General features: G+C 43.6%; 1 protein-coding gene across 1 annotated transcript; it reads right to left on the bottom strand.

Annotated features, from left to right (window-relative positions):
* Positions 1 to 1,141: 1,141 nt before the first annotated feature.
* On the bottom strand, positions 1,142 to 32,875 carry TTC9 (tetratricopeptide repeat domain 9). The gene is made up of 3 exons (XM_061156776.1): positions 32,461 to 32,875; positions 4,751 to 4,933; positions 1,142 to 2,759 (listed from the first exon to the last, which is right to left on the bottom strand). The coding sequence occupies exons 1-3, from the start codon at positions 32,873 to 32,875 to the stop codon at positions 2,680 to 2,682; spliced, it is 678 nt and encodes a 225-aa protein (XP_061012759.1). The 3' UTR covers positions 1,142 to 2,679.
* Positions 32,876 to 72,089: the final 39,214 nt, after the last annotated feature.

Raw genomic sequence — 72,089 nt, forward strand, 5'->3', positions numbered from 1 at the left:
AATTTGAACTGGTTCTGCAGGCCACCTCTGACCTCATCTTCATTCTTCAGATCCTAACGAGCAGCCTGCCAACTCACAAACTTTCTGGGATGGAGGCTTGGGAAGGGGAGAGGTTTGCGCGTTTGCCTGTACTGTGTGTACATGGTTTTGAGTTGGGGGTCATGTGAAACCATTTTGGAGGAAGAGAACAGAGAGAAGGATATGGTTGAGGTTGGGGAGAATGTGGCAGCAATAACAGTTTTTTCCCCTGTTTCCCTTCTCCAGAGGGTGAGCTACAGGCAAGCAGCTGCTAGCCCCTGGATATTTCTAGCACCTTCTTGCAGACCCCATTGGAAGTCTTTGAGGAACTGTGTGAATATAACCTGTGCTGCTGGCTTCTGGACCCTGAGCAGTGATTGGATCCTGCAGTGCTGAAGCCTCTGATTAAATAAATAACCCATAATTAACGTTGTGTTTCCTTTCATTCTCTACCTATAATTGTGACTCTTTCCCAAAGCTGGGGATGGAGTGAGGAATGCGTGGTGGATTGTTGGGATACACATTGGCCCATCAGCCAGTAGAATGAACAACACACAGAAATAACTGCTAGGTCTCAGCTGCCTTTTCTACCACTAGGGAGTCAAGAGCTAGGGACCATTTTTCAACTAGGGCTAAATAACAAAAGGTGGCCCATGTACCATCATTGGCATCACCAGGGCTTGTCACACACACTGTCCTGCTAAGATCCCCTGGAGAAGGAAATGGCAACTCACTTCAGTATTCTTGCCTGGGAAATGCCATGGACAGGGGAGCCTGGCAGGCTACAATCCACAGGGTCACAAAAGAATCGAACATGACTTAGTGACTAAACAACAACAACTATCCAATATAATATTGAATTGGTCAAAAATTTCATTCCATAACATCTTATGGAAAATCCCGAATGAAACCTTTGGCCAATCCAGTACTTTTTAGGGCAGCAACTAACTGCAGAGTAGTTAACAGCTGAAACTCTAGAGTCAGACAGACTCAGTTCAAATCCTAGCTATGCCACCTAAGACCATGCAACCTTGGACAAGTTTTCTGTTTCTCAGGTTCCTTATCCATCAAATGGGAATAGCAGGGTAATTACATGAAAGAAATGAGATTATACATGTAAAGATCTGAGGAGAATGCATTTAATAAATGCTCACTATTAACATTATTGCATCTGTATATATTTTAATTTGTACAGTATTGTCTCACTGATCACACAAAAAATACATGAAAGTGCTTTGAAAATCTTAAAGCATCATATAAATTAAAGGTGTCATTGGTAATAATCTCCTATAACTATTTCTCAACTCTTCCATCTCCTTGAAGACCAGGACTACATCCTTCGTCCCAGGGCATATTGCACAATGACAGGCAAACAAGAAGCCCTCAGTAAATGTTTCTTATTTGACTGAAGCTACATGGCATCGCAAAAAAAGCATAAGTATCTGGAGCCTAGGCTGGGATAAAATGAGTTTAAGGCAGGAGAACCAGTCTGCAGTCATCATTCACTCAGTCAACAAATATTTGTTGAACGCATTCTACGTGCTAGATATTGAGTCCAGATAATTTCATCAAAAAGGGGCTTACAGGTTCCCACCCAGCCAAGTCCCTGGGTGGTCTCCACAATCCCAGCCTACTCTAAGAGCACAAAGGCGCAACCAGCATTGTACATCACTGGACAAGTGGCCCATTGCTCTGGGGGAAGCCCCATCCTGCCTGGCTGTAAGCAACTCTGACTGAGGGTTGGGGGAGGGAGTAAACGTGAGGCAGTGGGCTGCTTCCAACAGAAGTGACAGGGACTGCTGCCTGTTCATTTATTTTTATTCACACTTAACTTCGTCCACAGTTCAGTTTCCCAGTCTACACAATGCTCTGTCCACTAGACGTCATCTCTCCCTCCCCCCAGTCCTATGTGGTCAGTCCTTGGCCCACTCTACCCTGACCTTCTGCAGTCATAGCTGCCTGCTGGGCGGGAGTCTGGGGGAATGGTATGTGTGGTCACCAGCGGGCACTGAGAGTGGGTTTCGATGGCATGTGAATCCAGGCGGAGTCTCAGATCCCCAAGGGGGAGAGGAGAAAGCACAGAACGAGACAACGAGGGAGGGAGGGAAGCAGGGGCTGAGGGTTCTTGGGGGTGGGGAGCGGGCATTGTGTGTGTGTGTGCAGAAATCCAGTGTACAAATTCTCGGACTCTGTGGGCTTAACCGATGCTTCTGGTGTCTGTCTGGCTCCTGGATTCATCACAGTTGCCGTGAGATGCTCCAGTCTATGAAGAAGCTGTGGAGGGGTCCAGGCCGTGGGCTCCATGCCTGACGCCTCTGGGAGGGTCCACCTGCCGGGCTCTGCCTCTTGTCAGGAGCACTGGCCCAAGTCAAAGCTATAATGGCACTCCCAACCTGTGACAGTCCTCTCCGGCTGTTCCTGCCAAAGCCGGGTCTCTTTCAGCAGCTGCCCCTCCTGAAAGGAGGCTGTCTTCCACTGTTGGGGCAGCCCACCAGATTCCAAACCCGCAGGTCTCCTTCCGTGCGCAAAGAGAGTAGATAAGGAGATGAGGGATAATAGGAGGAGGAAGTGAGGAGAAAGGAACAGAACCCAGGGAGGGTCTCTCCACCACGCGGTGCTTGGATGTCCCGGGCCAGGCGCGGCTCTAGAAAGGTGTTCTGGTTACATGGCTTCCTTCTCTCTCTGGGAGCATCTGCTGAGCTTCATCTCCGTCAGCTGGATATATCGAATCACATTGGTGTCTGTGAGGAGAGAAATACACCTTAGGGAACAGCTGGTGAGGGGACTGGTGGGTCTACAGGGGATCAGACCAAAGCTGCATCTGCAGATCACGGACAGGTCAGGCTCACTCAGCCAAGATCCAGGGTGACCGAGAAGGCACCCGGAGTGCAGTTCCTCTCCTTCCCTGCCTCCATGGGGACAGGTCCCCATGACCCAGAGGACAGATGGGAAGGAGAGGACAGGAGCGAGAATTTCTTCCCTTATTTCTGTGCAGCAGCAATCCTAGTGGTCCTCAGTCAGCTCAGTGAGTTGAGACTTTTAGTTCAGAGTTAGCTACTGTTTAACCTCAGGCAACCTACCAGTTTCTTTGAGTCTCCTGTCTTGTATTGCAAGAAACAACCTCCATTTTTGAGTGTCTACTTTGGGTCATGTTTTTAACTTTCATTGTCTCAATGAGCCCTCATTAGAATCCTGTAAGGTATGTCTCATCATCCTGACTGTGATGAAAATTAAAACCGGAGAGATCAAGTCGGATGCCCAAGGAGATAACACACAGTCACTGCACCTGACTCCAAAGGCTGCCTCTCCCAGGGATTGTAAAACCTTCCTCATAAAACTGCTGAGAGGATCAAAATAGATGTCTAAAAGCACTCAATCCGAATGATCAGTAAATATTGACTGATTGTAATTTTTTTTTAATTGGAGAGTTTAAAAGGACTTGTGCTTCATTGTCCGATTTTGCTCTTCTAGGCAACCACCTGACCACAAATAGAAGAATTTCCAATTCCAATCCTTAAGTTTAGTGAGTGGGAAAGGACAGAGAATAGCTGTTTAGCCCCACACACACCAGAATATAAGAGTTTCAGGGCTGCCTGAGATGTCTACTTCCAGGAGTAGAAAGGAATGCTGTATAATATTCCAAAATGCCAGGCAGGGCATTCAGAACAGTATTGACATATAGCAGGTACTCAAGAAAATTCTGTTGAATGAGTCTCATTCTTGGTCCTCAAGTTGCTTATAGTGTAGTTGGGGGAACACAAATTATATACAGAAAACAAATCAACAACGTATAAAGATATTAGTATTCTTAAAAAAAAGAAAAAAGTATATTGGGTATTTGTAAATTCATTCTAGCAAGATTCCTTGGAAGGAGAATTGCATTTTTAAAAAATCAGCCATATGAACAACCATGGCAACAGCAAGTCAAAGTCAAGGTTTAAAACATGCCTCCTCAGAGAGGGTGTTCCTGACCACCTGGTCTGCAATAGCACCCACTTTAGTCTTTATCCTTTGACTCTGCTTTATTTTCTTTATAGCACTTACTACGATTAAACATTACATTATCAATCTGTCTGTTTACTGTCCGTCTTCTTCCATTATAACACAAACTCCTTGAAGGCATCATCTTTGAGCATCATTCCCTGCTATTTGCCCAGCACTTGGAAGAGTTCTTGGCCCTGCTTCAGTATATATCTGTGGCATGAATGAATGGTGGGGCTGGTGGCCATGACTTAAGTGAATGGTACAGATAATGCATGCTCTGTTATCTGGGATCTGCCTGGAGGAGTATTCTTCCTGGAAAAATGCTGGGCTTACCCTCCAAATTATCCATTTGTAGTCTGTCTCATTAACCAGAATGTGAACTCCTCACGTATAGGGGCTGCATCTTCTTATCTACATCCCTGGCAGCCAGCACAAATCTTGGCACATAGTAAGAATGCAATATGGATTCAATGAATAAGTAAAGAGGGCTGGATTCTGGGTTGGAAAAATGAAGAAATCCATATCCTATCTAAACAGAAGAGGTGCCCAAACTCCCTGGAACTCAGATCTCAAAGGCACAGACTCTATGTGCTCTGCTTCTTCCAAGACCTAGCACTCACCTGGCCCCTCACTTGCCATTTCTACCCCTGCCTGGCCCTGCCAGCCAGAAAAAGCTGACCTTGGAGGTGAGATGGTCTGGGAGCTGCCCCTGGGGGGTTGTAGGTGAAAAGAGCAATTGCTGCCTTACCTGTTGGCTGTCGGGTTCTTGCCTCTTTCAGGTAGTAGAGTGCTTTGTCGTAGTCTCCAAGGTGGTAGAAGGCCACACCGGACCGGTAAAGGGCCTTGAAATTCTCCCCTTCTTTCTTCAGGACTTTGAGGCAGTACTCCTTGACTCGCTCATAGTTCACCAGCTCAGCCTGGAGCAGGCAGGCTGCAGAGGAAGGGGGCAAAAAGGGAAGGTGCCATCAACACAACAGCGGCAGCCTCTGAATGTCTCTCTTTGTTTCTTCCTCTCGGACCAGTAAAGGTGTATATACTACAGGTGCCCGGGCTTTACAGTGGGCTCTATGCCATGGAATTTGGCATTAAATGATCCTGGGTTCTAGGATGTAGTTTCACCATCAACAAGTCATGTATCCTTCAATGAGCAAGTTACCTGGCCTTGTATTATGGGCTGAGTTGTGCTCCCTGCTGAGGCTGGCCAGTGCCTATGTGGGGCCCCTTCAGTCATCTCTGAGTAAACCGTCTCCCCTGGAAGCTTTCTCTCACCAGCCATCAGTCACAGGGCCAGGGTCAGGGTGAGGAAGCCTGCACCTGGAGACTGAGCGCCTTCTTATATATTGTGCCCCAGGTGCGGGGGTGCTCATTTGCCTCACCCTAATCCCAGTCCTTCTGAGCTTCCTTGGCCTCCGTTCTACCACTCAAGCATTTAGCAAGCGTTGACGGAAGACAAAAAGATGTGTTATACACACTGGAGGAATGTTTCAAAAGGGTGGCGTGGGGAGCAGGGCACCTGCTTCAAAGCAAATAAAAGCAGAGACTTGGGAGGTCAAACTGCTGCTTCCTGCCAAGACCTGGCTGGTGGGATGGGGGAGGCTGCCGACGCCCTGGTCCTTTGCACTAAGGTTTCTCCCACAGTGGAAGAACCATCCTCTGGATAGAGGCAAGTCACAGATTTTAATCTTTAGGGGGTCTAACTAGAGCTGTTTTGATTCCTTAAATAACTTCCCAGGGATCTGAACTGCTGATTAAGAGGCCAGATCTTTCGTCAAGCAGTTTGGACCAAAAAAACCCCCAAAAAACCCCAAACGAGAAACATCCTCTTTTGCAGACTGAGTGGAAGGTGTGAGAACCAGGAAATGGAAGAGAAGCAATCCAGATCTGGAAACTGCCCCACCAGGTTCCACCAGCCACAAGGCAGAAAGTCAGACTTGTTGACGGAAGCAGCAGGCTGCTCATCCCGTGGGCGTGGGTGGGTCCATCGTGCCAAGCTGATGCCACCGGCACACTCCCCTCTCCTCCCTCAGCCGTGGAGTCAAGGCCCCTCTGCCCCCTGCCCTGCCCCCATGCTGCTGGAGTCTGCCTTGGCGCTCACACAGCTCTGCGGATGGACTTCTGTCAAGAGTCTTGAACCTCACTGGCTGCTTGCTCCCTGCGTGGGACTTGGCTCCAAGTGCTGCCCCCAGGGCTACAGGGGTGCCTATCCGAAACGTCTCTGTGTCCCAACTTATGTCCTCTGTTCTCTGCTGAGAGTCTTCTTCCTGTCCAGCCCTCCATTCTCAAACAGACACTTCTGTCTGCTGACCCGAGCAGTCAAGGCAGAGGACCTTTGTTTCTTTCAAAAACAGGAATGTCTAAAACTGGGGGGGGGGGAAGCAAAAAGGCCTGAAAACGGGAAGTCCTTCCCCTCCCCCACCTTGAGCAAAAGAATGATAGCAGTCAATTTCCAGGTCTCATTCGGTGAAAATGTCTGGAATTCCCCTGCTGATCGGGTGTGGGCTGTGAGACCTGGCTGGGGACCAGGGTCCAGGCCGTGTGGGAGGTGGGGCCAGGCAGGTTACAGCGGGTGGAGGCCCTACCAGCACTAGAGGCAGAGCCCAGGACGATGGAGGAATCTGGGGTGAGCTCTAATTCAAACGGGCTGCTTTTCCAAACGTCTAGATGGAGATGGGGAATCCAGGTAAGAAAGGGTGGCAGGCCAGAGCTCTTAAGAAGACCGAGGGTGGAGGAGGTAAGACAGTCTGGACTGTGCTCAGCCCTTCCTACAGGTAATTTTTAGGCACCTCTCTTGTTTGGGTGGGGAGTTATCTGGGGTGCATATAACAAGTCCATGGGATAAGTAAGATGAGATGTTGGTAGGCACATTTTAGAGTTGAAGAAGTTAAGAAAGACAGGTTGACTAGCAGTCTCTTGAAGTCCCATCCACATTCCTCTGTCCACTACCCAGGGCCTAGGGGCTACAGGAGACCCTTAGAATAGGTCTAAGGGTCTATTGTCCCACTGCTTTTACTTCCTCTCAATTATTAATCCCTTACCCTATGTCAGAGGTGGTACTCATCTTTTCATCTTCACATCAACTCTAGGAGACAGGTTCTATGTTATGCTTCTTTTACTGATGATGAAATCCAGTTCCAGAGAAATTAAGTAACCTGCTGGAGGTGGCAGAATTGTGATATCCTCCCACTTCCACCTGGCTCCCAAGACCATGCTCTTGTCTCAGGTACCTGTGGGTCTGCGTGTGAAGCCCTTAGAAACCACATCACTTGGTAAAAGACAGGGCACCTGTGTAAACTGGCCTCCTCTGTGTCCTAGGGTCAACAAAACAAAAAATGATGCCTAACTTCACAGAGTACTGCATAGGGCGCTGGGATGAGGTGATGAACCTAACGCTCCACTCCATCCTGGAGCTGATACACTGCAGTGGAAAGCAGATGGTACATTATCTCAAATAGTCCCATGTGCCAAGGGCTATGAAAGAGAAGTGATGAGTAGGAGCCTACTGAGGGGGGAGGGGCCCTAAACCAATATCAAGTGTCATGAAAGGGCTTCTTGGAAGAAGTGGTGTTTAAGCTGGGTTCCAAAGGTTGAATGTTTCTCAACTTCAGCACTATCAATATTTTATTTTTTGTTAGTGGGGTGAGGGAGGGGAAATGTCCTGTGCATTGCTGGATGTTTAGCTACATCCTTGTGTTCTACCAACTAGATGCCAGTTGAAACAAGCAAAAAAATAAATATCTCCAGATATCACCAAATGTCCCCTGGGAGGGGCAGGATCACCCTTGTGTGAGAACCACTGATCTAGGTGGAAAGAAGAAGCTTTCTATAGGGAACAGAGCTTCCCTGGTTACTCAGACGGCAAAGAATCTGCCTGCAATACAGGAGACCCAGGTTTGGTTCCTGGGTTGGGAAGATCCCCTGGAGAAGGGAATGGCAACCCACTCCAGCATTACTGCCTGGAAAATTTCATGGATTTTTCATGGAAAAATTCCATATAGCCTGGCAAGCTACAGTCCATGGGGTTGCAAAGAGTTGGATACTACTGAGCGATTAACACACACATATGGAAGAGAGAGACAAAGAGAGGGGAAAGGAAAGGAAAGATAGGAAGGAAAGCAGGGAGAGAGGGAGGGAGGGAGGCAGGAAGAAAGAAAGGCTGATTACACCTATTTGAGGAGCTTTGAGAAGCCATGCCCAGCTGGAGCAGAGAGACTGAAGGGAAGGGTAAAAGGGAATAAAGCTAGAAAAGCAAGATGATACCAGGACACATGGAACCTTCTGGTTCATGTTGAGGATCTGGGACTTTATTCTTAAGGCAAGAGTGTATTTGAATGATGAAATGATGGTGACTAGGTTGACTCAAATGGAGGCAGAAAGGCAGGAGAAAAGGATTAATGTAAGTGGCATCCAGGAGTTAGAAATGACTAGCATTAGGAACACCCTGAAATATGTTTCATCTGCTGTTACACTCATGTGCTTAGAGCCCTTTATCCCAGGAGATTTTAGACTGCCATTTTGGATTCACTGATGATCCATGAAAAGTTTTCTTCCACATTGTAGCAACTTGATCTCTGTTTGAATTAAGGTTTAAAATAACAAGTCTCTGTGCTCCACCATACAGCAGGGATCGATATGCTAAAGAGTGCTGGGCTGAGAATCATAAGAGTTGGATTCTAGAGTCACTTTTACCACTAGCCAACATTACGCAGATCACTTTCCTTTTCTGGGCCTCAGTTTCCTACCTGTAAAACAAGGACTCCACTTCATTGAGTAATCTCTACCATGCATTTCCATCTAACAGCTTATGAATATAAACACTCGCCACCTAACAGAAGGATGAAATTGTCTCATTGGTTCCTCTTCCAAAGGAATTCTGTTCTGTTACTTTGGGTAGGCATATTCTGTTGGCAATGACCAACAGAACTGGTGGGAAGTGAAAGAAAGGGCTTGTCTAACACAATTCTGCCACTTCCCTGTGGAGGTTTGTTCGGGCACAGAGATTAGATGATGTTCAGATGTGGTCTTCCCAAGCTAAAAACTCTGAATTTTTTCCTGCAGGGTTTTTCCCTGCAGGGAGTGAGTGCTGCCACTGCCGGCCAGTCTCTGCAGAGGAGAGGGTGGACCTGGGAAGGCAGGTCTCAGGCTGGATGGAAAGGGGGCTTGTCCTTGCCTATGGCCTCGGTATATATTTGGATCTGAAGATGCAGTTATTAGGCGGGTAGGGAGACAGGTGGAGATGGGCCTGGGCTCCCAGACCACCTTATCTATTGATAGAAGCCCTTTTGAAAGAAGTATTTTGAACTTTCTGGTTTGGGGTCTTCTGACAAGTTTGAATAAATGCAGCATCCTGGAATTAGCCAAGCAGGGGAGAATTAAGACAAGCTTCCCTTCATACTTGAAAAGGAGTGCCTTCCCTGAGCCTAAGCTGGTGCCAGCAGAGGTGGCTGGTGCAACTTACAAGAGAGAGGTAAAACTGGAGGACAAGAACTGGGGCTGTGAATCCTGTTATGCCCCCCATGTGGAGATGCCTCTTCCACTGCCAACCTTGGGGAGTTAGGGTATGGTTTTATGGAAAGAGCTTGGCAGGCTTTCTTAGCTCCATAGAGGAATCTGCAGTAGGAGCATGTTAGAGAATCAGGAACTTGAAGAACCCTTTTGTACAAGCGCTCACACACTCAGACAGAGGAAATCATAAGTTAGATGTTGCCCAAGGCAACCACACCAAGACCTCTGGCTAAAACATGTCAGGCTCTCTTGGCTCGGACACTTGTTTTGCTTCTGTTTTTCCTGGTGCATGCAGGGCATGGTGACAGCCTGGGCAAAATGCCACTTGTTGGCATGACATGAAGGGAAACTAGATGGGAGGCGGAAGACCAAGTTCATGGAGCCATTGGTTTTCTTCTGACAGTTGATTCACTGCTGTTTGCCCTTACCTGCTGGACAAGAGGGGAGCATGGGCTGGATGGGAGGAAAGGAAAGACCTACCAAGGTCCGGGAGTGAGGAGGAGGAGCCCACTCCCCAAGGCTGCCTTGCCATTAGGAGTTGAATTGTGTCCTCCCTACAAGGTATGTTGGGAGTCCTAATCCTCAACACCCCAGAATGTGATCCCACATGGAGAGAGGGTCTTTACAGAAGTGCTCAGTCGCTTCAGTCATGTCTGACTCTTTGCAACCCCATGGAATGCAGTCCACCAGGCTCCTCTGTCCTTGGGATTCTCCAGGCAAGCATACTGGAGTGGGTTGCCATTTCGTTTGGCAACCTTCTTACAGAGATAGTCAAGTCAAAATGAGGTCAGCGGGATGGACCCTAATTCAATATGATTTATAAAAAGGAGAAATATGGACACAGAGACAGACCCACACAGGAGAGATGATGTGAAGAGATATGGGGAGAAAATGGTCACCTACCAGCCAAGGAATGCTGGCGGCCACCAGAACCTGAAAGAGAGGCCTCGAACAGATTCTCCCTCGCAGCTCTTGGAAGGAACCAACCCTACCAACACCTTACTCTTGGACAACTAGCCTCCGGAACCGTGAGACAACACATCTCTGTTATTTTAAGCCACACAGTTTGTAGCCTTTTACGATGGGGGCCTTAGGAGACTAATACACCTTGCTGGTCTCTTCTTTTGGAAGGGGGCCTGAAAAGTGGCTATTACATTCCTCAGGGAAATTTTCCCAAACCAAACGATCTGACCTATTTTCAAACTGATTTTAAGGGGCTTTGGCATAGCAGTCAAGTGGAAAGAGCTTGGATCTGGGGAGAGGTGACACTCAGGACATTTCACAGCTGGTCTAGGTCACGACCACTCTGAACAGGCTCAGGGGACTGTGCCAGTCCTGGCTGCAGATTAGGGTGGCATCTGGAGACAGAGTTCCAGGCTGGAGTCCAAGCTCCAACACGGGCTAGCCCAGGCCCTCGGGCAGGTTACTTCATCTCCCACGGCCTCCTTCTCATGCGTTAAATGCAGATAATAATACCTATTTTGCAGGAACTCCTGTGATGATAAAATGAGGTAATTAATGTATGTTATATGCCTCACACAGCGCCGGGCACAAAAACCGATTGTCATAAACGTTCGTTCTTTAGGAAATCACTGGTCAAATGTGGTTTCCCCAGCAACATGTATGTTAATCAGAGAAAATTTCCATTCCAAATCCTGCACAGAGAGTGCAGGAAACTACAGCTTAATTTAAAGCAAATTTTCAAGAATAGGTCAGACACATTTTGGAAAGTAATTTAGAGGGTCTTCTTTAGCATCTTGATTCCTTTTTCAAAAAGAAATTGAGGTGAAGCTGACAAAATATTTTGTTGGTTTCGGGTGTATAACCTGGTGATTTGATACTTATATACACTGCAAAGTGACAGAGGGTCTTTCTATGGCATAGCAATGGAAATTTAGTGTGTGCAGTGAAATGATGGATATTTTTACTTATTAGACTTCATACCCAGGACTGCTACAACCCACCCAACTTCACCTTTCCATAAAAGTGCTGATTTTCCTCTCAGTGTACATGAATACTTGAACTCAAGAGCTCTGGAAACAACGCTCTTCCCTTGATTCTTTTTTTTCTTTTTGGACATTTATGTTGCCTCTACATTTTAGATACTGAAGTAGTTTTATGACAAATATACTCATGGAGGTTTTGTTTATGGTAAATATAACCTATAATCCCAGGGTTATAATTACTAGGTCAGGGTGTGTGACTGTGTGGCCTTTGCCACGTAACACACAGATCTTTCCCCTCAACAGTGGCTGTTGAGTTAAAGCTTTGGGCCCCCCCAAACGCCTAGGAATCTTCATTTCAGAAATCATCTATGTTTGGCTTGCTTTTAAGTCACTGGATTGTGGGGAGGGCAAAGAAGACAGCTGGGAGGAGATGGGCCATCTCCAGTTTGCACAAAGAGATGTCTACTTTCTAAGGGGTACAAAGAATTTAAGAGCAGACCTGAGTTAGTAGGGTGGAATCCTGTAATCCACATTTTTTTTTTCTTTTTCTTATGCTGACTATTCCTGGCCAGTTGTGTGGCCTTAGAAGGTGTGGCCCTCTCTGAGACTCAGTTTCCTTGTCTCTGAAATAAAGATAGTGACTCTGTCAACCTCACCGGTCTGTTCTGAGGATGAAGTGAGAAAGTGCACCACACAGCTGGGTGCAATGTTGCGCATGCTCAGTCGTGTCCGACTCTTTGCAACCCTGTGGACTGAGGCCCGCCAGGCTCCTCTGTCCACGAGATTTTCTAGGCAAAAATACCTGAGCGGGTTGCCATTTCCTACTCCAGGGGATCTTCCCAACCCAGGGGCCGAATCCCTCCTCTCCTGCATCTCCCGCACTGCAGGCGGATTCTTTACCCACTGAGCCATGAAGGAAGCCCGGGCGCAGGGCCAGACCCATGGCACATGCTCGTGGACATGAGCTGATTCAAAGATCAGCCAAAAATGCTCCACCCACAAACCTGTGCAGCAAAGGCAGAGCCCAACCCCAATTTCTCATTTTTCGTTTTCTGGTCTTGGATGTATATAAAGTCACACTTGACTCAAACATTTCCCATATCTAAGTTTGATGCTTAGTTTTACTTACCGGTTTCCTTTTTGAAAGTGTGTTTGGGGGGGAGGTGGGTGGGTATACGCAGAAAGCATAATAAAAGCAGCTTTGTAGCCAGAAAAGGAGGCTTAGGGAAAGAATGGGGAAGGGTTCTGGGACTATTTTCTTTTCACTTATAGATTAGATAGCCTCTGAATCCACAGTTGGTTGTAAGCCCCCACCTCCACCCATCTACCCCCTTAAACTGCAGACAGGAATCCTGCCTCCTGCTTGCTCTCAGCCCTTCTCTCATCACAAGTGGATGATTGGAAACCACCATCTGTATTTCACTGATAGCTTTACGGATGGCGTAGCAGACAGACCCAAAGATGCTGGGCTCCTCCGGAGTCCTGACAATTCGGGAAAGCTAGGAGCTCCGAAAGCCAGATGTGGCAGAAAAATGAACAGGTCTGGTTCCTGACTCTATAGAGCATGAGACGGCCTTTGAGGGAGGAGGGAAATATTTTTAGTAGAGAAGTGGCTGGCCAATTTCAGTGCCTCTGAATTAGCTGATTCAAGACAATGCCCCCAGCACTGGCACTCACCTGGTGTCCTTGGGTTAAAAGAGCTTGCCTCTCAGAGACTCAGTTTTGAATTGGGTAAAAATAAAGATCAAGAGGTAAAGAATCCACCTTTTAATGTGGGAGACCTAGTTTCGATCCCTGGGTTGGGAAGATCCCCTGGAGGAGGGCATGGCAACCCACTCCAGTATTCTTGCCTGGAAAATCCCCATGGGCAAAGGAGCCTGGTGGGCTACAGTCCATAGGGTCACAAAGAGTCGAACTGAAGTGACTGAGCATGCAAGCATATAGGCACACACACACACACACGCACTACCTTGAAGGCTTTTGTGCAGGATGAGAAAAGTCAGGGTTTCTCAAGTGCCAGACCCTGACATCTGACGAGTGTTTCTCATTAAATCATCCATGCTAACTAATCATCATTAGTTAACATGGAGATTCTCAGGCCCCATGTCCAGCAATGTAGCTTCTAAAGGTCTAGGGAAGAACCCTATAATCCAGTTTTTTGCTTTGTTTTTTTTTTTTAATTCTGGTTTGTTTTTTTTTTTTTTTTTGCCACGTTGCACTGATGTGGATCTTAGTTCCCCATGGAGGGATTGAACCTGTGCCCCCTGTATTGAAAGTGCGGCATCTCAACCACTGGACCACCAGGGAAGTCCTTGTAATCCACACGTTTAATAAGTCCACAGTGGGCCCCTGCAGGTGGGCCACCTCACCTGAGCTAGTGCTTTCCATTCTAGCATTTTCAATGTACGTTTCCTAAGGAACAACCACCGTTAAACCATGAGAGTCCAGAATAGCTACTGGGAACCCCAGGATTACCCCAAGGGCAAACAGGTCCCAGAAGACCTTCAGTTCAGTTCAGTGCACACGTAAGCAAACAATTGTTCTTAGTCAACATGTGACATTAGGGGTTACTTTCTTCTTGGTGATTACAGACTTCTGACTGGTGAACAGAAGCCCAGGTCAAGGAAATGAAGAAACAGGGAGAAGGCTGACATGCTTCATGATGAGCTCTGGAGAATCCAGCCCTGCACCAGGAGGTGGTATTCATCTATCCTCCTAGAAAGGGTAATAAGAGTAAGATCAGGTAACCTTGATCAAGCATGAATGGGCCAGGCAGTATTCTGAGCATTAACTTGTTTAATCTTGACAATACCCTGTGAGGTAGGTTCTAGTATTTTGTCTATTTTCCAAATGGGGAAACCAAGGCCCAAGGACATTCAGTCACTTGCCAAAGGTCACAAAGCTAAACAACTGTCAGGGCTGGGATTGATTCTAAGCCACCCGTCACCTGAGACTGTGCTCTTAAGCATTACCCACAGTGCTCTCCTAGAATGTTCAACTGCCTATAAGGAATTTTAATTCAGTTTCTTCATTAGGCAGCTTTGAGGCTTGAGTTCTGCTTCTTGTCAGGTGTAACTGTGGAACCCTGATGGAGACTGTGTTCATTTTATTTGCATACTTTATCTGTATGTATCTCATTTGGAAGCTTCCTATGTAACTCTCCAGGACCCTCTCGTCCTCTTGTTTCTCTGCATTCAAAGACAAAAACAAACAAACAAAACCAAGTGTGGAGTTTCCACCAAGGCTTCTCTCTTTTATGTCCTAAAACCACCTGCATCTCCAATTCCATTGAGAGTCGACTGTGATACTAATAGGGTCGATGTGACACTTCTCTGGTTTCTTCCTGAAACAACATCTATCTTAGCTGCCGCTGGCAAGACTAACCCCAATGATACTATTTTTTCATTCAAATTTTTACTGAGATAGTTTTAGATTCACACACAGTTTGTAAGAAATAATACAGAGATCCCTTGTACCGCTTACCCAGTTTCCCCAATGAATATCTTTATAAAACCACAGTACAATATATTGACTATCATGTTGACACTGATACAATCCACAGATCTTATTTAGATATTCCAACCTTGTTGTTTCTCAGTCACTAAGTCAGGTCTGACTCTTTGCAACCTCATGGACTGTAGCATACCAGGCTCCTCTGTCCACTGTCTTCTGGAATTTACTCCAACTCATGTCCATTGATTCAGTGATGCTATCTAACCATCTCATCCTCTGTGCCCCCCTTCTCCTTTTGCCATCATGCTTTCCTAGCCATCAGGTATTCTCCAATAAGTCAGCTCTTTGCATCAGGTGGCCAAAGTCCTGCAGCTTCAGCTTCAGCAACAGTTCTTCCAATGAATATGCAGGGTTGATTTCCTTTAGGGCTGACTGGCACACACTGTTGTGTGTATATGTTAGTTCTATACCAATTATCACAAACATAGTTTCCTCTGTCTATCCCCAAAAGTTGTTACAGAACAGTTTCATCAAGTGTCCCTCCTGTATGCCCACCTCCTTTTTCACCCCTGACAAGCAGTAATCTGTTCTCTGTTTCTAAATTTTATCATTTCAAGGTGTTATATAAATGGAATCATATAGTATGAAGTTGTTGGAAATTAGCTTTTATTCACTCAGCATAACCCCCCTTGAGATGCATCCAAGCTGTTACAAGCATTGATAGTTCACTCCTTTTCATTGCTGAGTAGTATTCACTGGTATGAGTGTACCAGACTTTGTTAAACTATTAATTTGTTGAAGGACAGCTGGGTCATTTCGAATATTGGGTTATTATGAGTGATGCTGCTACGAAGAGTCATGGATAGCACTAAGTCTCTTACCATTTAGTATGATGTTAGCTTTAGTTTCTTCGGTAGATGCTTTTTATCAAGATCAGGTAATTTCCCTCTTTTCAAACTTGCTGAGAAAGAACTATTTTTCTAAAATCTGTAAATTACAAATCACAGCACACCCCTGCCTAAGCGTAACCATTTCACAGAACATGTGTGTGTCTGCTTAGTCGCTCAGTCATGTCCGACTCTTTGCGACCCCATGGACTGTAGCCCACCAGGCTCCTCTGTCCATGAGGATTCTCCAGGCAAGAATACTGGAGTGGGTTGCCATGCCCTCCTCCAGGGGATCTTGCCAACCCAGGGACTGAACCCAGGTCTCCTGCATTGCAGGAGGATTCTTTACCGTCTGAGCCACCTGGGAGGCCCATGAATACTGGAGTGGGTAGCCTATCCCTTCTCCAGGGGATTTTCCTGGCCCAGGGATTGAAATGAGGTCTCCTGCATTGCAGGTGGATTCTTTACCAACTGACCTACCAGGGAAGCCCAAAAGTGCAAGTCGACAGAACATGTAGGGAGGTCTTTTTCTAATGAAGCCAGATCTACAGGTATGATCATTAAGTGGACCCTTTCATTTTCCAAAGAATGAAATCATTTTTCACAGCCAGAGACTCAGCTCATGCCCATCACTGTAGCTATTTTGACACCCTTCTTCTTTGCCTTCCAGACAAGCATGTGTAGGGCATCTTTAAAACCCCACACAGAAAAACTATATCATACTGGTTTTACATACATTGTATTCTCAGTAAGTAGCAATACCAAACATTTGTATAGTGTTTCACGACTCATTTGACCTTGACAGTGACTCTGGGAAAACAGGTCTTATGAGTCTTACGTCTAAGAGCTGAGGCTGAAAGAAGCTAAGTGATTTACTAGGGCCATTTGATTTTTAGAAAAAGAGCCAGCATTGTCTAAGCCCAAGTCCACATTGGCTCTGGTGGGTAAAGAGACCTAGACTCACAGATCCCCAAAGGTCTTTTCCCAGTCTAAGGCACTGAGAACCTATGACAATGGGAAGCTGGCTGACTAAGGGAGCCAGTGCCCTTCAAGTGGCCGTATCTTCATTCACACCACAATTGCCCTCCCTGGCACCTAGGCAGAGTTCCCCCACTACTGCTGATGCTGCTCTCACGACCAGAGTCATTTGGCTTTATCTCATGGGATAAATCTCCTAGGAGTCCATTCATATTAATTTCTGACCTTGTATTTTTCCAGTTCTAGCACATGCTTGCCCTGGATTCAAATAAACATTGCCAAGTGTTTCTTTCATTTTGTTTTAGTAACATTATTTTTGGAGGTCTCTTCTTTTCACCATTCCCAAGTTGCCCTTTTCCCCTGCCCTTTGTATTCTTCAGATGGATGCCCCCAGTGTTCAAGGGCTGCTGCACGCCTCTCACGATCACTGTACAATCCTAGGTACAGACTCTTCATAAACTTATTTGATGAGAACTCATTCACCACAGGCTGTGCCAGGGCTTCATAAAGAAATGGAGATATTAAAAAGATATTGGTATCTTCAGGGAGTTTATATTCTTATTCACCCTTGTTGACCAGTACCTGGCTTACAAAGTGGCAAGCAGAAGAGCCACTCTAAAATCTTATAAGCTAAAGGCTATGTTGACAGTCTTGTGTTGACAGTCCATTAAGGTCTCCAAACTCTTTGGCAGCAGGGACCAGATTCACGGAAGACAATTTTTCCTTGGACTTCGCTGGGTGGGGGTTGGGGGTGGGGGAGTGGTTTCGGGATGTTTCAAATGCATTACATTTATTGTGCACTTTATTTCTATTATGATTACATCAGTTCCACCTCAGGTCATCAGGCATTTAGAGGAGGTTGGGAAACCCTGTGGTGGATATTGGAATCTGCTCAAGAGTTGTCATGTCAAAGTCTGAGGTCAGTTCAGCCTTCTGTTGCCTGTCACGTGCTCCTGTTCATGAAGGAAGAAGTAGACTTGGGTGCTACGGCACCTTACTTACGAGTTATCCTATTCCCAGCCCCCACCTCTTACATGACTTCATTGTGGTATATACACAGAGAGGAGTGAGCAGGAGGAAGAAGGTAGGACAGGATTGTTGTTTGTCTTCATTCACACCCTGTCTTGGGTTAGAAGTGGACTCTGAAAGAACCAGTTGGGCCATTTGGAATGTGATGATGGGTATATACCCAGATATATTCAGAAGAAACCCACTGCCTCAGGTTATCTTTATCTTGTCAGCTCTGGCCAAGTACCCACGTCATGTCCATCAGCAGGAATTCTGAATCAGGATGGGGGAAAAGAATCTCAGAAGCCAAAATGCCATCCTGTACTCGTTCTAGACTTTAAAAAACACCTCTCCTCTTCTGATCATCTCTCCCGCCATTCTTCCATGACACCAGGTATGTTTGGGGATGTTAGTTAACAGGCACACATGTAGCAGAAAGAACACTTCTGTGGCTTCTCTGTGGCAGCACTGTGCATGTTAGTGAAGTGTTGGAAATAACTTATAGATCCACCCGTAGGAGACTGGTTAAATAAATAACGGGGGCGTTGTTATAAGAACATGACATGGACATTAAAATCATGCTGTAGAAAAACAGATAATGACATTGAAAAATGTTTTTAGTGGAAAACATTGGTGGAAAAACTTGTTAACATTTGTGCAACCCAAACATTGCACAACCAAGTACAACCCAAATCTTGTGGGAAAAAATAAATAAATAAATGTGTGCGTGTGTGTATCAGGGGGAAGAATTTGTACTAACAGGCATCAGAGTTCCTCTTAGGGGAGAAATGATCTTTTTTTAGAATACCCTCATCAACTGTGATTTTATTTTTTTTAAGAAATCACTTCTGCCCATTATGTCCTCAAAGAGAGCAGGGGGAGACCCTGGGAGGAGAGATGCAGTGAAGGCTGCTGAAGGGTTTCCTGAGCAGAAAGCACTGCCTGTTCGAGAAGTGCCCATCTGGAGAGATCCAGGATTATAAGAGGACCCGAGGCATCATGGCAGAGGAGTGCCTGTAAGCTGGGATTAAAGGGAGGCTCCAAGAAACAGGGCTTCCCAGGTGGCACTAGTGGTAAAGAACCCACCTGCAATGCAGGAGACTTAAGAGACGTGGGTTTGAGCCCTGGGTCAGGAAGGTCCCCTGGAGGAGGGCATGGCAACCTACTCCAGTATTCTTGCCTGGAGAATCCCATGGACAGAGGAGCCTGGTGGGTACAGTCCATGGGGTTGCAAAGAGTCAGACGTGGCTGAAATGACTTAGCACGCATGCCAAGAAACACGCCTGCAAGGGCTTTTATTCCCAGGACCCCTGATCAAGCCCAGGGGCTTTCCTCCTCTGACAGAGGAAGGCAGCTCAGTAAGCTGGCTCCAACACAGGGCACCAGAGAACAGGCAGAGCGGGCACAGGCTGCTGGCTTAGCACCCTCTCCCTCTCCCTCTCCCAGGGGCCTCGACTTCCTCCACAGCCTCCTCTCCCCGGCCCATCAGTCCCGCTTTCTTGCTTGCGAAGCTCCCCAGGGAACCCAGCAGATCACAGCACGAATCTTCTCTTCTCTGAACTGGTCTGACTTGTGAGAGAGTCCGAAGTTCTTTCCCTGCTAGTTCAGTTCAAAGAACGGGTCAGGGAATCCTGGGGCGGAGGATGGACAGGGCGGAGAACAGACATTGTCTATCTGAAGCTTATTTGCCCACACAATCTCAGGCCAGAGACACGTCTGCCTAGAACCCAGCAGTTTGTAAATGTTACAAGTCAATGGCTTGACTTAAACCCTGAGAAAATGGAAGCAGGCACAAACCTTAGGGGCCCCATGGCCCTTGGGCCTGCAGGAGATCAGCTGCCTTTCAGAGGAAGCCTGGTGGATTATCGTTCACCCAGCCTCGCGGGCCCAGATAGGAAACACCCACACCAAAGGCTGCCGGTTCACATCTTGCTCACCTCCTCAGCCCTGCAGACACTTAAGAGCTGAAACTTGCCCTGACCCCTCTTTTGCTCACTTGCTTCCCATATTCCCCCAGTCTCCTTTGCTGAGTCCTTTGTCCTCCCCTCTTGCACACTTTCCTGCGATAGTACTTACTGGAGTAGGAGTTAGATTTACACATGAAAGTGAAAGTGAAGTCGCTCAGTTGTGTCAGACTCTTTGTGACCCTATAGACTGTAGCCTACCAGGCTCCTCCATCCATGGGATTTTCCAGGCAAGAACACTGGAGTGAGTTGCCATTTCCTTCTTCAGGAGATCTTCCTGACCCAGGCATTGAACCCAGGTTTCCCGCATTGTTGGCAGACACTTTACCTCCTGAGCCACCAGAGAAACTAGATTTACACATAGCCACCATCTATTAAGCATCAATTACGTGCCAGGCACTGTAGTGGACATGCATGCATGTATCTTTTAATTTCAATCATCACAGTCCGATCTGGTGCATATTATTGCTCGCATGCTATAATGGAAACAGAAGCTTGTCAAGATGGGGACTGTACCAAGGTTAATGGAGGAGTAGATGGGAAGTCAGGGGTCAAAGCCAGACCCTCTTTTGCTAAGTAAAGTTCCTCTCCATTAGGCCTCCTTGCTCTTAGGTTTTCTGGGGTCTAAGTCTGCTGCCTGCCTGTTCCTCTGTGCTCCTTTCTTCCTCTCTCCCCACCCCCCCATTTTCACTGGCACACACAGGGACACAGCCTTTCTCTCCCTCGAGGTGTCAGAGACACAAGTTCCAATGACCAAGTGGCATCTGCAACCTGAGGTTCAGGGCCATTTGAGAAAGGAGCTAAGTTCTGACTCCGCACAAGCAATATGCCCAGAAGCACATCCTGGTCCAGATGTGCTCAGGACCTGGCCGAGACTCCTCAGAGCTCTCCAGTCTTAAGCCGAGGGTAGCAACTCTCTGAGATGCTACAGCTTAGCTAGCAACTGTTCCCTGAAACGCTTGGCCCTGCCACTGCCAGCTCATTTCTTAAAAGCCTTTTACCTGCTCCATCAGAACTTCCAGGTCTAATGTAGCTAGTTTTGCCAGATTTCATAGGGTGAATGATGGCCTGCTAAGAATCAAAGTCTGAATTTTTGAATAGTCTGAGAAGATCTAGCAGCAATAGGTAATATCTGATGCCATCACTTTAGATTCCAGGGCCCAGGTAATTAATATTTTACAGAGGCTTCCAACCCCACTCTGGTTTCTCTCAGAGACCCTCTGTCTGATTCTATCACTCTGCGAGACTGTGGGTTCCTTTATTTTGGTTTACCTTCACATGTGCAAGGCTACCTTGGAAATCTTGGTTGAGATCTTTCATGCCTATTTGTCAGCACGTATCAGTAAACTAGAACAAAAGACAGCTTGTTTCCTGTTTCCTTTCTAAATCTGCTTGCTTCCAGAAGAGAGAGAGGCTAGAAGGGGGTGGGGTGGGGGGTACTAGACAGTTTTCAAAATCCTAGACAGCTCAACATTTCTGAAAGGGGACTTGGAAGGCATCTGACCCAACACCCTGCTGTTTACATATGAGGAAACTGAGGCTTGGAGTGATGTGACCTTTCCCAAGTTACAGTGCAAGTGAGCAGCAGAGTCTAAATGAGAACCCTGCTCCCACAACCCCGTGCCATGTTTTGAGGAGAACACGGTGGATTTGAGATTTGGGCTATGAACAGCCATGGCAAGCATCCAATAAGGATCTGATGAGTGAGTGAGCTTCCTTCCGGGTGCTGTGTCTGAGCTACTGACGGGGCAGGATTTCCTAGACTCAGGGGCTGAAAAGAATCTTGGTCATAGACCACCCATACGGTCCCTTCCTCCACACCAGAGGCACATCATGAATGCTCAGGACCAGTCTGTATCACAAGCTCTGACTCAACTTTCTTCCCTTTCTCACCAGCAGATTCACACCATCACTCATGCGTTACTGAGTGCAGAAGGGCATCCATCCCCCTGCTGTGAGGGTACCATGCTGCCAGGACCTAGCCCTGTGTGTGCTCTCGGGTGGTGGGCACTGCAGAAAGGATAAGTCATAAGATGGGATAATAAGAGAAAGTTTGGGGCTTGGGATAATTTTGCTTGACATCTTATGTGTCACATTCTGACATGATTAGACAAGACTGGTAATATCCAGAACAGCATTAAAAATCGCGTGTATAAGGTGGGCTTTTTTTAGGGGGAAAATAAAAGAAGCAAAACTATGCATAATCTTTCCACACAGATAATCCCGTCATCGTTTTTCGTTAAAAATAAATATAATAATGCATATACTTAGAAAAGTCATACACTATAGAAAGATTTAGAAGAAAAAGTTAAAAAAGGAACACAGAGGAACCTTAAATGCATATGACTAAGTGAAAGAAATTAGACTGAAAAGGCTACACACTGTATGATTCCAACTATAGGACATTCTGGAAAAAGCAAACGATGGCGACAGTAAAAAGGTCAGTGGATGCCAGGAGTTGGGGTGGTTAAGAGATGAAGAGGAAGCACACAGAGGATGTTAAGGGCAGGGAAAGCACTCTGTATGGTACCACAGTGACAGGGACATGTCATCATACATTTGTCTAAATCCACAGAATGTACAACAGGAGAGAGAACCTCGAAGAAAACCATGGACTTTTGGTGATCGTGCTGGGTCAACACAGATTCTGTAACAAACGTACCACTCCAGGGCAGGCTAGGCATGTATGGGAGCAGGCAGTATATGAGAAATCTCTGCTCCTTACCTTCAGTTTTGCTATAAATCTTTAGGGTTAGTCGCTCAGTCAGGTCCGACTCTTTGCGACCCCATGGACTGCAGCCTGTCGGGCTCCTCTGTCCATGGGATTCTCCAGGCAAGAATACTGGAGTGGGTTGCCATTCCCTTCTCCAGGTCTATAAACCTTTAATTGCTCTAAAAACAATGAAGTCATAATCATCAAAAAGAAAAGGAAAAATGTCCAGTTCTGTATTCACATGAACAGCTTCACTTGCATAATTTCAGATAATCTTCTTGAAAGCAAATACTGCACTAGTGTATATGCTGAGGCTAGTTTATACTTTTTAAACACTGATCTGCATTCCGCCTTTTTTTAAAAAAGATTTTTATTTATTATTTATTTTTGGCTGAGCTCGGTCTTCGTTGCTGCATGCAGGCTTTCGCTAGTTGTGGCGAGCGGGGGCTACTCTCTGGTTGCAGTGCGGTAGCTTCTCTTTGCGGTGGCTTCTCCGGTGACAGAGCACAGGCTCTAGGCGTGGAGGCTTCAATAGTTGCAGCAGGTGGGCTCACTAGTTCTGCATATGGGCTCAGTAGTTGCAGCTCGTGGGCTCTAGAGCACTGGCTCCGTAGTTGTGGTCCATGGGCTTAGTTGCTCCGTGGGATGTGGAATCATCTCGGGCCATCTCAACCTGTGTCCCCTGCATTGGATATGGATTCTTAACCACTAGACCACCAGGGAAACCCCTGCCTTTTCACATAATGATAGATTTTGGAGACTGGTTCCTATCCGTCCACACAGAACTCTCCCATTCTCGGTAATGGCCACCCAGTTCAGAAAGAATGGAGAATTATTCTTGGCAGAGCTGGAAAGGACCTCCAAGATTCTGGACTCCAACCCTCGGACGTCAGAAAACTTGAGGCAAGATCCTTTGATTCCAGGCAGCTGACCAGTGAGAGACAGAACTTGCTGTCCGTATCACTCCATCAAGTCACACTTCTGCTGTGTTCTCGATGGGGATGTCTGAAGACAAGTGGGGGAACTTGGCCTGCAAAGAACGGTGGTCACATTCTTCTCATCAGAAACACTTTTGTTTTATTAGCAAGTGCTTTCCTTTTTGTGGTTGACCTGCATTCGGGGAATCATTTGAGTGTGTGTGTTTGAAACAAAATGGGATAGATACTGAATGTAGAAACCATGCATCAAGAGAGTTTTCCTAGTATCTACTAGGGATACTATTCAAGGATCCCTTTTAAAATTGTAAGAATTAGTGGGAATTTCCTTCACTGGGCAGTTCCCACTTCTTATTTCTTTCTATTTTATTTCTATATATTATTTACTTGGCTGCACCAGGTCTTCACTGTGGCCTGTGGGATCTGGTTCCCTGACCAGGGATCAAACCTGGGTCCCCTGGCATTGGGAGCATAGAGTCTTAGACACTGGACCACCATGGTATTGCCCTCACTTCTTTTTTTAAAAAATAATTTCATTTATTTTTGACTGTATGGGGTCTTCATTCCTGCATGGCTTTTCTCTAGTTGCAGAGAGCAGGGGATACTCTCCATTTGTGGTGCACAGGTTTCTCACTGTGGTGGAGGCCTCTCTTGGTGCAGAGCATGGGTTCTAGGGCACTTGAGCTTCAGTAGTTGTGGCACATGGGCTCATTAATTGCAGCTCCCAGGCTCTCGAACATAGGCTCAAGAGTTGTGGTGCATGGGCCCAGTTGCCCACCACATGGGTGGTGCGTGGGATCATCCCAGACCAGGGATTGAACCCGTGTCTCCCATATTAGCAGGCGGACTCTCCACCACTGAGCCACCAGGGAAGCCCCCCAGTTCTTTTTCCTATTCTTTTGTCTTTCTTCTAAACACCCCCATTCACTTCAAAGGATAACTTATACTTCAATACTTTATAGTTTATAAAGTACATTCATACATTATCTTCTTGCTTCTCACCCTTACCCTGTGAGTTAAGCTGGCATGATTATACCCATTTAGCAAGTGAGGAAACTCAAGACTAGAGGTCTTGTGACCAGATTAAGTTCACGTATGTAGTGAATGTGCCACCAGCTGTCACATGAGTCTCCTTCAGTTCCCGCCCCACTAGACACAGGGCCAACTGGATTGCTTACTGCTGGGTTTGGGGGAGGGGTTGTTTTTGTTTCCTGGGACAGGAGATTTTGGCTCCCAAAGTTAGAACTTATCAGTCAGTCACAAAAACACAAACTTAAAAATAAATACTACTTTAGAGGATGTTAGGAGAGCAAATGTTCCATGGCACACAGAATAATATTGTGTCCAATCTCATTTAGCACTTAAACCAGAACATATTTTTAAATGATGCGATCATTACTCTCATGACATTAAAACTGACCAGGTCTGCAGTAATGCATTTGGACAAGTCCAGATGTTCCTCTTCTAGTGGGTCACAAAACTGATCACTGAAGAAGTAATGGCTGAAATTAATTCCTACTCTTAACAGATCCACTTGAATTTCTCAAGACCTCTTAACTAGAATTTACACACTCTGGAGAGAGGGGCATAACAGGTTCATTAGAAATTGTGACTCATCAAATTCTCATTCCTCTCTGTCCACATAAATTCAAGTCTCCTTCCTAGTGACACAGAACCTGGTACAGAGTATATATAGGACACTTTCCCCTTAACCACCCAGGATGGTCATGAAATGGGAATCCTAAACATACAAGGCACATCACGGTAATAAAAAAAAAAAAGTAGTGACTTTTTTTCCATTAAAATAAAAAAAGGAATAACTTAACAGAAGACAAGACTGGAGGATGGGCAAGCGAGTTGCCCTAAAAATGTCAAGGCTTTTCCTTGGTACACTGATGAGATGTATTCTGTGTTGCTTCAAAAGGTAGATAGAATACGAATGGATTGATAGAAATTTCAAGGAGGCAAATTTTTGTACCTAAGAAAGAAACTTCTAAAGATGGAGGCTGTGGGGTGAGTGTTTAGAATTATAGGCTTTCAAATTAGAGACCTGGCAGATGAGAAATTCCAGTTTGCCATATACTACTATGTGACCATGGGCAAGGGACTTAACTGTTCTAAGCTTGGATTTTCTGTCTCAGAGTTAGATAGGCATATATGTAAGTTCATGAAAGGCAGTGACCTTGTCTGTGTACCCAGCTCTCAACCCCAGTGTCTAGCGCCTATTAGTTGCTCAATTAATATTAATGAAATGTTTGAATTTCTTGGATCCTTAATATGAGACAAATGCTAGGATAAGCATTTTCATTCCTTTCAAATATATTCATGGAAAATCTACTGGATGCCAGAAACTGGGCCCATCACGGTAGTCTTTACTGCCGTTGTTGTGACTGTTATCATCATTGTAGCTATTGTTTTGTGGTGGTGGTTGCTAAATAAGTCACTTTAGGTAGTGGTAAGTATCCCTATTTTTGGAAGTGTCTAAGCTCATGTTGATGACAAGGTGGTGATGTTGACAAGGAAATTCACACACCACTGTAAGGGTCATATCCAAATCCAAAATCATAATTCTGATTTTACATAACTCTCAAGCTAGCTAGTTAGCACTTCCTTAGCACTTTCATTTTTTACACACAGACACACGGTGAAAGGGAAACCTTTGCTCCACAGTCTTCCTCTGTGTAATGTTGTCTGTAATTTGAGTGCTGTTTTAAACTCCTTTTGGCTGAACAAGAAGAGAAGGTCCACTTGGATACATTTCAACCCAGGACTCTTCAGGTTCAAGTCAACTCTCCTTGGCACCACACATCACATTCTGCTTCCTTTTTTTTCTTTAATTGAAGTATAGTTGATTTACAAATGTGTTAGTTTCAGGTGTATGACAAAGTGATTCGGATACATATATTTTATAATTTTTCAGTATAGTTTATTATAAAATTTGGGAACTGTTGGTTTTGAGTCCTATCAGACATGGTATCATTTCATTGCTGATATGAAAATGTGTATGTATGCATAAAAGGAAGATAATGAGTTTTACCCTGCTAATAATAATTTCAAGGCCATATGAAATCCATGAGGAAGACCGTATGTGCCTGCTAAGTGGCATCAGTCATGTCCTACTCTTTGCGACCGTATGGACTGTAGTCTGCCAGAGCTCCTCTGTCCATGGGATTCTCCAGGCAAGAAAACTGGAGTGAGTTGCCATGCCCTCCTCCCAGGGGATCCTCCTGACACAGGGGTCAAACCCAGGTCTCTTTCGTCTCCTGCACTGGCAGGCATATTTTTTGCCACTAGCACCACATGGGAAGCCCATAAACTCTTTTAATCTTATGTAGTATTATCTTTGGCCTTTTTTTTTTTTTTTTTAAGTACCTTCCCCACTAACACACACATCTCATATAGCATGGCTCGCAGAATCTCTTTCCCAGCCAGGGATGGAACGTTGGTCCCTGGCAGTGAAAGCACCACATACTAACCACTGGACAACCAGCAAATTCCCTTATCTTTGGCTTTTTTAATGTCTGGTACATTGTCCATGCTAGAGCTGTGGCTGCTGCTATGTGATTGGGAATGGACCACAGTATTGTCTTAGTGACAATCTGGTCCCAGCAGGGACATCTGATTTTCCAAAGCCAAATATCTGGAAATTAGGAAATTGCTGGTTGGTTGGTTGAAACACTGGGTTTTCATCCTAGTTGTATGAAGGAGGCACAACCTGGTGATGAAAGAAAACAGCTGGCAGGAGAGAATGTTCCATCTCACGGGTCACTCCCAACCTGTGAAGCTCTGGGGACAGTTTCTGGCTGCTCCACATCTTGGCCTTCCAGTCCACCCTGCAGTGAGTCCCCATGCCTTGGATGGGGCACTCCCTTGCATTTTGGCTGTACGGACTCTTATTTCAAGATGTCCTAGAGAGTTGCTGGCTACGAGCCATCCAACTCATTACTTTTGTAGGTAAACTAAGGAACTTCAGAATCCACTTTAGAAACTCAGCCTGAAGTCTACATTTGGCATATTCTTTTCTTGAAAGCATTCTACAAGTTTAAATTCTCATATTCTTTCTTGGAAGATGAACTTTGAAGCCATGTTTACAGGCTTAAGATTTATTGGTCAAGGGGCTGCCTGAGGACCAGCCTCGGGTCAACAATGGCTTGGTGGGTCAAGCTCTCTCATCCATATGGCAAGATCTTGGTTGAGCATCTTACCATGAAACCCCTCTCTTCTTTCCCCTTCCTTTGCCAGTTCTTATCCCAACAACTCATCTTCTGGTTACCAGGTTAACTGCTTGTCTCTAGCTCTTGACCTCTTCTTTTAACAACTGAGTCCTTGCATTCGTAATTTATCCATCTTCATGCTCAGTCCTTTGGTTCCCACACCGATTTCTGTCAGGTACCTTTTGTCTTAGAATCTGCCTCAGAGTCTGTATCTAATTTTGTCCACCTTAGATGCACGCACTCAGTCATCTACTGGTGTCCCATTGTGGGGTGGCTTCAAGGGTACAGTCACATAGGACCCATGTTCAGAAGGTCCATGTATTTGATTTAATGCTCTGCTGTTGACTTCTTGAAATTCTTATTTTATCTTTGAAACTATGTCTTGGAAGCCTGCCCTGGTGGCTCAGAGAGTAAAGTGTCTGCCTGCAATGCCGGAGACCTGGGTTCAATCCCTGGGTCGGGAAGATCCCCGGAGAAGGAAATAGCAATCCACTCCGGTACTCTTGCCTGGAAAATCCCATGGACGGAGAAGCCTGGTGGGCTACAGTCCATGGGGTCACAAAGAGTCGGACACAACTGAGCAACTTCACTTTCTTTCTTTTGTAAGTGAAGCCCCATGGGATAATGGAGCATGAACATGATCAGAAGAGAGGCACACACACTCTTTGAAGCCCCACGTAGTACCCAGCATTCACAATGCCCCATAAGCATATAGCGGTTCCACAATGAAGGGGAGTTCAACAAGCATAAGGTAAGGGTGCTTGGTCTATAACTAATTAAGCACATACACTGACAGCCCAAAGAGGCCAGGCTTTCCATTCAACCCAGAGATTGCTTCAAATGCAGAAAGGAAGCAACAGTGCTCTAAGAAACACAAATAACCTAAAACCCCAGCTTATCCTTTCTTGCTTAAGTTACTTCCCTGTGCTAGCCAACCACTTAGGCAGAAAATGATGACAGAGAAGGAAAGATTTGGGTGGGAGTAAGGAATAGCTCCCTTTCCTTTCCTTACTCATCAGAAAGGCAAGATTGGTAAAGAGTGCACAAAAAAAAGTATGCATATAAAAAGTGAAATAAAAGCAGTTGAGTTCATTTTGTCAGCATTTCCACAGTTCCAGTAGGAATAAACTACATATGCATGTACAAACTGCAAAACGTGAATTGTGGAACTTACGTGATTCCACATACCAGTTAAGTGCTCTTGTATTTCCACTTAAAACTGGCACTGCACACTATAAAGATGAATGGTAAATTCATGCCAATCCTTTAAAACTATAACTTTCTCATAATGACATTAAGTAGCAGATAAAAACACCATGTTGAGAGAGACCATGAAAGAAAGGGGAAAAGCTTTATCTTTTAAGACCTCTAAGGACAATTTTCTCCTGCTTTTTTGAAGAAGGAGCCCCACATTTTCATTTTCCATTGGGCCCCACAAATTATGTAGCTGGCTCCAGTTCTATGGCTTGAAGATGAAAAAGTACTGATAAAACTGACTCTCATCCAGGCCTTTTTCAGGTGTGACTTATTTAGGCCGTGTCATTCCCCTGTCCTGGGACTTTTAATTCAATAGAAATTACCTGCCCCTTTGGTAAAACAAATACTTGCCCCCCAAAACATAGCTCTAAATAGATAGGAAGATGGACATAAAATGATGTGGAAGGAACTTATACAAAGTCACAGGGTGTGCCAGGAATAGGGGCTTAAGCTGACTCTCATCTAGCCTTCAGATTCAATGCCATGGCCTGTCAGCACTCATCTCCACTGTGGGCATCTGAGTCTTGAACATCATTTGAAAATACCCACAAAGTCATGCATTACAACCTTTTGATCACATCCCAGCTGGGGCCCTCACAATCCCACAGGAACAGATGTAAAGCAAAAGGCTCTGTCTTTCAAGAGGTTTTGCACAGAACATTCCAAGGCCTCAGGGGAGTCCTGTGTCTTGTTCGAGGTCAATGGGAGTCCATCAGTTGGCCAGTATATGCCTCTTTTGTAGCCTTGGTAAGAATTACATGTCTACACCTCCCCTGGCAGGTCAGAATATCTTTTCTAATCATTGTATCAAAATCATTAGAAATTCTGAAGGAAGAAGATGCTGCCCATCTTTTCCCTTGAATTTCTTAGAGAATAAGACACGCACAATCAAATCGAGAAGTCTTCCACCATTGGCCAGTTCCCTACTAATCAGAAGGAAACTCTAAGCCAAAACAGACCACAACCACAAGCACCTTGAAAATTGCCTGCATACCCTTCAAATGGTTACCTCAAGTCATCCAAATGGATTTTTAGGCAAATATCTCCTAGCAGATTCTAACTGCCCACTTGCTGTTCTCTTGGGGCCTTCAATGCAGAGTGCAAGGACCCCCTGAACCTAGATTTCCTCCAGAAGCCTCACAACAGTTTTTGTTTGGTGCTGAAATGCCCTTAGCAACATGGCCTAATCCTCCAGGTATTTCTGAGCTAGAGGACCAACATCTTCAGACTGTTCCTACCTGGAGCCCACTGGGTTGCTCAGCCAGCACTGCAGCCCGGATGGAAGGGCCAGTTGCCTTTTTGCCAGAACAAACTTGCAGTTGCTATCTCTTCCCTTCAATCAGGCACAGGGGGAAAGGTTATCTTACAGGCCACACTGCATTGCTCTGGTCCTAACAACAATAATAGGGACCATACTTCTTCCTCTTTCCATCAAATGATCATTGTAAACACGTATTTAAAAATTTTAGGTTGCCCTTGAAAATAATCTTCACAAAAAGATTTTAGTGAAATGTAAAAAATGCTCTGATACAATGGCGACTGGGCATAAAAACAGGATGCAGGAGGTCCTTCACTTTGTAAACAGTTTACATTTAAGTAAAGAAAAAGATACAGGAAGGAAATATATCACAATGGATTTCTTTAGGTTGTTGTGACCATAGGTAATTTTGCATTTTCTACAAGAAAATACATTTGATAGGCATGCATTACTTTTGCAATCCATAAATTATGAATATTAATAAGTGGCGAGCACTGGAACAAGCAGCAGAGGGGGAAATCTGCCCTTGCTACTTTCCATTCTCTCACCACTAAAGTTTTCCAGAGTGTGGGGGGGGGGGGGTGGGCGTGGAGGTGGAGGAACTGTTCAGATCTTAGCCCCGCCCACTGGGCTGGCCTGACCAAGGAAGACACAGCTTTAGTTTCACCATGGACATGTAACCCCTTCTGGGGTAGAAGGTAGGCTGTGCTAGCCATAGGCTGGCAGCCAAAAGCATGGGGTGAGGGGCAACCCTAGAATGCCCATGGAAAATACTAAATAGAAGACTCTACTGCCACTCTGAAATCACTGCATTAGTGATTTCTGCACCCATGGCCACTCTGCCCTTTACGTTCATCAGGCAGTAGTGAATATGCCAGAGACTTGCGGGAAAGGAAGGGCATCACTGCATGCCTTGTGGCTGACTGAAATACATCTGTGCCACATCACCACTACTTTACCTGCTGCACTCAGCAGTAGGACTGCTCTCACAGCGCCATCCCCACCGTTGCTACGACAACTGTTGTTATTAGTCCTTCATGTTTGCGAACTACTCAACAAATTTCAAAGTGCCTGGCTCTGCCTGATTAAAGATGACACTGGGTATGGCCTTATGGAAGCAGAGGTAGGCTGGCACTAGAGGCATTCAAGGGAACAGAGCTGACTGGCACTCCGAAATAGAGCACAATTATCCACATATATTTTTCATCCCTCAACTGTCTGGGCTTCAGACAAATCCACCATCCCCAGCCACACCCATTCTCCTCGCCTAACTCTGCCCCAACTGTGCAGAGCTAAAGAGTTTGGGCAACTTCAAGGGTTAGGGACCAGGAGTGATGGCCTTTAATTTGATCAGAGGAGGTGGATCATTCCCAAATCCCACTAGATGGGGTGGGAGAAGACCAAAGAGTGCTTTGCGAATATAAGGCCTCTGGCAACCTCTTCCACCTTCTCTCAGGAAGGCCCTGGAATGACCCAGACTCCTCTGTTTTTAGAGACTTTAAAATTTCCTGTGCCGAAGTTAATTTTTAAAAATGCCCGACTTTGACCTTAATCTCCAAAGTGTACTCGGGAATTTCTTTTCCCAATAAAAGGACTCCCTTTTCCTCAAAGCCTAGCAGTCAGCTGGTGTGAGAATCAGTGCTACACGGAGTGGGAGGCGGGGGGCGAGAATGTAGCACAGCTCAAGCCCAACCTTGAACTAGTTTCCCTTTGAGATTGCTCTCTTCACCTGGCAACCAAAGCCCCAGCAGAGCTCGGAGAGAAGAAAGTGCATTTTGGAATCCATTTTGCTTGAGATGCTGAAAGCATCGTAGCAAACTGCCCTTTGCCACTGGGGCCAAAGGGACTCGGGCAAGGACTTGACTCAGAGATGCGGTCAGCTGGGGGGAAGGTGAGGGCCAGCTCTGGTGCCAACGATCCCCGGGGCCAGCAGCCACTGGGCATGCGGTGGGTGCGGGTGGCCCACCCCGGGTGCTGCTTCCCGCATTTGGACCCGGGTCCACTGGTGAGCAGTAGTAGCAGCACTCGCCGCCAGGCCGGCTGGGTCCCCCATCTGTCTGTCCAGCTATTTATAGGCGAGATTTACGAGGATGCGGGGGAGGAATGCGGGATGACCACGAGTTTCAGAAGGTTTAATCCTAAAAGTCACACTTTCCCCAAAGCGCCCCCCCCTCCCGGGTTCTCTTTCCCGGAGCGGCACGGTCCCCGCGAGGGAGTGCGGGGCGCGGCGCGGTGACCGGAGGACGGGGGCCGGAGCATAGGAACCAGCTCCGGGCTGGAGACGGGGAGGGCAGAGGAAGGAGGGGCCGGGAGCGCGGCGCGGCGCGGCGCGGTGCAGCTCACCTGCCAGGCTGTTGTAGCAGTCGATCTCGATGGCTTCCACCGTCTTGCTCTGCTCCTCCGAGAGGCGGCCGGGGTTGGGGGCCCCGGCCGGGGAGGCCCCGCGCGAGTCCCGTTCCCGTTCCCCGGCGGCCGGCAGCAGCCCCTTCAGCTCCAGCAACGCCCGGTGGTATTTGCCGATGGCTTCGCGGAATTTCTTATCCTTGTAGCACTGCGCCCCTTGGCTCTTGAACTCGTGCGCGCGCCGGATGAACTCGGCGGGCTCGGCCGCCGCCCCAGCCTGGCCCCGCGCCGGGGTCCCTCCGCCGCCGCCGCCGCCGCCCGGGACGCACAGCGGCGGCTGGGGCCGCTGCGCCTCGCCGGCCGCGGGCGGACTCGGGTTCCCCTTGGCTCCGGCCGCCGAGCCCTTCCTCTCCATTCGGCCGCCGCCCGGCGCCGCCGCGCCCTCCCGGGTTTAAACGCGGCGGGCGCCGGCCCCGCGCCTGGAGAGCTCGGCCGCGGCCGTGACACCCCGCGGCGGTCTGTCGTCCCGCACTCCCATTCTCCTCGCCAGCTGCGGGAGGCTGCGCTCTCCTCCTCCTCCTCCTCGGATTGCCTTCCCCTCCTTCCCTCCGCCCTCCCTCCCCCACTCCCGCGCCGCCCGCCCTCCGCCTCGCCCTCCTCCCCGCCCGCAACCTGCGGGCGGCGGCGACCTGGCCCCGGCGCGCTCCGGGGCTAGCGGGGCCGGGGGCCGGGGGCCCGAGGGGCTCGGCGGGGATTGTCGCTGACCCGGAAGAAGCTTGGCTCGCCTGAAGGAGGGGAGGATTAGTGACAAAGACGAGCCCTTTCTTTCCCATTCAATCCAGCCCTCGGAGGCGCGCCTAGTCTGAAAGAGACGCATGGGGGAGGGTGTGTGTGTGTGTGTGTGTGTCTGTGTGTGTGTGTGTGTGTGTGTTTGTAGGGATGTATTGTGAGTGGATGTGTGTGTGTGTGTGTGTAGGGATGTATTGTGAGTGAGTGTGTGTGTGTGTAGGGATGTATTGTGAGTGAATGTGTGTGTGTGTGTAGGGATATATTGTGAGTGAATGTGTGTGTGTGTAGGGATGTATTGTGAGTGAATGTGTGTGTGTGTAGGGATGTATTGTGAGTGAATGTGAGTGTGTGTGTGTGTGTAGGGATGTATTGTGAGTGAATGTGTGTGTGTGTAGGGATGTATTGTGAGTGAATGTGAGTGTGTGTGTGTGTGTAGGGATGTATTGTGAGTGAATGTGAGTGTGTGTGTGTGTAGGGATGTATTGTGAGTGAATGTGTGTGTGTTCGCAGGGATGTATTGTGAGTGAATGTGAGTGTGTGTGTGTAGGGATGTATTGTGAGTGAATGTGTGTGTGCAGGGATGTATTGTGAGTGAGTGAGTGTGTGTGTGTGTAGGGATGTATTGTGAGTGAATGTGTGTGCGCAGGGATGTATTGTGAGTGAGTGTGTGTGTGTGTAGGGATGTATTGTGAGTGAATGTGTGTGTGTGCGCAGGGATGTATTGTGAGTGAGTGTGTGTGTGTGTAGGGATGTATTGTGAGTGAATGTGTGTGTATGTAGGGATATATTGTGAGTGAGTGAGTGTGTGTGTGTGTGCGTGTGTAGGGATGTACTGTAAGAGTGTGTGGGGGGATATATTGTGTGTGTCAGTGTGTAGGGATGTATTGTCAGTGTGTGTGTGGGTGTGTAGGGGTGTATTGTGAGTGTGTGTATAGGGATGTACTGTGAGTGTGTGGGGGTTATATTGTGAGTGTGTGTGTCTGTGTGTAGGGATGTATTGTGAGTGTGTGTGTGTGTGTGTGTGTAGGGATGTATTGTGAGTGAATGTATGTGTGTTTGTAGGTATGGGGGACCCCAGGCTGTGACGCACATGCAGACTCACCCTCAATAGATTTCTTAAAAACTAAAAGGACAGGTGCGGCGGGAAGCAAGGGACACAGGCACAAGCTGCAGCTCCTGTTTCTTTGCAGTAAGAACCAGGAGCTGTGTTAATATTTTTGCGTTAATAATTTTAAGGTGGCAAGGCCTCTTTTTGTGTGGGTACAGGCTGTCACTGAGACATGTCCCTGTATGTGGCCACCCAGGTGCCCAGAGCACAGTGGGCACTTCACCCTGTCGGGCGTTGTGTATTCTGAGAGCCGCGGTGTGCTGACGCCTGGGTGTGCAGGCAGTTGTGCAGAATGAATCACAGACATCAGAGATGGAAAACACCTGTTACTGTTGGTCATCAAGGCTGGGCATGTGTCCTAGTTTCCATTTACAGAACAGTTCTGCCCTGTCTCAGAAGGTTCCATCCCTTACTTCATTCATTCTTTCAGACTGCCCTGGCTGTCTGCTGGGGATTTGCTGAGGTCAAGGGGCAAAGATAATCCAGGAAGGGACTGTCCTGCTCTCTCACTAACTCCCAGTCTACTGGAGGAGATAAACCACCCACCCGTATACTCACTCTGTCAGGTAGAAATTGGTAAATGCCGCCAGAAGGAAAAGAAAGTCCTGTGGAGCCCCAAGGAAGGGAAACTGTGCAGGAAACGTTTGAGGCCTTGAAGAAGATGGCTAAGATCTGATCCTGAGGAAATACAAGAAAATGACATCTCAACCAGAGTGAGGAAACAGCAGAGGTCCTGATGTTCAGAATCTTAGGGATGTTTACGGCATTAGTGGTTTGAGTTTAATGGTCTAAACAGAAGTAACTGAAAATGATTGGGTTAGATTATGGAAGCATTTGAAAGGGTTGCATCTGATTTTGTAAACAGGAGAAGGGTGGCCTGTTTTTTTAGTGCTCCTGCCCCCTTTATGACGCTGAGAAAAAGATGTTTGTATTTTACATCATTGTTTTTGAAGCGCGGTTTCCAGACCTGCAGCATCAGTGTCACCTGGAAAATAGAGATGCTGTTTCTAGGGTCCCACTCCAGACCTACCAAAATCAGAAACTCTAGGCATGGGGATCCGGCAACCTGTATTTTGACCCCGCACTCCCACCTTGATTCAGATGCACAGTCAAGTTTGAAGACTCCGGCTCCAAAACCTGACTACTCAAAGTGGAGGCCTTGGGCCAGTAGCATCTGCATCACTTTGGAGCCTGTTAGAGATGAAGAATCTGCAAAATCCCAGATCTGCTGACCCACATCTATTCTCAAGATCACCAGGTGATTCATATGCTTATGAAGAGTGTGAAAAGCCCTGCTCTGGAGGATTTGCAAAGTACAGAAACGTACAAAGAACCCCCCCTCCCCAACACTCTATACTGTCACCAGGTATATTCTTTGTTAATATTTCGATATAATTCCTCTCTGTTTTTTTCTAAGCATCTATATTTGTACAAAGTACTCTTTTAACAAACATGAGTGGTATGAGTTGATATATACAGTTTCCTGCTCTTTTTACTTTATATTATATGTAATTAAATAGCTTCTTAAAGTCTTGTTTTTAATGGTTTCATAATATTCCTTTTGTCTTTGTAGCAAAGTGTATTTAATCATTTTTCTGTGGTCAGATAGATTGATTCCAAGTGTTTGCTATTATAAAGAACACTGAGATAATAAAAATAATGGATACCACTTATAACAATCCAGTGGAATAGGTGTTGTTATTATCCCCATTTTAGACACCAGGTCACAGAGACTTGCCCAAGATCACACTGCTGATAAATAGAACTGGGGGACTTCCCTGGTGGTCCAGTGGCTAAGACTCCTCGCTTCCAAAGTGAGAGGCTGGGGTTGGGTCCCTGGTCAGGGAACTAGATGCCCAATGCTGCAACTAAGACCCAGCACAAATAAATAAATAAAAAGTTTAAAAAAAGAAGTTGAGCTGGCATTTAAATCCAAGCAATCTGGCTTTAGTATCTATGCTCTTAACTAACTCTATTCATACTTAGCTTTTGTCCTAATTTGTATTTCTTCACAAGAAATTATGTTAATATCTAAAAATGTCTTGAAACATACCTCGAATTTGCTTTTTAGAAAGATTGTAGTACTTGACCTCTCACCAGCAACATGCTAGTTTCCCAACGTCCTTGCCAACATGAAGGATTACACTTTAAAAAATATTTCCTAATTTGATACATAAGAGCTGTGTATTGAATGAACTGGGTTATCACTAATTTCAAGGGTGAACATTTATCACATGTTAGTTGCCATTTATATAGTACTGAGGGCTTTTATCTGGACACAGCCTTAATGTACTAAATTATACCTTATATATTACAGCACCTTACTTTTCTAAGTGCTTGAACATCTTTAATCTTATCTAATCCTCCTCACAGCCCCAGAGAAGGAAAATGATTCTCTACTCACATACTGAGTTTGTAGTAGTTTCTGATCAGTGAAAGATCATACTAGTTTAGTGGTTAAGATTTGGACTTAGACAGGTATTGGTTGGAATTCTATCTTTGCTGCTTCCTGGGCAAGTATTCAACTTCTAAAAACTTCAAATATCCTTATTCATTAAATAGGGATTCTGTTTACTTCATAGGATTGTGGTGAAGTACATTGTAAGTACTCAACAGATTATAACTTTAGTTATAACTCATTAAATTCCATCATGATTAGATTCCATAATAAATGTTATGGCAGACTCAGTCCATATTTGCTGACCCCTGGCCCTTTTTACTTTACAGTATTGTGTCAGGTAGAGCAAAGAGAAGAAATTGGGAGTTGTGTACTCTGAGTTGTTGTTTTTTTTAATTTTTTAAAATTGAAAAAGTGAAAGTGTTAGTCACTCAGTCGTGTCCAACTCTTTGCAACCCCATGGACTGTAGCCCACCAGGCTCCTCTGTCCATGGGATTCTCCAGGCAAGAATACTGGAGGGGGTTGCTATTCTGTTTTCCAGATCTTCCCAACCTAGGGATTGAACCTGGGTCTCCTGCATTGCAGGCATATTCTTTACAACCAGGGAAGCCCCTTTTAAATTGAAGTACAGTTGATTTACAATGTTATGCCAATCTCTACTGTATAGCAGAGTGACTGTACACATATATGCATTCTTTTCTTGGTATTCTTTCCCATGATGGTTTATCACAGGATATTGAATAAGTTCTGTGTGCTGTATACATTTTAAACTTCCTACTTAGGTAGGAAGAGCTACTGAGGCAAATATTAGATGGAGATCCAGGCCTGGGGTTTGGTTACTGTCAGCAATAAGGTGTGAATTTGATCATGATAGTCACAATATTTAAATGTGAGAAGTATGTGCCCAATTGTTGTCTGTTTTTACTATGTCCTGGCTTAATGGTCCAACATCTCATTCTTCAGTGTTAGGTTTGAGACAGAGCTGCAAGAGACATGTAATACACATGGTAACTATTCTGTGTAGGAAACAGCTCAACATAAGAACTTCAGACTAGATTGGATGAAGGAGAGCATGAGTGAGGAAGGGAGGGAATATTATGGGCGGGGGGATGGAGTGAGAGGAAACTTACTATGCCCATCTGTCTCACTCTGCAGAGCTGTGTGTGTTTGTCTAGAACTGTTTTGTTTGCTTGTATTTAGTATGCTTCTGTCTCTGTCTAAACTACTCCCTGATAAGTGTGTGGTGGTTTCTCAGAAATGGCCTCCTCCCTTCAAATGGAATTAAATAGGTGCAGAGAGAGTTTCTCAAACACTCTTTTCGTTAACTATTGACTATACACAGAGCACTGTCTTAGGAAGTGAGTGAAGATCCAAATGATAGACAATTTGGGCATGGATTTAGGATTCACAAACTCAGTGCTTCTCAAACTTTAACATGCGTGTGACTCCACAGGAGATCTTTTTAAAAAGCATTTCCCTGATTCTACTGTTTAGGGTGGGACCCAAAAGTGTATTTCTAACAAACCACCTGGGGAAGATGATACTGCTGGTCTGTGGCCCACATTTTGAGGAGCAAGTATTTAAAAGAAAGGACGTTCCATCTCTCCCCTTCTCTCCTGGCCTTTGCTTTCTCCCAGAGAAGACATATTCACTATTTTGGGCAGATTCCAGAAAATTAATTAGTCCACACTTCACAAGGGCAGGATTCTGAACCTCCATGCAGTTTTCTCTTCTATTGCATGCACTGGGAATGGGTAAGCTGAGTCAGAGCCTCCTCTTGGGGGTCAGGCCATCTTGTTTTCTCTTCCTCAGATGCATAGCCAAGCATACTTTTTATTGCTTCCATTTCTGGCCCAGTATGGCAGGGCAAGCGAGTTCCAGAAAAGCATCTACTTCTGCTTTATTAGCTATGCCAAAGCCTTTGACTGTGTGGATCACAACAAACTGTGGAAAATTCTTCAAGAGATGGGAATACCAGACCACTTGATCTGTCTCCTGAGAAATCTGTATACAGGTCGAGAAGCAACAGTTAGAATTGGACATGGAACAACAGACTGGTTCCAAATCTGGAAAGGAGTATGTCAAGGCTGTATATTGTCACCCTGCTTATTTGACTTATATGCAGAGTACATTATGAGAAACGCTAGGCTGGATGAAGCACAAGATGGAATCAAGTTTGCCGGGAGAAATATCAATAACCTCAGATATGCAGATGACACCACTCTTATGGCAGAAAGTGAAGAAGAACTAAAGAGCCTCTTGACGAAAGTGAAAGAGGAGAATGAAAAAGTTGGCTTAAAGCTCAACATCCAGAAAACTAAGATCATGGCATCCAGTCCCATCACTTCGTGGCAAATAGATGGGGAAAGAGTGGAAACAGTGGCTGCCTTTATTTTTCTGGGCTCCAAAATCACTGCAGATGGTGATTGCAGCCATGAAATTAAAAGATGCTTACTCCTTGGAAGAAAAGCTATGACCAAACTAGACAGCATATTAAAAAGCAGAGGCATTACCTTGCTGACAAAGGTCTGTCTAGTCAAAGCTTTGGTTTTTCCAGTAGTCATGTATGGATGTGAGAGTTGGACTATAAAGAAAGCTGAGTGCTGAAGAATTGATGCTTTTATTTATTTATTTTTCTTTTCTTTTCTCTTTTTTCCATTTATTTCCATTAGTTGGAGGCTAATTACTTTACAATATTGTAGTGGGTTTTGTCATACATTGACATGAATCAGCCATGGAGTTACATGTATTCCCCATCCCGATCCCCCCTCCCACCTCCCTCTCCACCGGATTCCTCTGGGTCTTCCCAGTGCACCAGGCCTGAGCACTTGTGATGCTTTTAAACTGTGGTCTTGGAGAAGACTCTTGAGAGTCCCTTGGACTGCAAGGAGATCCAACCAGTCCATCCTACAGGAAATAAGTCCTAAATACTCATTGGAGGGACTGATGCTGAAGCTGAAACTCCAATACTTTGGCCACCTGATGCAAAGAACTGACTCATTGAAAAAGATCCTGATGCTGGGAAAGATTGAAGGTGGGAGGAGAAGGGGATGACAGAGGATGAGATGGTTGGATGGCATCACCGATATGAGTTTTAGTAAACTCCTTGAGTTGGTGATGGACAGGAAGGCCTGATGTGCTGCAGTCCATGGAGTCACAAAGAGTCAGACACTGAGCAACTAAACTGAACTGATGGCAGGACAGAGAGTGAAAAGATTTGGGTATGTGATGGAGAGGGCAAGGCTCATCTGACCTTTACTATTGGCTTTTACTTTGCTCCAATCTTGTTTTTGCAAGAGAACTCTGCACTAAGAAATTGAGCACCTATTCAGGTGAAAATAATATTTTGACTGCTCATCTGTAGGTGGTCCTTGAGTATATTGCTTGCTCATGGATTTCACAGGGGAGAATGAAGACTGAGCCACAGTGTGTTTCTGCTACACAGATGGCTTCATTGGTCCTTTGGCCCAAGGTCATCAAGACCTCTCCCTTCATTCCTAACAGGCCAGCACTGGACATAGGACAGTGAATCCTATGGGTGATCTTATCACTAATGTAATAGCTTATTACTACTGAGACACATTGCAAGATTTCTTAGAGATGTTCATGGATTATTTTGATGGGAAGAATTTGGTGTGATCCACAGCAGAAGGTACAGTGCTCCTGCTGACTTTATGGGCCTCGGGCTCTGTATCTGCCCTTGGTCCTGACCTTGTTTCTATTTCTTTGCGTCTCTGCCTTTCTCACTGCCTCCTGGTCTTAGAAGACTGAAGCTTCCCTCTCTTTCCCAACCCTCTGTGGAGCTCTCATACCTCCTAAACAGATGGCATGTGCTGCTTTTTTCCCTTCCTTCAGCTCAGTTTCTTAAGCATCTGTGAAAGACATATATTTGAATCTTCTTTATACTAATCTAAGCTGTTCAGGGTTTGGTCCCATGCCAACAAAACCAACGCTATTTTGGGGGATGTTTTTCTAATTGCATTCAACTTCACAATTTACCTGAGAAAATGACAACATTTTCATTACCAGCTTTTAATCCATATTCAACCTTCAAAAAATCCCTCTATGGGAAAGTGGGGGATTTTTAACTATTTCATGCCCAGATGTAGTATTAACCATATGAGGCTAATGTGAGCTTCATATTTTCATCCCCCACTGCCACCCCAACAAGAAATTCCTCTATCACAGTCTAGTTCAGTCTGGTCTTATTTAGAAAAACAAACCCTCTCTGTCTATCCTTACCCTTTCCTACTACTCAATCCACTCTGCACCCCTCAATCTTCCCATCTCCACTATCAATTGTGGCCCTCCACAGGGGCTATGATATCAGTTATTTGGATCTGTCAGCATGTCTTCCTTAGGGGATTCTTCCTTCCCCTATTCCATGGTGTCCTGGTAGAGCTGTCAATCACGGTGTCTGTGATATTATGATGTATAATAAGAAATATACAGTTTATCTTTATCTCTGTTTCTGACACAGATTTCCTAAGACCCTTGGAATTTCCTGAATGAAGAGAGCAATGAAGGTGTCTTTTTTATGTTAATGAGATGACTTTTTGGAACTCTCTTAAGCACAGAAGAATTGATGCTTTTGAACTGTGCTGTTGGAGAGGACTCTTGAGAGTTCCTTGAATGAATATTCAGGACTGATTTCCTTTGAATATTCAGGACTGATTTCCTTTAGGATTGACTGGTTTGATCTCCTTGCAGTCCAAGGGACTCTCAAGCCCAACTCTCACATCCATACATGACTACTGGAAAAACCATAGCTTTGACTAGATGGACCTTTGTCAGCAAGGTAATGTCTCTACTCTTTAATATGCTGTCTAGGTTGGTTATAGCTTTTCTTTCAAGGAGCAAGCATCTTTTAATTTCATGGCTGCAGTCACCATCTGCAATGATTTTGGAGCCCAAGAAAATAAAGTCTGTCACTGTATCCATTGTTTCCTCATCTATTTGCCATGAAGTGATGGGACCGGATGCCATGATCTTCATTTTTTGAATGTTGAGTTTTAAGCCAGCTTCTTCACTCCCCTCTTTCACTTTCATCAAGAGGCTCTTTGGTTCCTTTTCACTTTCTGCCATAAGGATGATGTCATCTGCATATCTGAGGTTATTGATATTTCTCCCGGCAATTGCCTCCTGAGAAATCTGTATGCAGGACAAGAAGCAACAGTTAGAACTGCACATGGAACAACAGACTGGTTCCAAATAGGGAAAGAAGTACATCAAGGCTGTAAATTGTCACCTTGCTTATTTAACTTATATGTAGAGTACATCATGCAAAATGCCAGGCTAGATGAAGCATAAACTAGAATCAAGATTGCCAGGAGAAATATCAACCATGTGATTAGGGGGTTGGAATTTTCAGTCCTCAGATCTCCAACCTCTGGGGAAAGGGAGAGGAGTTGGAGCTGGAGTCCAATCACTGATGTTAATCATTTAGTTCATCATTTCTGGGTAATGAGGCCTCCATAAAAAAACAGGGTTCAGGGTTCAGAGAGCTTCTGGGTTGCTGAACATATAGAGATTTGGGGAGAATAGGATGCCTGAAAAGAGCATGGAAGCTCCATGCTCCTTCCCACACATCTTGCCGTACGCATCTCTACCATTTGGCTGTTCCTGAGTTGTGTCCTTTCATAATAAAACAGTAATCTAAAGAGTAAGTGGATTTTCTGAGTTCTGTGAACCTCTCTGGCAAATTAATCAAACGGGAGGGAGAGGTGAGGAGGGGGATCACAGTAACCTTTGATTTATAGCCAGTTAGTCAGAAGCACAGGTAACAACCTGGAATTGTGAGTGGCATCTGAAATGGGGCGGTGGGGGTGGGGGGAGGTGGTGTAGGGGGAACTCCCCTTCCCTCATACTGGAACTGGGTGCTCAGCACACCAAAAAGAGTGTCTGAGCCTCCATCCTCTCCAGCTAGTGCCTATTCCTCGCTTGGCCAGTCGTATTATTCCATCTCTCTACCCCATAGTGATTGGTTAGGGAGGAGCACGTGACCCAAGCAGAGAATTAGATTTTCCCTGAGAGTTATACAGACATTGGGAGACAGTGGCTCTTTAAGTTGGGAGGATTTGAGGTGGGGGCAATTGACAGCTGTCTTTCTTACCATCTAAGAAAATTCTGTCTGAAAACTGAATTGGAAGAGAAGCAAAAAGGTTTTAAGGGAGAGACAAAGCTCTAGTGTTAGCCATGAAGTTCTTAGATCTAGCAGTTATTCTTTTTTTTTTTTTTTCATTTAAGAAATTTTTACTGGAGTGTAGTTACTTTACAATGTTGCTTAGTTTCTTGCTGTACACAAAGTGAATCAGTCGTCCGTATACAAATATCCACTTGTTTTTAGATTTCTTTCCCATTTATGTCACCACAGAGCATTGAGGAGAGTTCCCTGTGCTATAGATCCAGCAGTTTTTAATGCCCAGATACTTCCCTGGACTTCCTAGTGTGTGAACCAGTAAAAATTCCCTTTCACACTTAATCTTGAGTTGTCATTTACAATTGAAAAACTATGGACTTATGTGTTCCTTCTAAGGTATTTACATTTTTCACCTACCACTTACTGCCACCTTAGTTTGGCTGCTCTTACTTGTGGCTGGTAACTATAGACATATTCCCTTGCCTAGAAAAGCATTTTTATACTCCTCAAAACTCCCTAGAAAACATTTTAATACTTTCCTAAAGTAGTTTGCTTGTTCTTTTATTCTTTTTTTCTTTTACAAAGGTTTATTTTTTCAAAAACTTTTTATTTATTTATTTATTTTGACTGCAACGTGTAGCAGGCAGGCTTTTTGCAGGATCTGAATTCCCCAACCAGGGACCAGGAGCATGGAGTCTTAACCCCTGGACCACCAGAGAAGCCCCTTATTCATTTATTCTTATCTTTGTATTATGAAAAAAAATTAAACATACATAGCAGAAAGAACACTGTAACAAGTCTTCAAGAAACCACTGCCTCACCAACATAAACAGTTAACAGGAACACATACTTGTTGGCCTACGTTCAGTTTTCTCTACTGCCATTCCTTCATATCTTTATACCTTTGGAATTCCAGTTCCCTGTATGGCTCATCTTTCTATATTTCTCAGGACTTGCTCTTTGAACATTGGGTCTTTCAGCCAGTGTCACTCAGGTTTCCTTTAAGACTTAGGACAAATGTCTCTTCTTCTATGACGCCTTACTGACCTCCACGTATACATTTGGTGTTCCTCTGCTGTGTTATGATAGCTTCTTTTTCGTGCTTTTATATTACATAACGTTTATTCATTCAACATTAGTTCAACAAACATCCACTGAAACTTTTTGCCATTTCAGGCATCGGAGATGTATCAGGGAACAAGACAGGCAAAAATTTTCACCTTCATGGGATGGGAGAAAACTGACAAGAAATATCATAGACAAATAAATATATAGGATGTTAGAATGTGATACATGCAATAAAAAAGGAGTTTAAAGGGTGACTGGTGAGTGTCTTCAAGTTTTGAATAAGGAAAATCAGATAGGCCATACATTACGTAGCATAATGGTTCTCTACTTGCTTTTTTGTCACCTAGGCTAGAGCTGCTCAAAAGTAGGGATAGTGTCTTTTTTTTTTATTCCCAGCACCTAATATTGTTGTCATTCAGTAACTCAGTGATGTCTGACTCTTTGTGACCCCATGGACTGCAGCACACCAGGCTTCCCTGTTCTTCACCATCTCCCGGAATTTGCTCAAACTCATGTCCATTCAGTCAATGATACCATCCAACCATCTTATCCTCGGTCACCCTCTTCTCCTCTTGCCCTTAATCTTTCCCAGCATCGGGATCTTTTCCAATGAGTTGGTTCTTCACATCAGGTGGCTAAAGTATTGTAGCTTCAGCATCAGTCCTTCCAGTGAATATTCAGGGTTGATTTCCTTTAGGATTGACTGGTTTGATCTCCTTGTTGTGTACCTACTAGGCATTTTGTAATGATTGTGGGAAAATGGAATAAACAGAAGAATATAAGATACCAACTCAAAATACTTTTAGTATCAAGATTATATAATAAAAATTAAAATTTCCTTTTATTCCTGCACTCAGTCTTCCCAAATCCTTCCTAGTGGTATCCAGTGCTATTTGCCCTTGTGAATTGCTCCAGAGATAATCTATCAACCTATCTATTTCCCTATCTATCTTAAATTATAAGTATTATCTGGAAGTCATTGTATTTCAGATACAATGTATGTATAGAACTACCACATTTTAACATATACTTATACAGTATTTGTTTGTACAGATGTATCAGAATGTTTTTTACCAGGCATCAGTTGATGGGTATCTAAGTAGAAACAAAGATGTTTTGATGAACCACTCAACCAATTGGGAAGTCAGGTAGCACTGTGAATCTGGTGACCAAATTGTCCATGCTTAACTAGGCCAACAGCTCCCTGTCAGGGAGGGGCCCAGTCTCCTCACCTCTGTATTTATTTTTTAATTTCACCACAACCTCATGAGGTTGTTATTATGATGCTTGCTTTACAAAGAAGAAACCTGTTTTCAGAAGTTAGGTAATTTGCCCAAGGTCACACAACTTGGAAGTAGGGAACAGGCCTGCCTGACTCCAGAGGCCACGCTTTTTGCTGCCTTTGGAGGTTTTGGTACATCAGTGAGAAAAGTAAAGAGGATTTACACAGACTTCCTGGTGGACTGTCTTAGATGACCTTAAAGATTCTTTAAGAATCTAGAAATTCTCTAATACTGTGCCATGCCTCACCATCCATTTGCTGTGCTTTTCTGTCTAGATTTGCTCTGGGAGACTGACCTCTTCACTGACTGGGCTCCTTTGCCCTCTTGCTTCTGGTCAGTTTTGCACAGAGGAGAGCCCCAACATGAGACTGGAGGATGAAGGAAGAGAAAGGAATACATTTCTTTCCCACTTTCTCCCTCCCTGAGGCACCATGGTTTGGGGGGTGGCTGTGTCCTGACAATGTGGTAGTTATGATTCTGTGGCCCCTTTTCTTTGGGTCTACCTGTCAATGGACTCTGGCAGAGGAGAGTGAAAAAGCTGGCTTAAAACTCAACATTCAAAAAACTAAGATCATGGCATCTGGTCCCATCACTTCATGGCAAATAGAAGGGGGAAAAGTGGAAGCAGTGATGAATTTTCTTTTCTTGGGCTCCAAAATCACTGCGGACAGTGACTGCAGCCGTGAAATTAAAAGACACTTGCTCTTTGGAAGGAAAGCTATGAGAAGCCTAGACAGTGTATTAAAAAGCAGAGACATCACTATGCTGACAAAGGTCTTTATAGTCAAAGCTTTGGTTTTTCCAGTAGTCATGTATGGATGTAAGAGTTGGACCATTAAGAAGGCTGTGCACCAAAGAAATGATGCTCTTGAATTGTACTGCTGGAGAAGACTCTCAAGAGCCCCTTGTACTGCAAGGAGATCAAACTAGTCAATCTTAAAGGACATCAATCCTGAATATTCATTGAAAGGACTGATGCTGAAGCTGAAGTTCCAATACCTTGGCCATTGATACAAAGCGCTGACTCACTTAGAAAAGACTGATGCTGCGAAAGATTGAAGGCAAAAAGAGAAGGAGGCAGCAGATGATGACATGGTTAGATAGTATCACCGACTCAATGGATATGTATTTGAGCAAACTACGGGAGATAGTGAGGGACAGAGGAGACTGGCCTGCTGTAGTCCACAAGGCTGCACAGAGTTGGACTCGACTTAGTGACTGCAAAACAACAGCAAACACAATTTCTGCCTTTTGCCCCAATATCTTCCTTCTCTTGATGATCTGTGGTAGGTTCAACATTTTTTCTTGGATCTAATAATCATGCCCATACTTTTGTAAGTAGTCTCTGTATTAAAAGTCTTTTCAGATGAACCATTAGAGTAAGATTCTGTATTCTGTCATGTGTGTGTGTGTGTTATTCTATCAACCATGTCCGACTCTTTGTGACCCCATGGATTGTAGCCTATCAGGCTCCTCTGTCCATGAAATTCTCCAGGTAAGAATACTGGAATGGGTTGCTGTTCCCTTCTCCAGAGCATCTTCCCAACCCAGGGATCAAACCCAAGTCTCCCGCATTGCAGGCAGATTCTTTACCATCTGAGCCACCAGGGAAGTCCATTCCGTCATGACCCTATTATAAATATTGTTTTAAGATGTTAAGTCTATAATGGTAAAATTTCTTGTTAATTGTGGTGGTTTAGTCACTAAGTCGTGTCCAACTCTTGTGATCCCATGGACTGTAGCCTGCCAGGCTCCTCTATCTATGGGATTTTCCAGACAAGAATACTGGAGTGGGTTGCCATTTCCTTCTCCAGCAGATCTTCCCAACCCAGGAATCTAACCCAGGTCTCCTGTACTGCAGGCAGATTCTTTACCGACTGAGCTATGAGGGAAGTCTTATTAATAGGGCAAGCTATTTGGAGCTATTAGCAACCCTTTTACTCTCAAATTCTATCTGCTTGGCAGTAGCCTATTCAGTCAAGTGCTGAGACCTGCTCTGAGGTTGGTGTGTGAGGTTGTGCATGTGTGGTTTTTATGTCATACCATCTTACCCAGTTTTATGTGCACAGTTCAATGGTATTACATTCATGCAAATTGTTATATAATCATCACTGCCATCCATCTCCCAAATTCTTTTCATCTCACAAAACTGAAACTCTATACCCATTGAACATGAACTTTCCCTTCATATGCATACTTTTCCCTTCCTTTTCTTATTGTGGTAAAAGGATAAAATTTACCATCTTAATCATTTTTATGTGTATTGTTCAGATGTGTTAAGTATATTCATATGGTTCTAATGCAGATCCCCAGACCTTGCTCACCTTGTAAATCTGAAATTCTATACCCATTCAACAACTCTCCTCCCCCTTTTCCAGACCCTGGTAATCACCATTCCATTTTTGGTTTTTGTAAATTTGACCCACTACCTCACATAACATTTTCCTGTAGTTATCACTACAATTACAAAAACATCTTAAAGTGATAGCATTCTATTTGAAACTGATACAACTTCAATTGCACACAAAAATTCCGCTGTTTTACAGCCTCACCACTCCACTTTATGTTATTGATATCACAAACTATAGTTTTAGATATTATATGTCTTTTAATACTGATCTATAGTTATCTTTAAAATGTTTTTGTCATTTAAGTTCTGTGTACCTAAATTACAATAGTACAGGTTACTATTAAAGTATTTGTTCATATATTTACCTTTACTGGAGAATCTTATGTTTTCATACATCTTTGTGTTGCTGCCTGTTCTCCTTTTGTTTCAACTTGAAGGACTCTTTGATAATTCTTGTGGAGCAAGTCTAGTAGCAATAAACTTCTTTAGTTTTAGTTTATCTGGAAGAGTCTTAGTTTTTCCTTAATTTTTGTGGGATAGTTTTAATGAATATGGTACTCTTGGTTGATAGATTTTTTTTTTTCTTTCAGCACTTTGAGTATATGATGCTACTCTGTTCTGGCCTGCAAAGTATCTGCTGAGAAATCTGTTGATTTCTTATGAAAGCTCTCTTGCGTGTTACAAACTGTCTTTTGTTGCCACTTTCAAGATTCTCTCTTTATCTTTGACTTTAGACAGTTGATTGCAATGAAGCTCAATGTGGTTTTTGTTAGATTTATCCTGACTGATTTCTTTCAGCATCTTGAATCTGTATGTTCACTTATTTCCTCAGATTTGGGAAGCTTTGCCATTATTTCTTCAAGTAAGCTTTCAGCCAACTTCTCTCTCTCATTCTATGGATCCCTAATATGTATATTACTGCTGCAGATAGTGTACATTAATTACTTTATGTTCTCTTTGGTTTTCTTCATTTTTTTTTTCTTTTTACTCTTCTGAATCAATGGTTTTTTTAAAAAAATTTTTTATTTTTTTTATTAGTTGGAGGCGAATCAATGGTTTTAAATGATTTACCTTCAAGTTCATTGGTTCTTTCTTCTGCCTGTCAAATCTGATATTGAACTCCTCTAATGACTTTTTAGACAAATACTTTGGTCACTTGATGTTAAGAACTGACTCATTTGAAAAGACCCTGATACTGGGAAAAATTAAAGGCAAGAAGAGAAGGGGCTGACAGAGGATGAGATGGTTGGATGGCACCACCGACTCAATGGGCATGAGTTTGAGCAAGCTCCAGGAGATGGTGAAGGACAGAGAAGTCTGGCGTGCTGCAGTCCATGGGGTCACAGAGTCAGACATGACTGAGCGACTGAATTGAACTGAATCAATTTTTCAGTACTTTTGCATTTTTGAACTCCAGAATTTTTGTTTGGTTCTTCTTTTTATAGTTTCTCTTTGTTGACATTCTCATATTGTTTAGGCATCATTTCCTGATTTCATTTAGTTTTCTGCTTGTGTTCTCTTTTACCTCAGTGAGCATCTTTATGCCAGTTAATAATAATTATGACAGCTCATAATTTTGTGTTTTTTTCAGAGTCGGTTTCTGGAGCTTTATTTTTATTAGGGAATTGGCCCATGTTTCCAGTGTTCTTTGTGTGCCTTATAATATTTTGCTAGGATTTAAAAAGAATAACCACCTCTCCCAGCCTTTGTGTGCTCACCAGTCAGCTCCACTGCAAGTTGTAGGAAATCTCAAACCTTTTGTGACCTATTGCTCCCCCTAGTGCCTACCTGTGGTTCTGCAGCTCTAACACACTGCTTGCCTCTGTTTTCAGCAGTTTCCAAACTCAGGTACAATCGCCTTCAGTGGTCCAAGTCAGGCAACATGGAAACCAGTCCCTCAGGTAACCCTCCAGACAAGCTAGAATGCTAGATATATGGTCCACTCTTTTGATTCCATATTAAAAGGGAGTCTTGGTCTGAGAGATTTCCCAGTTGCTCAGCACTATGATGCACAGAGGAAGGACAGGGATGGGTATGCCAAATGCTGTAAATTTACCTACCCCTGTTGTTGAAAGCTCTTCTTGTTTCACAGTGACCTGGGTGCTGTGGCTTCTTGACTTGTCCCTAGAGTTCTCACAGAGGTATTCTGGTCCATGTATTGTTAACTTGGTGTCTCTGTGGGGAAGGAGGGCCTGAAGCTTCTTAGTCCAACATCTTGCTGACATCACTCTTGTCCCCCCTTAGCCTTTCAGTTCACTTCAGTTCAGTCGCTCAGTCGTGTCCGACTCTTTGCAACTCCATGGACTGCAGCATGCCGGGCCTCCCTGTCCATCACCAACTTCCGGAGTTTGCTCAAACTCATGTCCATCGAGTCTGTGACACCATCCAACCATCTCATCCTCTGTCATCCCCTTCTCCTCCTGCCTTCAATCTTTCCCAGCATCAGGGTCTTTTCCAATGAGTCAGTTCTTCACATCAGGTGGCCAAAGGATTGGAGTTTCAGCTTCAGCATCAGTCCTTCCAATAAATATTCAGGACCGATTTCCTTTAGGAAGGACTGGTTGGATCTCCTTGCTGTCCAAAGGACTCTCAAGAGTCTTCTCCAACACCACAGTTTAAAAGCATCAATTCTTCAGCACTCAGCTTTCTTTATAGTACAACTCTTAGCCTTTAATCAATCCCTTTTCTATTCGAATTTCTCAAATGTGAGCACCTAACTGGTATAATATGGTTGCCCTGATATTATGATGTTGAAACTGGGAAATCATCAAGGTTTGGTGAATGAATAGAACATTTCAGGCCCAGTAAGAGAGCCTTTCCTGAGCAGGCAGCTGTTCTCACGCAACTCCAATCACACTACTGACCACCTCAAATGTTTGGACTGCATGGGACTGTTTGTTGCCTTGTGACAACCACATGTGAAGGGTAGACTTGTTAAGGAGCTACTGAAGATGGACACATTTTCTTTTCCTTCTCTTGTTCTCAAGATCTCTTCAGATATGCAGAATTGCATCTAAACTTCTGCAGATTCTGCTGCTGTGGCAACAATCTGTCACCAGCCAAGCTTATCATTCATTATTTATTTCCTCTCCTTACACTTTGCCTCAGCCTTCCCACTCACAGGCTGCAGAGGCTTTGTCAGTAAATTCAGGGCTGAGGTGTGGGCCTGGGAGGGACATATTTGGACATAAAAGTTGGTAGGGCAGAGAAAAAGAATTAGGATGAACATAAAGCTTCATTTATACTTCTTTCTCTTTTGTATATCAGATAATCTTATACAGGAATTGTAAAATACCTGAAGTATTAACACCAGAAATCCAGGATTCTCTGAACTTTCTCAATAAATCAAAGTTCATGCTCACTGGTGTGGTTTAAGGAGGCTGCCTAAGGCTACTATTAAGAGAGAAACATGTGAAAGCATATATTACACCGTATAGATAAAGCTTATTACCAACTTCTCTCCTTTTCTTTACCTCTTTCATTTTTCATCTTTCTAATCTTTCTTTACTTCTATTTTCCAGCAACCAAGTTGTACTGTAGTTGATCCATTAATTCCAAATTCGTCAAGTACTTTTCTGTGCTGGGAAGGTAGGTATTATATTGTTTTGAGTTGCCTGTTATTTGATTCTCAAAAATTCTAGCATTATCAGGGACACCTTGGCATGTGGGAAAGGAGGTCTAGAGAAGAGTTCAGAATCTTCAGAATGAATCGACCTGAATGAGGGGCTTGAAGAGCAATACATAGGTACTACGAGGGCTATCATAGTATGCGGTGAGGGCTACCAGACAGCCAGGGGGCAGGTACAAAAAAGCAAGCCAAGTGTTCATTTCCAAGTCTTGTGAATTAGCTTGAAGGCTTTGGGTAGCACTATGCTCAGGATGGGCTTCCTGATAGCTCAGTTGGTAAAGAATCTGCCTGCAATGCAGGAGACCCCAGTTTGATCCCTGGGTTGGGAAGACCCCCTGGAGAAGGGATAGGCTACCCACTCCAATATTCTTGGGCTTCCATTGTGGCTCAGCTGGTAAAGAATCTTCCTGCAATGTGGAAGACCTGGGTTTGATCCCTGGGTTGGGAAGATCCCCTGGAGAAGGGAAAGGCTACCCACTCCAGCATTCTGACCTGGAGAATGCTATGGACTGTGTAGTCCATGGGGCCACAAAGAGTCGGACACTAGTGAGCGACTTTCACTTTTCAAGCTCAGGATATTTTTGAAAAAATCATTTAAAAGCCATAAAAAGATGAAATGTCATTTTATTTTGTTTTCCTGGTAAATCTGGGCTCTAGAGTTCCTCCTGAGCACTGCAAAGGTAATCCAGCCAGTTTCGCATTTCTGGAGCCAAAAGTAGAGCCAAGAAGATATTGCTTTGTGAAGCAGAGACTCCTGCTGGTAAAGGTGGCTCCTGCTATTTGGGAAGGTACTAAGCTCTCCAAGCTGTGGACGGAAAGCCAAGACTCAGCTCTTTCCATGCCCCTTCAGGGTTGAAAAATAAATCTCTTGGCCTCACCTTTGTCCTGGGCCAACCTGTAACTGGCTCTACCTGCTTCTTCTTTCTTAGCTACTTCTAGAGCTTAAGCTAGACAAAACTTGTTAAACCAGATGAACTCAACACAACCATTCAAAACCTATAATTTTAATGATGTAACTTGTGTGAAATAAAATGTCATAAGGCTCCATGGTATAGGAACAAATCACTGAATCATTGAATAGGTGGCAGCCAGGGTTAGGTAGTGGGAGAGGGACATCAGAGGTTACCCTGACCAAAGTGTAGTGATTACAGTGAGGACTCTGAAGCCAGGCTTTTGTGTTCAAATCCTGGCTTTGCCACTTATCACCTGTGTGCAGTCAAAAAGTGACAACTTTTATAGGCTTCAGAATCCTCATCTTAAGATTGGAGACTATAGTATTGAGGTAGCCAGAAAGTTCATTCAGCCATTTCCATAAGATCAACTTTTTGGCCAACCCAACACTTCATAAAATTGTTGAGAGGATTAAATGCCAAAATTTATGTCAGGTGTTTCATTGAGTTTTTAGGGCATAATAAATACTTGTTATATATTAATTGAGCTTCCCTGGTGGCTCAGTGGTAAAGGATCTGCCTGCAATACAGGAGACCTGGGTTCAATCCTTGGGTCAGGAAGATCCCCTGGAGGAGGGCATGGCAACCCACTCCAGTATTCTTGCCTGGAGAATCCCATGGACAGAGGAGCCTGGCGGACTGCAGTCCATAGGGTCACACAGAGTAGGACATGACCAAAGCACCTACGCAGCAGCAACATGTTAATTATTTTTGTGGTAATTATTGTTATCATTAAGATTAAGATAATAGAAAGTGGGAGCCACTATAGCTAAAGAATGTGGGCTCCATGAGCTTGAGAAAGCTATTTAACCTCTTAAAACCCCAGTATCCTTTCTAGGATCACTGTGAGGTTTACATGAAAAAAATGTTGTCTGTACTTACCTCAATATCTGAGTAACTGAGATATAAACTGAAATATAGAGAGGTTTGGTGCCAAACTAGAAAACCATTTTAGTGCTTTCTAAAAATAGGGTATATAGAGGAGTTTGGGGCTTCCCTGGAGGCTAAGAGGTAAAGAATATGCGTGCAATGCAGGAAACACAGGAGATACACATTTAACCCCTGGGTCAGAAAGATCCCCTAGAGGAGAAAATGGCAACCCACTCCAGCATTCTTGCAGGGAAAATTCCATGGACAGAGGAGCCTGGTGGGTTACAGTCCATAGGGTTGCAAAGAGTTGGACACGACTCAGTATGCCCATGCATTGCAGAGGAGTTTGGAGTTGAAAGAAGCTTACTAAAGTTTGAATTTGATGGTCTAACATGTTTTCTAAACAATAGAGGTCAACCTAACTTATGTTCAGACAGAGGATACCGTCATTCTAGTCAAGGCTGGGCTCTTCCCTAGGAGAATACCTGAAGGTTTTCACAAGGATGAATTAGGCTCAGAAGAGGGAGTTATGAGACTGTGTCTGTGGCAGTGGTGAAAAGTGTTTAGGCATTCAGTTCAGTTCAGTTCAGTCGCTCAGTTGTGTCCGACTCTGCGACCCCATGAATCTCAGCATGCCAGGCTTCCCTGTCTATCACCAACTCCCGGAGTTTACTCAAACTCATGTCCATCGAGTTGGTGATGCCGTCCAGCCATCTCATCCTCTGTCGTCCCCTTCTCCTCCTGCCCCCAATCCCTCCCAGCATCAGGGTCTTTTCCAATGAGTCAATTCTTCGCATGAGGTGGCCAAAGCATTAGAGTTTCAGCTTCAGCATCACCCTGTTCCAAATATTTAACACATTAGTTGTTTGTGTTGTTCCTAGCAAACAATGTGACCTTCAGTGCCACCCTCACTTTTCTCACATGTAGACCTGGTAACTGCTTGGAATGAAAAGGATGTAGAAGAGTTTGGCAGATAGGATCTGCTTCAGAATAAACACCAAGTTTTAGAGAGGTCTTTATACAGCAAGTAAGGGCAGGAAGCCAGAATAGAATATTAAATCAACTCAAGCTCATGATGGAACAATAAAAAGTATCCATCGTACCTGTTTCCTTTAATATCTTTGATACAGCTGCCGTGTTCTACTTTATACTCAATGATTACCAGTGCTCCTGAATTTACATATGGGATCCATGGATTTTACTTGGCTTTAACTGCCCAGTAGATGTATTCACTTGGACAATTCAGTGGTACTTGAAATACAAGTAAAACAAAACCCACCTATTCTACTTCCTTCATTTCTTACTGTTACTTCCTTAGTGGAGGTCATTGTCTTTTCAGGCTTAGTTTATAGTAACAGACTTCCTAATTCAAGCCTGACCTTGTCACTCACTTCCTTAAAGTTTTCCTTTAGTTCCCCACTGCTCTCAGTTCCTTGATGCAGTTTACAGTAATCTTGCACCTGATCTCTGTTCTAGCCTCGTCCCTCCAGATCTTCACATATTCTATGTTCCAGTCATTCTGAACATTCACTTTCTTGTTCTCTCCTGCCTCTTAGCTTTCGTTCATGCTCCTCCTTCTATCTTGCATTTTCTTTTCTTTTTCGGCCACACGAAGTGGCTTGTGGGATCTTAGTTCCCCAACCAAGGATTGAACCCAGGCCCTTGGCAGGGAAAGTGTGGAGTCTTAACCACCGGAACTCCCAAGGAATTCCCTGCCTTGCAGTTTCCTACCTCTCCTGTTCAGCTGGTGAATTCCTAGTCTTCGTTCTTGTCTCTGCTTAGACATCCTTTCCTCCAGACAGTCTTCCTCATCTCCCTCCTTTGTTTTGCACCCTCTTTTTATACTCTCTGATTGCTCTGCTTCCTCCATCATAGCTCCAATTACAATGGAATTTAATTCTTATTTTTTGCCCATATCTCTCTGCAGCCTGAAATATTGAGACCATGTCTATCTTATTCACTGTATTTCTCTGTCATCGGCATAGTGGTTGGCACAAGAGGTTACAAATAACTATTTTTTAAAAAATAAATTATGAATAATAACACAAAAATATTTTTAAAGTATTACAACTCTCTTAAGGTAAAATCAGCCATATTTAGATATATCCACATGTAACCAGAAATTGAATGATCTTGAACTTCTCTCTTAATCTGCATCTCCAACAAGTCTACCACTGAGGCTTGTCATCTCATCACACGCTCAGTTCAGTGCAAGTAGCTAAAGAAAGAAAGAGTGAGCCAACTGCTTGATGCAGGAGCACTGAAATGCTGACTATGCCAATGGCTTGAGATGTCAAGTTTCCATCCCTTACAGATTCAAGAATCTATAAACTTATTGGGCTTCTCATTGAAATAATTAGAAATTACATTTGACACACTATGCTTGCATTGTACAACCCACAAATATTCACTGAGCATCTACTATGTGCTGGACCCTATTCTGAACATCAGACAAAAATCCTTCAAGGAGCTTTCATTCTTGTGGCTTAGTTAATCCTCTGACAAACCAGACCTCTTAAATCCTTCATTACTAATCATAAAATTACATCTGTGGGAAAGACTTCATTAGACTTGTATATTTTGGTCACTGTGTAGATTTGTTTTTTTGTAACCTGAAAAGTGGAAAATTCTTCCTGTGTCTGGGACAGGTTTTCCTGTGTAGCACAAATAAACTGATAGGGAATATCTTTCTAGGAAATTTCTGTTTACTGATCTTCCCCGCCCCCCCCCCCCCCATTTCTTCTGTGAGCTCTGCTGAATTAGCTTCAGAAAATACTCATCTCATAGACTTGTTACATCAGTGAAATGAGATTATTTATGTAGCATTTGGTGAAGTGCTGGTACATGGCATCTATACATAAAAGACCAAAATACAATGCCATTTTTTTGGGGGTGGGGTGGGGTTGGGCTTCCCTGGTGGCTCAGAGGATAAAGCGTCTGCCTGCAATGAGCGAGACCCGGGTTCGATCCCTGGGTTGGGAAGATCCCCTGGAGAAGGAAATGGCAACCCACTCCAGTGCTCTTGCCTGGAGAATCCCATGGACAGAGGAGCCTGGCGGGCTACAGTCCACAGGGTCACAAAGAATCGGACACAACTGAGCGACTTCACTTTCACTTGGTTATATAATTTACCAGGCCCAGGGGATTTCTCTCTAGAGCCATACCTGGAGTATATGTAAATAAAGACACTGTCATCTTGGACAGTCATATCCACAACTCTAGGGAGCTTCTTGAATATATTAGAGATGGATCCAGTTGCAATATGTCCACTGTTAGGCAGTGAATATTAACAAATATCTTCAGCCAAGTGGTATCTGTTTGAGAGAAATATTTTTTCAGGGGAACTCAGAGTGTTCCTCTGATGGTCCTTGGTGGACACTCTGAAGAGATGAGGGAATTATCCTAGTTCATAACATGATGGAAAACAAAATACCAAGTGAATATAAGAACACAGGATAAAGAACACTATGGAAGATGAAATGATGAATAAACTCAAAAGGATGGACCCACTTGAGAATCTGATGAAGTTATGGACTCTTGTCCTAAAAAAATGTACATAGGTGACGAAGAACAAATTTTGCATTCAATTCTTTAGAGTTCACAGTGTTCTAGAAGCCCTTCTATAAACTCTCTGAATTCTTTATGTCTTCTAAATAGAGAGTTTTCAACAGACAGAGTAACAAGGGACCAGGAAGACATAGTAGCAGCACAGCATGGAAGGTTTATGGATGGGGGTGGCTTTTGGTAAGAGCAAGATTTCCCAGAACTATGTTTGACAGAACATGGGAAATCTTAATACATTATTAAAAAAAAAATTGAAGTATACTTGTTGTACAATATTATATGTTACAGGTATATGATACAGTGATTCACAGTTTTTAAAGGTTATATTCCATTTATGGTTATTGAAAATATTGGCTGTAGAAAAGCTATGACAAACCTAGCCAGAGTATTAAAAAGGAGAGACATCACTTTGCCGACAAAGGTCCGTATAGTCAAAGCTATGGTTTTTCCAGTAGTCAGGTACATATGTGAGAGTTGAACCACGAAGAAGGTTGAGCACTGAAGAAGATGCTTTCGAACTGTGGTGTTGGAGAAGACTCTTTTGAGAGTCTCTTGGACTGCAAGGAGATAAAACCAGTCAATCCTAAAGGACATCAACCCTAAATATTCATTGGAATGACTGATGCTGAAGCTGCAGCTCCAGTACTTTGGCCACCTGATGCGAAAAGCCAGCTCATTGGAAAAGACCCTGATGCTGGGAAAGATTTAGGGTAAGAGGAGAAGGGAGTGGCAGAGGATGAGATGGTTAGATAACATCATTGACTCAATGGACATGAGTTTGAGCAAACCCTGGGAGATAGTAAAGGACAGGGAAGCCTGGCATGCTGCAGTCCAGACAAAACTTAGTGACCGAACAACAATATTCCCCATGTTATACAATATATCTTAGCATCTTATTTTATACCTAATAGTTTGTACTTCTTAATCCACTACCTCTTTATTGCTTCTTTCCCCTTTGTTTTTCCTACTAGTAGCCACTAACTTGCTCTCTATGAGTCTACTTTTTTTGTTATATTCACTGGTTTGTTTTGTTTTTTGCATTCCACATGGAAGTGATGTCATACAGTATGTGACATACAGTATATGACATTTTCTCTGTCTGACTTATTTCACTTGGCATAATGCCCTCCAAGTCCATCCATGTTGCTGCAATATTCTTAAATATATATGAAAAAACTGAACATATTTGTATAGCTTTTTATATTATATGTGGCAATATGTCTTAGGGTTTATCATACCCAACATATTGCATGCCAGATAACACAACACATGCACATAGATGCATAGTATTAAAATGTACATTATTGGTAGTATTTATGAACTATTTGTATATTGATGGATGTGGCTTCCTTGATGGCTGGGTCATCTATTTTGTCATAATATCAATATAAATTTGTGATATTAGCTAATGTTAGTTTCATATTCCTTGTGATGCTATACAAATTCATCCTCTATGGTTCTGTGACTGAAAGGATGAATTCATCTGGGAAGTCACTTCCTGCCGTCAACTTTAGTTACAGCAACCAAGATACTCAATGAGCTTCTTTTAGTATTCTTTAACACTCCACTTCTGACCCTTGTGAGATGCTGAGTGGGACGAATGCTGTGATGCACCACTCAGATACCCCTTCAGAAGTGAAGGTCTTATGCTCAGTTGTTGGGACAACTCAGAAGGGCTATCCCAGTGGTAGCGCTTCTCTTGAGGCAGGTTAAAGCCATTGTCAGGCCTGCATCACAGGTCAACTTTTCACCAGCTGATTCCTGCTCTTTTCCACAGAAGTTGATCCCCAGAGTACTCCATAAGAAAAGCCATGCTTGTTAACCACCTCAGGGTCTATCTGCCTGAGAACTTACCCTCTGACTTTGAGTTACACAGTTAAGTGCTCAGAGAGCCTCTAGCAGTGGCAAGCAACCTAATCAACCTAGTTTTTAGGAGACGGTTTCTAATATGACTCCGGCAGGGCAGCCATGATTCCTGAGCCCCATAACATGTGTCTTCCTCAAGTCCTTTTCTCAGCCCCACCATTCTTACAGACCAGGTGCTGGGCAGCAAAACTAATTCCAGACTCCACCTACTGGTAGTGATGAGGCCCAGAGGACATTCCTGGCTTGGGGAGGATTAACCCAGGAACTGTACAGGCAAAGTGAACTGTGTCATCATGGATGTTTGAACTGGGAATACAGAGATTTAAAATGAAATTCATTTTTTTGGGTCCAAGGCAGTGTTTCTCTTTTTTTTTTTTCATTACTGACTCATCAAAGAACCTTTTCAGAGGCTTTCTCCTAATTGCCACCCTCCCTCCCTCCCTCCCCCTTTTGAGGGAAGTTTTGTGGGCTTTTTAAAACAATTTCATTGAGATGTAATTTACATACCATAAAATTTGCCTGTTTAAGGTGTCCAAATCAATGACTTTTAGTATATTTACAGAGTTGTACAATTGTGGTAATTATTGTGGTAATTATTATTACCACAATAATTTAAGAACATTTTCATCAACCCCCAAATAAACCCTGTACCCATTAATTATCACCCCAGGTCCCTACCTTCATGCCCACTCTCTATTTTCATAGATCTGCCTTTCTGAATTTCATATGAAAGGAATTATTTAATATGTGGTCTCAGGACAGATATACTATATATTTATTTATGCACTGCATATATATCTGTGCTTTATACATAAAGAGAGTGAGTTTTTTTTATACTCCCCCAAGAACCAGTTTTCATTGCCCACACTGAGAATGTATGATCCAGTGTGCACTTACTTTTTTCCTAACTGACTTCAGATATCAAAACTATGAGTCATTTGTTGACGATACATGATTATCAAAATGAGGTTTTTGTGTAATTGGTTCTAATTACAGCCACCACCCCCAGAAATAGGCTACAAGTGAGCTCGTCATTGGCTTAAGTAGAAGTGGGTGCACTTTTTCTGACTAAAGCCAAATATGCCTTTATAAATGGAAAAACCTTATCCTTAGAAGTAGCAATCTGGACTCCATCTTTTACTTGCATCTGCCTTTGAATGAACACCTGGAGTTGCCATCAGGGTGACAAAGCACGTAAGTCAAAATCATTCAACAGGGTAGGTACTTAATACATTTTTTAACTTCGGGGATGAATCATGTAGGATTAGAAAGCCTGGGTTTTACTTTCAATCCTGCTATTAATTAGCTGTGCAAGTCACTTCTCCTTCCTATGCCCTAATTTACTCATTTACAAAGTAAGGAAAATGGGCCTCATGACATCTAAGACTTTTTCTCACTCCAACTTTCTGTGGTTAATACTAATTGCTTCTATTTTAAAGCTGCAAATGGAACTTAAACTTTTGTAGGATTTTTTACATCAGATAAATAAACTGGAAAAATAATGCCATTATTCTTCTTTGGTTAATTAATTTTCACTGAACTATTCAAGAAAGAAATTTACCAGATATATTTTTACTAGTATCATTTCTAAATTAAAATTTTTTTTTTATTTTTAAGTACTTTTACTCCTTTAATTTTCATTTTTTTTAAATTTTCATTTTTTTAACTTTCATTCCTTTTTTAAAAAATTTTATTTATTTATTTTACTTTACAACATTGCATTGGTTTTGCCATACACTGACTTGAATCCACCATGGGTGTACATGTGTTCCCCATCCTGAACCACCCTCCCACCTCCCTCCCCATCCCATCCCTCTGGGTCATCCTTGTGCACCAGCCGCAAGCACCCTGTCTCATGCATCAAACCTGGACTGGCGATTCGTTTGACATATAATTATATACGTGTTTCAATGCCATTCTCACATATCATCCTGCCCTCACACTCTCCCACAGAGTCCAAAAGACTGGTCAATACATCTGTGTCTCTCTTGCTGTCTCGCATACAGGGTTATCATTACCATCTTTCTAAATTCCATATATATGCGTTAGTATACTATATTGGTGTTTTTCTTTCTGGCTACTTCACTCTGTATAATAGGCTCCAGTTTCATCCACCTCATTAGAAATTATTCAAATGTATTCTTTTTAATGGCTGAGTAATATTCCAATGTGTATATGTACCACAGCTTTCTAATCCATTTGTCTGCTTACGGACATCTAGGTTGCTTCCATGTCCTGGCTATTATAAACAGTGCTGTGATGAACATTGGGGTACATGTGTCTCTTTCAATTCTGGTTTCCTTGGCAGTTCTATTTCCAATTTTTAAAGGAATCTCCACACTGTTCTCCATAGTGGCTGTACTAGTTTGCATTCCCACCAACAGTGTAAGAGGGTTCCCTTTTCTCCACACCCTCTCCAGCATTTATTGCTTGTAAATTTTTGGATAGCAGCCGTTCTGACTGGCATGAAATGGTATCTCATTGTGGTTTTGATTTGCATTTATCTGATAATGAGTGATGTTGAGCATCTTTTCATGTGTTTGTTAGCCATCTGTATGTCTTCTTTGGAGAAATGTCTGTTCAGTTCTTTGGCCCACTTTTTGATTGGGTCATTTATTTTCCTGGAATTGAGCTACAGGAGTTGCTTGAACATATCTGAAATTAATTCTATGTCAGTTGCTTCATTTGCTATCATTTTCTCCAATTCTGAAGGCTGTCTTTTCACCTTGCTTATAGTTTCCTTTGTTGTGCAGAAGCTTTTAAGTTTAATTAGGTCCCATTTGTTTATTTTTGCTTTTATTTCCAATATTCTGGGAGGTGGGTCATAGAGGATCCTGCTATGGTTTATGTCGGAGGGTGTTTTGCCTGTTTTCCTCTAGGGGTTTTATAGCTTCCAGTCTTACGTTTAGATCTTTAATCCATTCTGAGTTTATTTTTGTGTATGGTGTTAGAAAGTGTTCTAGTTTCATTCTTTTACAAGTGGTTGACCAGTTTTCCCAGCACCACTTGTTAAAGAGATGGTCTTTTCTCCGTTGTATATTCTTGCCTCTTTTGTCAAAGATAAGTTGTCCATAGGTGTGTGGATTTTTCTCTGGGCTTTCTATTTTGTTCCATTGACCTATATTTCTGTCTTTGTGCCAGTACCACACTGTCTTGATGACTGTGGCTTTGTAGTAGAGCCTGAAGTCAGGCAGGTTGATTCCTCCAGTTCCATTCTTCTTTCTCAAGATTGTTTTGGCTATTCAAGGCTTTTTGTATTTCCATACAAATTGTGAAATTATTTGTTCTAGTTCCCTGAAAAATACCGTTGGTAGCTTGGTAGGGATTGCATTGACTCTATAGATTGCTTTGGGTGGCATACTCATTTTTACTATGTTGATTCTTCTGATCCATGAACACGGTATATTTCTCCATCTATTTGTGTCCTCTTTGATTTCTTTCACCAGTGTTTTATAGATTTCTGTATCTAGGTCTTTTGTTTCTGTAGGTAGATTTATTCCTAAGTATTTTATTCTTTTCATTGCAATGGTGAATGGAATTATTTCCTTGATTTCTCTTTCTGTTTTCTCGTTGTTAGTGTATAGGAATACAAGGGATTTCTGTGTGTTAATTTAATATCCTGCAACTTTACTATATTCATTGATTAGCTCTAGTAATTTTCTGGTGGAGTCTTTAGGGTTTTCTATGTAGAGGATCGTGTCATCTGCAAACAGTGAGAGTTTTACTTCTTCTTTTCCAATCTGGATTCCTTTTATTTCTTTTTCTGCTCTGATGGCTGTGGCCAAAACTACGTTGAATAGTAGTGGTGAGAGTGGGCACCCTTGTCTTGTTCCTGACTTTAGGGGAAATGCTTTCAATTTTTCACCATTGAGGATAATGTTTGCTGTGAGTTTGTCATATATAGCTTTTATTATGTTGAGGTATGTTCCTTCTATTCCTGCTTTCTGGAGGGGTTTTATCATAAATGGATGTTGAATTTTGTCAAAGGCTTTCTCTGCATCTATTCAGATAATCATATGGTTTTTATCTTTCAATTCGTTAATGTGGTGTATTACATTGATTGATTTGTGGATATTGAAGAATCCTTGCATCCCTGGGATAAAGCCCACCTGGTCATGATGTATGATCTTTTTAATATGTTTTTGGATTCTGTTTGCTAGAATTTTGTTAAGGATTTTTGCATCTATGTTCATCAATGATATTGGCCTATAGTTTTCTTTTTTTGTGGCATCTTTGTCAGGTTTTGGTATTAGTGTGATGGTGGCCTCATAGAATGAGTTTGGAAGTTTACCTTCCTCTGAAATTTTCTGGAAGAGTTTGAGTAGAATAGGTGTTAGCTCTTCTCTAAATTTTTGGTAGAATTCACCTGTGAAGCCGTCTGGTCCTGGGCTTTTGTTTGCTGGAAGATTTCTGATTACAGTTTCAATTTCCATGCTTGTGATGGGTCTGTTGAGATTTTCTATTTGTTCCTGGTTCAATTTTGGTAAGTTGCACTTTTCTAAGAATTTGTCCATTTCTTCCAAGTTGTCCACTTTATTGGCATATAGTTGCTGATAGTAGTCTCTTATGATCCTTTGTATTTCTGTGTTGTCTCTTGTGATCTCTCCATTTTCATTTCTAATTTTGTTGATTTGATTTTTCTCCCTTTGTTTCTTGATGAGTCTGGTTAATGGTTTATCTATTTTACTTACCTTCTCAAAGAATCAGGTTTTGGTTTTGTTGATTTTTGCTATGGTCTCTCTTGCTTCTTTTGCATTTATTTCCGCCCTAATTTTTAAGATTTCTTTCCTTCCACTAACCCCGAGGTTCTTCATTTCTTTCTTTTCTACTTGCTTTAGGTGTAGAGTTAGGTTATTTATTTGACTTCTTTCTTGTTTCTTGAGGTAAGCCTATATTGCTATGAACCTTCCCCTTAGCACTGCTTTTACAGTGTCCCATAGGTTTTGGGTTGTTGTGTTTTCACTTTCATTCATTTCTATGCACATTTTGATTTCTTTTTTTATTTCTTCTGTGATTTGCTGTTTATTCAGCAGCATGTTGTTTAGCCTCCATATGCTGGAATGTTTAATAGTTTTCCTCCTGTGATTAACATCTAATCTTACTGCATTGTGGTCAGAAAAGATGCTTGGAATGATTTCATTTTTTTTGAATTTACCAAGGCTAGATTTATGGCCCAGGATGTGATCTATCCTGGAGAAGGTTCCATGTGTGCTTGAGAAAAAAGTGAAATTCATTGTTTGGGGGTGAAATGTCCTATAGATATCAATCAGGTCTAACTGGTCTATTGTATCATTTAAAGTTTATGTTTCCTTGTTAGTTTTCTGTTTAGTTGATCTATCCATAGGTGTTAATGGAGTATTAAAGTCTCTCACTATTATTGTGTCATTGTTAATTTCCCCTTTCATACTTGTTAGCATTTGTCTTACATATTGCAGTGCTCCTATGTTGGTGCATATATACTTATAATTGTTATATCTTCTTCTTGGATTGATCCTTTGATCATTATGTAGTGTCCCTCTTTGTCTCTTTTCAGAGCCTTTGTTTTAAAGTCTATTTTATCTGATATTAGTATTGCCACTCCTGTTTTCTTTTGGTCTCTATTTGCGTGGAATATCTTTTTCCAGCCCTTCACTTTCAGTCTGTATGTGTCCCTTGTTTTGAGGTGGGTCTCTTGTAGACAACATACATAGGGGTCTTGTTTTTGTATCCATTCAGCCAGTCTTTGTCTTTTGGTTGGGGCATTCAACCCATTTACATTTAAGGTAATTATTGATAAGTATGATCCCATTGCCATTTACTTTGTTGTTCTGGGTTCACGTTTATACACACCCTTCTGTGTTTCCTGTCTAGAGAAGATCCTTTAGCATTTGTTGGAGAGCTGGTTTGGTGGTACTGAATTCTCTCAGGTTTTTCTTGTCTGTAAAACTTTTGATTTCTCCTTCATATTTGAATGATATCCTTGTGTAGTACAGTGACTTGGGCTGTAGGTTATTTTCTTTCATCACTTTAAGTATGTCCTGCCATTCCCTTCTGGCCTGAAGAGTTTCTCTTAAAAGATCAGCTGTTATCCTTGTGGGAATCCCCTTGTGTGTTATTTGTTGTTTTTTCCTTGCTGCTTTTAATATTTGTTCTTTATGTTTCATCTTTGTTAATTTGATTAATATGTGTCTTGGGGTGTTTCACCTTGGGCTTATCCTGTTTCAGACTCTCTGGGTTTCTTGGACTTGGGTGATTACTTCCTTCCCCATTTTAGGGAAGTTTTTAACTATTATCTCCTCAAGCATTTTCTCATGGTCTTTTGTCTTGTCCTCTTCTTCTGGGACTCCTATGATTCAAATGTTGGGGCATTTAACATTGTCTCAGAGGTCTCTGAGGTTGTCCTCATTTCTTTTAATTCTTTTTTTCTTTTTTCCTCTGTGTTTCATTTATTTGTACCATTCTATCTTGTACCTCACTTATCCTATCTTCTGCCTCCATTATTCTACTGTTGCTTCCCTCCAGAGTGTTTTTGATCTCATTTATTGCATTATTCATTATATATTGACTCTTTTATTTCTTCCAGGTCCTTGTTAAACCTTTCTTGTATCTTCTCGATCCTTGTCTCCAGGCTATTTATCTGTAACTTCAATTTGCTTTCAAGATTTTGGATCATTTTCACTATCATTATTCAGAATTCTTTATCAGGTAGATTCCCTATCTCTTCCTCTTTTGTTGGGTTTGGTGGGCATTTATCCTGTTCCTTTACCTGCTGGGTATTTCTCTGCCTTTTCATCTTGTTTATGTTGCTGTGTTTGGGGTGGCCTTTCCATATTCTGGCAGTTTGTGGTTCTGCTTTATTGTGGAGGTTCCTCACTGTGGGTGGGGTTGGACGGGTGGCTTGTCAAGGTTTCCTGGTTAGGGAAGCTTGTGTTGGTGTTCTGGTGGGTGGAGCTGGATTTCTTCTCCCTGGAGTGCAATGAAGTGTCCAGTAATAAGTTTTGAGATGTCAATGGGTTTGGTGTGACTTTGGTCAGCCTGTATATTGAGGCTCAGGGCTATGTTCCTGTGTTGCTGGAAAATTTGCATGGTATGTCTTGCTCTGGAGCTTGCTGACCCTTGGGTGGTGCTAGATTTCAGTGTAGGTATGGAGGCATTTGATGAGCTCCTATCGTTTAATGTTCTCTGGATTCAGGAGTTCTCTGGTGTTCTCAGGATTTGGACATAAGCCTCCTGCTTCTGGTTTTCAGTCTTATTCTTACAGTAGCCTCAAGACTTCTCCATCGATACAGCACAGATGATAAAACATCTAGGTTAATGATGAAAAGTTTCTCCACAGTGAGGGACACCCAGAGAGGTACACAGAGTTACATGGAGAAGAGAAGAGGGAGGAGGGAGATAGAGGTGACCAGGAGGAGCAGAGAAGGTATCAAAAGGGGCGAGAGCAAGGTAGCCAGCTAATCACTTCCCTATGTGCTCTCCACAGTCTGGATCCCTCAGAGATGTTCATGGAGTTACACAGAGAGAAGAGTGAGGAAGGAGACAGAGGTGGCCAGGAGGATAAAAGGGGGAATCAAAAGGAGAGAGACAGATCCAGCCAGTAATCCGTTCCCTAAGTGTTCTCCACAGCCTGGAACACACAATGAGATTGACCGGGTTGGGTAGAGAAGAAAAGGGGGCGGGGAGAGATAGAGGTGATCTGGTGGAGAAAAAGGAGAGTCAAAAAGGGGAGAGAGCAATCAGGCCAGTGATCCTGCTCCCAAGTAAAAATGGGTACTGAAGATTGGGTTCTTAAAGGTACAAAGTTGATAACAAATACCAAAAAGCAAGGATTACAAATCTAGAGTAGAGGTGGATTCTCAAAAATACAATATTAAAAAAAAAACACCAAGTCACAAAAATTATAATATACATATATATGTATATATGAAGTTTGCTTTAAAAATAGGATCTTTTTTTTTTTTTTTTTGCAAGGTAATAATAGGTTATAAAAATGAAAATTAAGAGAGAAGTTTCCAAACACCAGGAAACACTCCCTCTGGTGGGTCTTTGGCGAGCCTTGGAATCTCAGAGGGCAAAATAACCAGGAGGAAAAATAAATAAATAATTAAAACCTACAGATTACATGCCTAACAGCAGCTCCCAGCAGAGCAGCAGCCCAGATGCTCATATCCCCCTCTAGCAAGCGGGGGAGGGACGAGGAGCAGTCTGCATTGCTTAGGGTAAGGACTGGGCCTGAATGCCCTGAGGGCAGTCTGAGGGAACTGGCTTGAGATAGCAACCCAGACTGTGGGAAAGCTATTTGGGAAAAAGTCCTAACCGAAGACACGAAGACACCGCCAGGCACGCTCACAGAACAAAGGACTGAGCAGAGCTAGTCGGCTGCGGACTGGCCCATCCCCCGCCGGAGACAGGCAGGCGAGGGCAGCCAGAGCCAGAAGGGGGCAATCGAGGCCCCAGAGAGACATCCTATACCAAACTGCAAGCAGACTTCTTTGCTAACCAAGACTTCTTGGGATTCTAGATGATCGACATCTGCCGGGAGGGTCGCAGCAGGAGACCAGCTCCCCAGAATAGACACACAGCCCACCTGAGAAGGCGCACCCATTGTACACCCAGAAAACCAAGCGGTTGGGAAGGGGGAGGGGACAAGCTGTATCCTTCAACTGGGGGCAACTACACGTGCCTGGTCGCCTGAGCTGCTCGGACCTGGGACAGGTGCAGAACACAGGCCCAACCAAGTCTGTGCCTTTGTGGAGTACCTGAAAACCGGAACCTGAGTGGCTTAGACCTGGGAAGTGCATGTAAACCAGGCCCGCATCAGACAGTTCCCGGCAGAGCAACCTGGAGTCTGAGCAGTGTAGACTGGGAAAACACACATGCCATGAGCAGGGACAAACCCAGTGTGGCTGAATCACTGTGAGCACACGCCAGTGATATTTGTTCGCAGTGTTCCTCCCTCCCCAAAGCACGCCTGAATAAGCGAGCCTAAAAAAAAAAAAAAAAAAAAGTGACCACCACCATGCCCCTTGTGGCAGGGCAGAAATTAGACACTGAAGAGACCAGCAAACAGAAGCTAAAATAAACAGAGGGAACCGCTTTGAAAGTGACAGGTACAATAGATTAAAACCCTGTAGTTAGCACCGACTGTATAGGAAGGGGCCTATAGACCTTGAGAAGTACAAGCCAGACCAAGGAACAACCTGAAGATGAACTGACCCCACACTGTCCACAACAGCTCCAGAGAAAGTCTTAGATATATCTTTACTATTATCATTTTTAAAATTTAAAAAAATTAAAAAAAATTTTTTTTAGTTTAATTTTTTTTATTTTTAAGTCCCCATTGCTCCTTTAATTTTCATTTTTATAACCTACTATTACCTTGCAAAAAAAAAAGACCCTATTTTTAAAGCAAACTTCATATATATATATATATATAAAATAATTTCTGTGACTTTGTTTTTTTTGTTTGTTTGCTTGTTTTTTGTTTTTATTTATTTTTTCTTTTTAAAATACTGTATTTTTGGGAATGGTACCACAATGAGGTACCATTTCACAGAATGGCTGCTATCCAAAAGTCTACAAGCAATAAATGCTGGAGAGGGTGTGGAGGAAAGGGAACCCTCTTACACTGCTGGTGGGAATGCAAACTGATACAGCCACTATGGAGAACAGTGTGGAGATTCCTTAAAAAATTGGAAATAGAACTGCCATATGACCCAGCAATCCCACTCCTGGGCATACACACTGAGGAAACCAGAACTGAAAGAGACATGTGTACCCCAATGTTCATCACAGCACTGTTTATAATAGCCAGGACATGGAAGCAACCTAGATGTCCATAAGCAGACAAATGGATTAGAAAGCCGTGGTACATATACACAGTGGAATATTATTCAGCCATTAAAAAGAATACATTTGAATCATTTCTAATGAGGTGGATGAAACTGGAGCCTATTATACAGAGTGAAGTAGCCAGAAAGAAAAATACCAATATAGTATACTAACGCGTATATATGGAATTTGGAAAGACGGTAATGAATACCCTATACGTGAGATAGCAAGAGACACACAGATGTATTGACCAGTCTTTTGGACTCTGTGGGAGAGGGTGAGGGTGGGATGTTTTGGGAGGATGGCATTGAAACATATATATTATCATATGTGAAATGAATCACCAGTCCATGTTTGATGCATGAGACAGGGTGCTTGGGGCTGGTGCACTGGGATGACCCAGAGGGATGGGATGGGGAGGGAGCTGGGAGGGGGGTTCAGAATGGGAAACACATGTATACCCGTAGCAGATTCATGTCAATGTATGGCAAAACCACTACAATATTGTAAAGTAATTAGCCTCCAATTAAAATAAATAAATTTATATTAAAAATAAGAAATTTATCAACTAATTACTAGGTGCCAGACATTGAACAAAACTAATATCATTTCTTCCCACATGGAACTTAGAATTTGTTGGAGAGAACACAGCTTGGGGCAGGGGCCGGGGACAGACAAGAACAAACAAACAGAAATATTCAGAAGCCATGATAGATGCCATAAAATAAAACAAATCCAGTGAGAGTTCATAGGAATTAAAGGTGGAGGGAGGCTGCCCTTAACATATAGCAAGCATGAAGGATAGTCAGAGACCTGATAAGATGTCTTAATTCACTCAGTTCAGTTCAGTTCAGTCACTCAGTCGTGTCCAAGTCTTTGCAACCCCATGAACCACAGCACACCAGCATTCAACAAATAACTACTGAGCTCTTCCTATGGGCCAGGCATTATTCTTGGTGTTAGAAATAGAGGAGGTGGGGGTGGGGGAGGTGGTGGTGGAACCAAAGAACTGGCCTCAAGGAGCTTGCATTCTGGAAGTGAAAAGGGGGCAGAGATGGTCTACAGTCTCTGAGGGTGTGGGAGTGGTGTGTGGGATGGAGCTGTATCTCAGGCCAAGGAACTAGCTGGTGGGAAGATCCTGCAGAGGTCAGCTGGCTATTTCGGGAACCAAAAACAGGCCAACGTGGTGGGAGCACAGAAAGTGTAGTGAAACTTGATTGGAGAGGTGAACTGGAGGTAGATCATAGACAATTTCACAAGTCATGAAAATGAATTTAGAAGGTTAAATGAATATGGCTTATGGAAAGCACTTAGCATGAATTTGAATCGAAGTTGCTAAATCTAGGTTTAAAATTACCATGTGTGCTCAGTCATGTTCAACTCTTTGTGACTGCTTGGACTGTAGTCCACCAGGCTCCTCTGCCCACGGAATTTTCCCCGGCAAGAATACTGGAATGGGTTGCCATTTCCTCCTCCAGAGGATCTTCCTGGCTTAGGGACCAAACCTGCATCTGCTGCATTGGCAGGCAGATTCTTTACCACCGAGTCACCCGTGAATCCCTTAAAATTACTGTGCTGGGTAGTCATTTACCTGATGATTGAGCTCCACATCCATACCACCATCTTCCACATCCATGAGCCATCTTCTTGAATCTGGAAATGCAAGAACTTGTGCAATGTCATGTGCATTGTTTGCCCACAGGGCTGCTATGATAACAGTTACTTGGCAGGATCATGAATATGGGTGCATCCTGGGATGAAGGAATGGGTTATAGCTTGGCTGGATCCCTAAAGTTCAGAGATCCACAAATCATAAAAGAAGAGATCTAATCAAAGGATTTGGGCCAATAGAGATCTACAGTAGCATCAAGAAACATACTTGGTCATTTATTCACTTATTAATTCCTCACTGGACAAATTGAAAGCTCATGCCCACAACAGTTTCCCCAAAGAAGACATGGACAATTGGACTAATACAATGTAATGTGATAAGTGTTATGGAGAGAGATGTGCTATGGATGCTGTGGGAATGTTTAAGAGAGCTACCTAACTCACAGTGGTATGGGGGACGCTCTGGGGAGAATTCCAACTCAACTAACTTGAGTCGCCTCAACTAAGTTTTCAAGGACTTCTAGGAGTTGGCAGGATAGAGAAAAGGAAGGGTATTCTAGGTAGAGAGAACTCCATGCCAAGAGGGATCAAGATGAGAGTGCATTGCTAGGGACAAAAGTCAGAGAAGTTGGAAAGGAAAATAGAGGTCAAGTCATAAAGGGGATTATAGTCCATGCCAAGGAGTTTGGACTTCATCTTGAAGACAATGGAAAATCAGTCCATCATTTTAAGCAAGCGAGTGACCTACTATAACTTCAGTAATGAATAATAATAGTTAACACTCATTGGTTTCTTATTGTGTGGCAGGCATCCTTTTGACAATGTCGCACACAGTGATTCAATCTTTTCTGGAATTCTTTAAGAACTATTATTAGCACCCATTTTGTAAATGAGGAAGCTGAGGCACAGCTAATGTAGAAAATTTTCCCAAGAGGTTCAACTATAATAGTAAGTGGCTGAACTAGAATCCAAAATCAGACTGCTGACTCCACAGAGAAGCACTTAACTACTATGTGCTGCTGTGCTGTGCTTAGTCGCTCAGTCAAGTCTGACTCTTTGTGACCCCATGGACTGTAGCCTGCCAGGCTCCTCTGTCCATGGGGATTCTCCAGGAAAGTATACTGGAGTGGGTTGCCATGCCCTCCTCCAAGAGATCTTCCTAGGGATAGAACCCAGGTCTCCCACATTGCAGGCAGATTCTTTACTGTCTGAGCCACTAGTGAAGCCCAAGAAGACTGGAGTGGGTAACCTATCCCTTCTCTGGGGGATCTTCCCAACCCAGGAATTGAAATGGGCTCTGCTGCATTGCAGGTGGATTCTTTGCCAGCTGAGCTACCAGAGAAGCCCCTTAACTACTATGATACCTGCTTAATTCCTTGTTATCCAAAGTGTGGTTTCTGGACTGTGGTAGCAGAATTAGCTGGAGCGAATCTTGGACCATGCCCCACACCTGTGAAGTCAGAAACTGAATTTTAATGAGATTCCCCAGATGATTTGCAGGTATATTAATGACTGAGAAGCACTGGCCTAACTCCCATGAAGGAACTGGGTCGGTGGTGGACTGGAAGATGAATACTCCATCTTAAAAGGAATACTATTTTAGCTCCAGGTGATTGTGGGATGTTAAAATGTAAAGAGCACCAGCACCCCTCTGCAAGTTCATTTTTCATGTTTTTATGGAAGGGAAGCAATAAAGATTTTACAAAGAATATTTTATGGGGCCTCACTGTGTTAGCTAACAAAAGATGCTTTTAAGTAGAATTTGCTGTAGCAGCTGCCAGTGTGAAATCTCTAAGAGATTTACAGGGCAGGGAGAAATTTCTGTTCTCTTGGGTTATTTATTTAGTTCCTTTTAGTTATCACTAAGATGACAAGTATCTGAGGGTAATGATTAGGGAATAGGTCATGGGGCAAGGGGCCAAGTAAACACTTCCACTTGTGTTTCACCTGGAGTTTTGAGAATTGCCCATTCTGGGTGGCAATTCAAGTTCTCCAGGATAATGCATTAGGGTTTGGATTCAAAGCCGTAGTTGGTAAAGAAGAGCAATTATTTTCTTAATGTGTCTAAGATCTTAAGACAACCATGAAGAATATCTTGGCCATCTGACTTTGTTGTTTCAGAGGGTAATCAACATACATGTTTGGGAACCACTCTTCCAAGATATCCTGTGAATAACTGTAAAGTGTTAGAGCC

This window comes from Dama dama, chromosome 12 (genome assembly GCF_033118175.1).
Source record: "Dama dama isolate Ldn47 chromosome 12, ASM3311817v1, whole genome shotgun sequence".
NCBI lineage: Eukaryota > Metazoa > Chordata > Mammalia > Artiodactyla > Cervidae > Dama > Dama dama.

Coding starts and splice junctions, on each gene's coding strand:
- TTC9 (XM_061156776.1), bottom strand. CDS start 32,875: ATGGAGAGGAAGGGCTCGGCGGCCGGAGCCAAGGGGAACCCGAGTCCG. Junction 4,934..32,460: donor CTGCTACAACAGCCTGGCAG/GTGAGCTGCACC, acceptor CTTCCTCTGCAG/CCTGCCTGCTCCAGGCTGAG. Junction 2,760..4,750: donor AAGAACCCGACAGCCAACAG/GTAAGGCAGCAA, acceptor CTCTCCTCACAG/ACACCAATGTGATTCGATAT.